At 44.0% G+C, this 54,188-nt stretch overlaps 7 protein-coding genes across 12 annotated transcripts; 2 read left to right on the top strand and 5 right to left on the bottom strand.

The window, feature by feature from the left end:
* Positions 1–243: 243 nt before the first annotated feature.
* LOC129582301 (metal transporter CNNM4-like) lies at positions 244–2,772 on the bottom strand. Of its 2 annotated transcripts, none has more exons than XM_055473797.1 (5): positions 2,234–2,772; positions 1,243–1,858; positions 1,018–1,184; positions 708–884; positions 244–636 (listed from the first exon to the last, which is right to left on the bottom strand). In XM_055473797.1, exons 1-5 carry the CDS (start codon positions 2,610–2,612, stop codon positions 290–292), a joined length of 1,686 nt encoding a protein of 561 aa, XP_055329772.1. In that variant the 5' UTR covers positions 2,613–2,772; the 3' UTR covers positions 244–289. The 2 variants fall into 2 exon arrangements, with proteins under 2 accessions (XP_055329772.1, XP_055329773.1); XM_055473798.1 differs by having other exon boundaries at positions 244–592.
* Positions 2,773–3,608: 836 nt separating this feature from the next.
* On the bottom strand, positions 3,609–4,643 carry LOC129582169 (uncharacterized). The gene has a single exon (XM_055473606.1). It carries the CDS (start codon positions 4,641–4,643, stop codon positions 3,609–3,611), a length of 1,035 nt encoding a protein of 344 aa, XP_055329581.1.
* Positions 4,644–11,453: 6,810 nt separating this feature from the next.
* LOC129582152 (uncharacterized) lies at positions 11,454–14,030 on the top strand. Of its 4 annotated transcripts, none has more exons than XM_055473583.1 (4): positions 11,454–11,714; positions 11,830–12,597; positions 12,682–13,503; positions 13,594–14,030. In XM_055473583.1, exons 2-4 carry the CDS (start codon positions 11,932–11,934, stop codon positions 13,753–13,755), a joined length of 1,650 nt encoding a protein of 549 aa, XP_055329558.1. In that variant the 5' UTR covers positions 11,454–11,714; positions 11,830–11,931; the 3' UTR covers positions 13,756–14,030. The 4 variants fall into 4 exon arrangements, with proteins under 4 accessions (XP_055329558.1, XP_055329561.1, XP_055329560.1 ...); XM_055473586.1 differs by having other exon boundaries at positions 11,454–11,754; XM_055473585.1 differs by having other exon boundaries at positions 11,454–11,770.
* A 13,554-nt stretch (positions 14,031–27,584) lies between these two features.
* On the bottom strand, positions 27,585–32,588 carry LOC129582151 (uncharacterized). 2 transcript variants are annotated; one of them, XM_055473581.1, is made up of 8 exons: positions 31,482–32,588; positions 30,522–30,789; positions 30,253–30,461; positions 29,773–29,909; positions 29,491–29,587; positions 29,039–29,440; positions 28,043–28,679; positions 27,585–27,961 (listed from the first exon to the last, which is right to left on the bottom strand). In XM_055473581.1, the coding sequence occupies exons 1-8, from the start codon at positions 31,857–31,859 to the stop codon at positions 27,714–27,716; spliced, it is 2,376 nt and encodes a 791-aa protein (XP_055329556.1). In that variant the 5' UTR covers positions 31,860–32,588; the 3' UTR covers positions 27,585–27,713. The 2 variants fall into 2 exon arrangements, with proteins under 2 accessions (XP_055329556.1, XP_055329557.1); XM_055473582.1 differs by having other exon boundaries at positions 31,497–32,588.
* Positions 32,589–33,146: 558 nt separating this feature from the next.
* On the top strand, positions 33,147–34,650 carry LOC129582155 (uncharacterized). Its single transcript, XM_055473588.1, has 2 exons — positions 33,147–33,350; positions 34,128–34,650. The coding sequence occupies exons 1-2, from the start codon at positions 33,279–33,281 to the stop codon at positions 34,317–34,319; spliced, it is 264 nt and encodes an 87-aa protein (XP_055329563.1). The 5' UTR covers positions 33,147–33,278; the 3' UTR covers positions 34,320–34,650.
* A 10,315-nt stretch (positions 34,651–44,965) lies between these two features.
* On the bottom strand, positions 44,966–47,101 carry LOC129582154 (uncharacterized). Its single transcript, XM_055473587.1, has 4 exons — positions 46,821–47,101; positions 46,685–46,721; positions 46,316–46,477; positions 44,966–46,152 (listed from the first exon to the last, which is right to left on the bottom strand). Exons 1-4 carry the CDS (start codon positions 46,878–46,880, stop codon positions 45,617–45,619), a joined length of 795 nt encoding a protein of 264 aa, XP_055329562.1. The 5' UTR covers positions 46,881–47,101; the 3' UTR covers positions 44,966–45,616.
* Positions 47,102–50,756: 3,655 nt separating this feature from the next.
* On the bottom strand, positions 50,757–53,808 carry LOC129582168 (uncharacterized). Its single transcript, XM_055473605.1, has 6 exons — positions 53,140–53,808; positions 52,187–53,041; positions 51,897–52,033; positions 51,074–51,242; positions 50,973–51,023; positions 50,757–50,918 (listed from the first exon to the last, which is right to left on the bottom strand). The coding sequence occupies exons 1-6, from the start codon at positions 53,776–53,778 to the stop codon at positions 50,757–50,759; spliced, it is 2,013 nt and encodes a 670-aa protein (XP_055329580.1). The 5' UTR covers positions 53,779–53,808.
* Positions 53,809–54,188: the final 380 nt, after the last annotated feature.

Raw genomic sequence — 54,188 nt, 5'->3', positions numbered from 1 at the left:
TCTGTACTTTTGCCACAAATTGAAGCCCTTATTATTCAATGCTATACATAACTGAGTAGAGGTATGTATTATCTAAAATCGAATGTTTTCGAAGTTACACAAACTACCGCACTACACTTCTGAATTTCCTCTCCGAATTTGCTGGTGTGGCTGCTGTATCATTCGATCATCGTGAGTGCGTAGGTTCGAATAATCCATTTCCAAGAAAAATTTTCAACCAATTTATTCAGAAACAATTCCGGTCTGATCGTATGCGCATTGTAGTACAACATCCGGTATGTTAATGACATCACGCAGTTATATCTGATTCGGATTTGTACACTTTGATATCGTTAGGACCGCGCGAAACAGTCGCGTACCGCGCTAAACTGCTAACCGAACGTGATTTACTGAGAATATTGTTTAATGACCGCATGACGGATGATTGCCGGAAGAGACCGGCTGCTTGGCGTTGACAGAAAGGATACCGCTGTTCCGCCGGAAGAACTTCGTCTTTGATCTGCGACTGTAGCAACTCTTCCAGTACATCTTCCAATGTCACAATGCCCACGATTTCCGCGGTGAAACCTTCGTAATTTTCGCCTGCAGTGATCTGCTCGACGAAAGCCATGTGAGAATGACCTTTCTTAAAAATTTCTGTGCAACAAAAGTGTTAACATAAACAATTGTCTGAAAGTACACCTGGTCACCACCACGCCGCTACTCACCTAATATTTTATCCAAACTGGTATTATCATTAACCGTTATTACGTGGCGCTGGAAGAATTTGCAGAGGATCTTTACTGGAGTCTTGTTGCGATAATCCAGCATTGTCAGGTCCTTGATATTTAATACAGCGACAATGTTACTGCGAGTATCGTCGTACACCGGTATTCTGGTGAAACCTTGAAAATGCCCTCTGTATCAATAACCACAATAAGGTACACGGTGTACCGTACACCCAATTTGTCCATATGTTTATTGGTAAATGTATGTTATGCATGCTATAGCCTTAATAATTACAGTTAATTAATTTACCTTGTTGTACAAAATTTGACACTGTGCCTGCATCCAAAACAGCGTCATAGTTAATCATAAATACGTCTTCCAACGGCGTCATAATCTCGCCCGCCGTAACCTGCTTCAACCTTAAAACTCCGGAGATGATGTTTATTTCATCTTTTTCCAAATCGCTCAATCCATGCCTAGACAAAAAGACAGCTAGCATAACGTTTCAAAGCCAAGTCAGCTTTCATCGCTTACGTTACACGAAGCAGCTCCACGAGATGTTCCCGGTTATACACACGTCCCGCTTCCGCTCCCAGTATCCAGTCCAACACTTTACTGATGGGATACGACAAAGGTCCGGTAATCAACATAAAGAACCTGGTCAACAACACCGTGTTGGCTCCGACCGCCATCCCATGGCGGGTGCAGATGGCTTGCGGCACAATCTCCCCGAAGATGACAATAACAAACGTCGACACCACTAGCGCAACCGGGCCGGACGTTAAATCGTCGATTAAGATCGTCAGGGTACTGTTTACCAGAACGTTGCCCAACAGTAAGGTACAAAGTAGAAAGTTGCCGTGTTTTCGTAGCGGAATGATAGCGCGTGCGTAGCGGCGAATACGCGGAGTGCCGCAATTTAAATCGATTTTTAATTCGGTGGGGTCGAGGGAGAGCAAACCCAAATTGAGACCGGAGAACAAACCAGCAAGAGTCAGAAGGGAGACGATAACGAATATCTGCAGCCACAGCGGCATTAAGTATTCTCGGGGCTTTGGATCGGGATGGACGTGCACTTGCAGCCAGGGTTCGCTGTTCTGGCTTGTCCAGTTACCATCGGCCGGAATTTTCGTACAAAGCCGATATTTATCTGTCAATGCGTAAAAAGATTTTCATCAAGCGAAAATTCGAAGTTCCATGATTTTATTTGCATTAAAAACGCTTTTACTGTATCACTTCCCCGAACTACTGTAAGTCTGTAACTTCCGAAAAACAAGTTTCGCCGCATCGTTAATGCAATTAAAGTATGATTTTCTGCAGTCACTTAGGCGATTTTTAGAATCGTCGGAAATTTTATTCCATAATGAAATACGAAGAAGTAAACAAACACTAATAAAGTAGTAAAAATATTTGAAATATAACTGTCGAGTCTGCCTAAAATACGCTTTTGTAAGAAAAAATCCAGCGTCGAGCTTTGTTAATATTACTTTGTTGTTTTACTTTATTTATTTCTGATGCGTTATACCGACTTGATCGTCCTCATTGTGGGGGAACTTGACGGCAAAAACCGCTGTGTTGCCGCTTACACTGCCCGTTTTCGGCCGAAACTGCAGATTTATGTTGCAGTCCTCTGAGGTTTGCGAGAAGGACAGGAGCATGCTCGGTTGGAAATTTATTCCAAACACGCGGAGATCGACGTCTTGTTCTGGCAGAACCGTCAAGGCGCCGGCGCTATCGGTCAGCGACTCCTCGTCATTTAGCCGAAATCCAAGAATTATGGGCTTGGAATCGGCAAACAGTATGGTGGAGTATGTGTTGGGAGAAGGTTGCCGGTCCGTCAGTGCGCAGTCATAAACGCTTAATTTCGCGCATAAATAACCAGCAAATATTATGACGGTCTTCATGGCGATGACTTGATGCCGGCGTCTTGCTCAGCAAGCAATAAAAATAAACTTTAACTAAATTGTGAAGGTCTATTTTTCGTGCGAAACTGAAAGAAAACTGCGGAACTATTTGTGCAGTTAATTAATTGTAGGTCTAGAAAAGGCTATGTACAAGATTAAAGTTTTAATTAGGAATATCGGCAACCGGCGTGCTGATTTCTCAGCAATCGTTGAATAACAACAACAGCACACTGGTTCTGAAGTGCTGGACAACAGTATGACCTATGAACGATAAGATAAGCCATAGTGTAAAAGCAAAATGTGCCAATTACTTGTACAGCTGTAAATTAGCGGCAAACCAACACATAAGAGTAATAGAGCACGCAATGCCATATAAGCGGTTGGAATGACTTGAGCTTTTAAAAGCACAATAATCAAAGAAATACAAAGAAGTATAAGTACTTAAGATACTTACTTGTACTTTAAAGTAATAAGTAACGTTATTACGGTAATAATGGTCATGTTTACATTATTCGCTGGACGGTATTGTGGTTATGCGACTACCCGGTCATAGCCATATCGGTGTTTTCCGTGAAGACCTTCGGGCAATCGAGGCAGCAACGACCTTCACCAAAATGTCACAGAGTACGTCAGGGTGCTTAGAAAATGTTTAAGGTCAAAACGCCGCAAGTATTTGCATCTTGAGATTTGTTTGTGCTTGCAAAGAATGGCAAAACCTATTATTATTAGGGTCACTTCTATGCGCCAGCAGATTTTTTCATGGCGCATAGCACTTTCGCATATTATTATTATTACTCATATGATCGTCTTCACTGGTGAAAATTTACAATTCGTAAACAATGTAATTATAAGAATCTAGTGAAATAATAATTATGTACGTAATACGGTAAATGCACTCTTGAAAGGAAAGCTGCTGCGTACTTTGAAGTGAAAGTAATCACAATAATGGTATCATGAACAATGCTGTGTTTCTTTCAACAAACAGAAAATGTAATCTCACTGCATCTCTATCGAGCATGCAAGCGTCCAGTGTCGCTTCCGTAAACGTAAGCTAATTATCCACATCAACGGATCAAAGAGGATCTGTAGCGTGTAAAGCGTATGAAAGGTCCGGGATACCGCCAGGGGAATCGGCATCCCGAGGAACCACTGGCAGAAATAAATAACATCCAACGGCAGCCAGCATACAATCACCCCGACAGTCGTTAACGTCAGCACGAGAAACGGTCGCACGACGTTCCGGTGCACGAGCGACGTCTCGACGACGGTCAGCCGGCGTGAGGGGTCAGCAGCGCCCCCACTGCGGGTGCCCCGTCGCAGCGGCCGTTGGCCACTATCCGGGACGCTAGCGATCTTCGTTTGACGCCAGTATCGCTTGATAATTAAATGAACGTAAATAAAAATGATTAAAAAGAGCGGAGCAAAGCGGTTGAGGAAGGTGTCGACGCGGGCCCACTGCACCACCTGCGGAATTAGCGAATCCCGGCAGCGGCCATTCGTGTAACGATAGGCTGCGTACGTAAAAAACGGCGGTAAACAGATAATGTGCACGTACGCTGCCATTCCAAGACAAATTGCCGTAGCCACTTTTTTATTATGCCGATCGCGGTAACATAAGGGATACTGCAGGGCCCAGAAGCGGTTGACGGCCACCAGAAAGTGGCACATTAGTGGAATGATACTGGCTACGCGCTGGATATAATTGAAAAATATACAAACTTTGAAACCCAGTTGACCAATATCATAACCAGAGATTTCGCTCCAGAACAGCAGCGGCTGTGCACCGACTAAATACACCACATTTGCCATGTACAGGAATAACAGATAAATAGTAAAATCTGTGATGAAGGCGGGTTTAATCATATGGAAGATGAGGAGCGCGGAGTTCAAGCAGAATGACGAAGCAGCGATGGAGATCTGTGCGCCGAAGAGAAATAGTGAGGGTTCGGCTGACACCGGTTCCGTTGAATTCGGTGCAGTGTGGTTATTAGTGGTGTTCCGGATGAGCGACATTTGTCCGATGAGCTCCATCACGACGGTCGGCAGCGGGTGCGATGAAATACTTTGTAGTTTCTTGATCGGTGAAAATATAGACCATGGCCAAATAATAATTTCCTAACGCCGATAAATTCTCATGATTTAAATATACTTATGTAAACAGCGGTTTAATAATCGCTGATGCTTCAGTTAAAAGAAACTGACCTTAACCATTTATTTGCTTAGAGGAACGTATCAATGAGAATGCTTGCACATTAACAATAAATTAGCAGATTTAAGACGCCCACTGTGTGTGACTACCGCGACAAGATTTGCTGGCTTACCGTAACACAATTCAGACACCCAGGTCGAAAATAATCTTATTGAATTTCTTGTGCGCACGCAACCCGCCTACACCAGTGACGAGGGAATTTCTAGCGGGCTGGAAAACATTGGAATAATAACGTCGCATGTATCGTGTTTCCGGTCAAAATAAGGACAGAAAAATAATCTCCGTTACCCGACGTCGGTCTCGCACAAAGGAAATGCCCGTGTTCAAACGTGCATTACGGTATGTCGACATGATCTAAGACATGTACTCCAAGTGATTGTATGCCTTCAGACAAAAATATCATCATCATTCTAAAGTGTTATAGTACAATAACTTACTTAACTTAATACAGTACGACTTCAACTGGCCAAAAGCGGGCGAAAGAGTTTTTTAAACAGCGAATATCTATGCAAATACAAGGGGGAAACGCGATTTGTGTAATGGGTACGATCCCCGATCAGGATAGCATAGAGGAAGTGTTTCTTTTGTAAATGCCGTTTTGTTCTGGTGCATAGTTTGTTTGTAGTTTGTACTCGTAAAGGTTAATTCCTCGTACTAGTGCGAGTATATACGGTGTGAGCATTAGGAATGGGGAAACTCCCGGCATAAATCTGCCTCGACACGACCAACACGAACCGGATGCACGCAAATTTTGAGTAACGCCAAAATAATTATTTGTTGATAACAATATGTTTGCTTTTCTAAAAGGGCCTTTAGGAAGCGACACTATCTACTTAAATGACAGTGCATATAGCGAAAAAAATACCTGTACTGGTTCTACATAACATTTAATTGTTGCACGTTTTACGGTAAAGGTCACGAAGCTCATCCACAAGAGCAGCGCTGGTAATCCGTTCCGAACAGTCGATCGTTAAGCAGCGGCGTATGGTCGACGCGAGAGATTTGCAAATTGATCGCTGCACTAATGGAACGTATCCCTGGGTTAATTTAAACAAAAAAGCATCGGAGGAGAAACTTTTCCGCTGAATTTTGTCGGTCTTAATTACACCATCTCGTAACTGCAGTTTGCGGAAGAACCATCTGCTCCGAATCCCGTAGCAGCAGTCAATCAGGTCATGAATTACACAGCCTAGGCTCCAAACGTCAGTAGGAAACCCAACCGGTGCGTGGTCCTGCTCGCATTTAGACATCACCATCTCCGGCGACATGTACGAAACCGTTCCCCCTATCTTCAATTCCATGGGATCTGGGTGATTACTTACGTGAACCGCTCCATCCAGATCTCCGATAAGCAACGTACCGTTGTGTTGCGAAGGGTTCAAGAAAATATTGCTGGGTTTTATGTCGCCGTGAATGAAGAAATTTCGATGAAGAAATGCTAGACCATTTGCTACCTGCATAGCGTTGCTTATCATGAGATGTACGGTTGGACGGTTTTTATTCTGCTTGCATCGGTCAATAAATGATGAAAGGTCACCACCTAAAAAAATCACAGTCTAATCAACAACTAAAATTACCAAAATTTCAATATAACGATTTCAGAAATCCGGTTTTTCAATGTAGTATTCTATTCGTAATACTGATTACAGGGCTTTATCGTCACGAAGTAAAGAGACGCTGTTTTTTAAGCATTCACGCAAACCCGGGCGGCGCCTTTTCGGCATTACATTTTAAATTTAATGTAGCCGTTTCGCGTTATTGCATTAAAAAATTCTTTCAGTTTCGCTATAATACAGTACCTTTGCAACAATCCATCATAAAGGCTACCTCCGCCCCTCTGATTAGCTTTCTAACCGTAATTCGGTGGTATGCCACTAAATTTTCGTTTTTCACACCGAGCAGCAGATTCCAATGGTCCTTAAGAGTTTCCCAGGCATTTTCTCGTTTAAGTCGCTTAACGCGAACACTGTCCAGAAAAATTTCTTTGACAGCAATGAGACTGTTGCCGACATAATTACCACTGTCGGCGATTCTGGCCTTGTATACCGTTCCAAACCCGCCTTGTCCAATAAAATCTTCAGGAAAATTATATTCGTACTGGCATGTGCAACCGATGACCTCCAGCATTGGTCGGTGCGGATTACTATCTGTGAGGTTGTCGTCTTCGGAATCAACAGTCTTAACATCGTACATCCACGTGCTTCCATACGTATACTCTTCAATCTCCACGATTTTGTTCAACAACTTCTCATCGGTAATTCTCTGTTCACGGTTATTCTGCAGACACTGATTGATAATATACGCAAAGTCTTTGGGAAAGCTGTCCGATGTATACAGCGCGTATCCGTTGGAAATCGCTCGCAACAGCTTTAACGGAAATCGCCGGTCGATTTTCATGCGGTGCTTCGTATCGTGGTTCTGTAGCTCCACGTGCTCATAAAACTGGTTGACGTCAAACGCGCAGCGTGCCAGAAAATACATGATACAACCCAAACTCCAGATATCGGTCGTGCGGTCAACTGGCAAGCGTGGATCGACCATCAGCTTCTTGATCATCTCTGGTGACATGTACAGGCTGGGAGTGCGCGTTGGGCTAATGTTGCTGGAACCGGAGAACGACAACAGTTCCATGTCCAGTTCTACGTCGAGATCGCAGATGCGGAGGTGGTTACGGTTGCCCATCGGCCGGCTGACCAGCACGTTGCTGGGGTTCAGTTTACCGTGGATGATCGTTTGCCGGTGGAGATATGCTACACCGGAAGTCAACTGCTGACAAATGTCAAGAAGCATTTTTACGTGCAGTCGCTTCTCGTTCCATTCGAATCCGTCAATCATACTGTGCAGATTGCTGCCTATCAAACAATAGCGCTTTATGAAATTTCAAACAAAATAATATAAATCTGGTCCAGGACGATTTTAATGTCGTCATGTTTATTCCTTTTACAACAGAACTTTAAAAGATTCGGATGACAGCCTGATTTTCGGGTTTTTGGATTTTCGGTACTCGCCAGTGCGCTTAAGCTTTTTATGCGTTTTAATTCTTACACCTAAATCTGATATGAAGTGATACTAACAAAAACATTTCGAAATGCGCGAAATCGAAAGTTTAGTGAATGTGTGCCGAGTGTTATGTTGCCTGGGCCGAGTCATACTTCTCATTTAATCTATCACAGGCTTTGTTAAGCAAATGCAGTGCTCACCATCGCAATAGTCCATAAGAAATTCCATGTATAATCCATGCTGATGCATCAAGCCGTGTTTTCCCTCCAACCGATGAATGGAGATCTTATGAAACGCCACGACATTTTCATGCCGCAAGCTGAGCAGTTTGTTCCCGCGCTGGATGACATCACGCCGCTGATCGCGGATGTAACTGCCGTTCAGTTGTTTTATGGTGTTCTTAACGACTGGAATGGTGACCTTCTTAACAGCCACAACATCATCGCCGGCGAAATTTCCCCGCTCGGTTATAATCGCTTTATATACCGTGCTGAAAGGTCCTCCGCCTATAATGTCGTCCTTATCATATCGGTAACTGCAATCGGCGCCCAAATCCAGCAGGATTTTGTCGTATGCAGGTTGGATCGTCTTCTCACAGTCATCACAAGTAAATGCATGCTCGGCTACCTTGTTCTCAGTATCCTGCATGGTATAGCACAGCCACGAAGGCAAGAAAGGGTTTACACCACAATATTAATTGCCTGTTCAGGGTTTCAAAGGAACATTTTGCGCTGCAGTAGCTGGGAAAGAATGTTGGGTATATTTTACGACGTTAACGGATTCGGAAGTACATACTTCCGGGTCGCACGCCCAGATTATTAAGTAGGTGTTAGGTCAGACCACGCGTAAAAGTGTAAATAATGCGCAATATTAAAGTTCCCTTTGACGGTGTAGATGGACGTGGTTCGCGCACGAAAAAAAACGTCGAAGACTTTCATGGAGTGCAAAGACGCAAAGCTGACAATCGCCACCGTAAATCAATTAACACTAGTGCCGGTGCAGGCGGTTCATTTGCGAGATGAACGCTTTTATGATGCGTTCTGTGTTTATGCAGCGAGTGTCTGGCTGCGTTGCGCACAATCCATCCTTTCATTTCTCTTTATTTACGCATTTTTCCAAGATCCAACAGCGATCAAAGGATTTTATTTATTTGCCCCAACTTCAGCACCGGCTAAAAGTGCGCAGTGTGGCCGTCTACTTATTACAGCTTCCTATAATTGCAGGAGGCATTGCAAGTTATCAGTGATCTTGTGGTGGGTTGTTCATAGTGCTGGTAAAACTGATGAATTCCAGTCGATCAAGGTAAATCGAAAGCCACGAACACGTTTTTTTTGTAATTAAATAAGTACGCAAATGACTTTTAATACGACAGTAACAAGTAAGTACGTAATACTTTGTAATGCATACTTACTTGTTACTAGGGCACCTTTTTAATTTTATGCAGTATTCTCAACCAAATTTAAGAGATGAAACAAAATTCGCTTTCTTTCCAACACAAAAGTAATCAGCATGGCGATTGGCACCTACATCCTGGTCGCGCACCTCTTATGTCTGTGCATTTTTGGTTGCCCTGTTGCGACATGGCTGAGCCGGGAAGAAAGTATGTAAGTAGCATAGAAATTTTTGGGAGCAACAGCAACAGAATAGGTAAATGTCTTAGCCAAAAATACGAGCCGGTCTCACAAAAAAGCCGCGATTATACCAAGGAGATCGACTCTATAAACAGTTCAACGGGTTTGCACTATCACGGCGAAACTGATGCTGTCCGTTGAAGATCGTCCGGGGCATACGAAAAACGGCAAAAGCATTCGGCTGACGGTTATCCCGCTCGGACAGTTTTACCGGTTACAGGTGCAGCACGCTTGGTGGCACCGCCTTGGTGCAGACATTCAAGAATTATATAACCCAGAAATACAACGGTATTTGTTTTTTTAAGTTTTGGAGCGACTAGACGCTGCGCTATCGGAAAATCCGAACAGGACGGTATATCTAGGCAACCCGTTCCATCCTTCCCCATCTCCGCGTAACCCACTGTGCAGAGCCGTATTAATTAAGGCAGCAGAGAGGGCGCCGGTGATGTTCGATTGCCATGATAACCGTACTACACATCCGCGCACTCTTAACGACAGCAGCTATCTGGCGGTGCGATGGAACGGAAGAGAGTACACCCGTTTTAAAAACCGGTCCGAAATTCTACACAGCGGCACCTCTTGCGGGTGCACCAACACCACTTCAGCTTCCATTGACTTCCATGTTGACGAGCCCAACTCCACATTCGGCAGTATCACGTTAAAGAATTTCAGTCACGCCAGTACCGGTGAATTCGAGTGCGTGTGGTACCGCGGCCCTGATGTCTTCATCAGTCAGCGTTATTTGATCAGTGTGATGTTCACCGCTGAACAGTTCTTTACTCCGCCCATGCAGAATGCCATCGCCAAGGTTGGCGAGCGCGCTGAACTGCGCTGCCACGTGAAATTTGATAGGATGATTCGCGGTCTGGAAACGCGGATAATGTGGACCAGTGAGCACGACCTCCTACTGGCCCACGGCGTCAGTCGCCTGCGTCACCTGGTGCGCCATCGGAAGGGCGTAACATGGTGGCTGAACACCATGGACGATGCGTGCTCGGTTGCGCTGATTATTCCATCGGTGAAGCGGGAGGACGGCGGACGATATCGCTGCTGGTTCAGGGTGGACGATGTGCTGGAAGAGTGGCTGGTGCAAAGTGCTTTCGTTACGGTGACGGATTAGACCAGCTCACATGGTTGCAGGACTCACGGACTAACTGTTGCTTTGAATTCGCTTTAATTACCGCGCATTGTTGATCACTCTGCTTGGTCATACATAGAAGTATTGTTTTCTTGTCTGAAGACTTCGGCAGTGTACTGAACCACAACGCGACATACGATCAAAATTCATCGTAACATTGTGTTTGTTCGCTGAGTTTTGTTTCAACCACGACTCACCATTATCTTGCAACTTCAGCTTGCGTGAGAACCATCGGTTTCTAATTCCATAGCAGCAGTCGAACAAGCCACACAGCCTAAACTCCATACACCCGTAGCGAACCTGACTGGTGCATGGTCCTGTCCGCATTTGGACATCACTGTCTCCCGTTACTGCTCGCTAAAGTATGATTTCAAGCATCAGGATTTTGGCTGAAAAGTGTTGAGTCAGTCAGATGGTCCAGACGTGAAAGGAGCTAAGGTAAGTACTGTAACTCATTCGGAAGATTAAAGGAATTTCAACCATAAATAAATTCCGATGATACGAAGAAAAAGCGGCCTTCAGAGGGTAGTACGTTTGGTCGTTTTTTTGTGATTGTTGACCTTAACTCTTTTTTATTCAGAACTGTAAAACGACAGAGCCAATTTGAAACTTTGCATCTATCTGTAAAGCTAGAAACATGAACAGAATGCTGTGTGAGCGGGGGTTCACTAGCGTTCACGTCCGCAACGCTGCGCCACCTGGATTACGTGTCTGTGTTGTGTCTCGCTTCTGATTGGCTTGAGTTATGTTAGTGGGCGCGGCATAGCACGTGCTGCACTGTGTAGAATTGGCTCTACGATTGACGATCGAGCTGCGCCGATCATTATCAGTTGATTTCTGTTGTGCAGATTTTCAATATTATTAAAAGTCAGCTATTAGCGGTGCGACGTTTCGCGATTCCGCGTAGTTCGCTATACTTATCGCATAGCTCACTCCACGGGATCTATTCCGTTTAGGTCGCCGTATCTGGATCACAGTTGGATCTAGCATTAGAGCTGCTTCGGATGGATTTAATCACTAATCCGGGTTTTTGTTCAGAGCTCGTTGCGCTGCTGAAATGACGAGAGAGCAAACGCACGGCTCACGCGATTTAATGACGTTTTGTATGCGACGATCACTGACTGGTTCGTGACGAAGGAAAAGATTTGATGATGCATTTACAGAGTCGGAGTCTTTTTGCGTAATGAATGCCCATTTCGGTTAATAGTAATTTCTATACTGCTGACTTCTGGTTTGTAGCTCCCCTTTGAACGGATTGTGTTTGCTGCATTGAAATTCGTTGGGGCAGTTCTGAGCTGCAAGTCTGCGTTTCTGGATAAAATTTCTAAAACTTTGCCAGCCATGCCTAGTGGAATGAAGCAGGATACCGCCGTATACATTGTGGGCACTGATCAGCGGATGCGTTTCGGACACGTCGTGGACGTGGCGGAAGGTGGCCTCTTCGTGGATCTGCTCTGCCCGAATCGCCGGCGTGAATTTGTGCCTTTCGGCAGAATCTTCTTTCCACGTCCAGTGCATTTAGCGCCTCTGGACAAACTGTATGATCCACAACGGTCCCCCGTCCAGGTGGAAGTACTGGTGCCGGAGACGCCAGTGGGTCCGTGGATCTGGCAGCCGGGTGAAATGCGCTGTGTAGGACGCAAGAAGACCCTGTGCGAAGCTGCCGTTGTTAACTGGCAGAGTCTGGACGGCGGAGTTCCGTGCTCCGACATCGTCCCCATGCAACGCATTCGCCTAGTGCGTAACAGCAATAATTATGACGTCCTACCGTGCGAAGAGGTTCCCCCCGGAGCTTTTATCCGGCTCACTGTGGACCTGGGTCAGGAATTTTGCTCCCTGCCAATGAAAGAAGCCACGGCTCTCATCGAGCGGTTGAACGGACTCCGCCTGTCAACCCTCTCCCCAGTTTATGTGGTGGGCATCGCGGACGGCAAGTTGCAGTACGAGTACATCTGCAACCACGGCCAGAAAGAAAAACGGGCGTTGGCAGTTGGCGGTAATTTGTTGGTAAGAAAAAAGAACTTGATTGTTCCATGGCAAGCGTTTATGGACTTTGTCACCGTAGTCTGTATTTAACGGTTTTCATTTTAGGGAAAACTTGAAAGGTCCCACAAGGGATTCCTGACGACGATCAAGTCTCTTCAAGATAACGAGGCTGTGACCACCGATAAGCGCAAAGCATGGATGGCGCTGCCGTGCGAATTGTGGCAGGAGGTCTTTTCCTGCTTGGACACTTTGGAACAGACGAAGCTGCGCACTGTTTGCGCCATCTGGAACCGAATCCTGGATACACCACCGCTGCGTTCTACTGTCGTCATCTGCAACAGGAACCCCAGTTGTCAACTTGCCGATTTTCTCTGCTTGGCGACGGTGTACAATTGCCTTAGTCCCGGCACGCAATGCGCTGTCATAAATGTTCGCAGAGGATCTTATTCGCGGAGCGACTCCGACGCGATGAAAGTATGCGACATGATCCAGTATGTGGCTGAACAGCATCCCGGCGTCCGGCTGCGGATAATCCATCTGTACGGCGTCCCGCTGAACTGGCTGATTGACATTAACCGTACTATCGTTACCGCGGACGTAGTTGGATGTGGTATGCATCCGGCTGATCGTAATCGACACAACTGGCTGCCGGATTTCATTGCCACGTGCCGCAGTCTGCCGTGCGATGCCATCCAGATGACGAACTGTCGAGTTACACTGGCCTGCAAGCTGCACTGTGTGGAGAAAGACACCTATCTCGTCACGGAGTGGCAGATCAACGTCGGCACCGCGCGATTGCAGCTGAGGGATGGCTTCGAGTGCGCGTTGTGGGAAGCGTTGGAGGCAGCGCTCGGGATGCCCAGTGACCCGCAGTGGTCAAAACTCGCTGCTGTTAAAGACGCTGAAATGGAAGTAGCCTTCCGCAAGGTACACCAACGGCCGCTATGCTGTTCTAGTAGTGTCTCATCTTTCATTCCATTCTACACTGGAAAACCACTGAGCCGTATGTTCTTGCAGATCCTGTGTCTGGTGCAGTCGGGCGATCCCCGTCCGTCCTCGCATTACCGCGGGAAGCGGTGGTGTGTGGATGGTCTGCAAGATTTGCAGTGGAAGAAACTGTCGCGTATTACTTTGCACTTGCTCGTGCAACTGAAAAAGCGTACTTTTAAGATGCGTTGACTTTAAAGCCCATAACGTGAGGTCCTGCACAAATACAACCCAACTCGACGTGCCAGTGGATCATTTGAGACATTGTCCTGTGTCGGTTAGGTTGTGATTAGCGTACCCCCTTATTAATAGTAATCATTAGAAGGTTTAAAAAGCTGCGTAAGCACTAAGGATGTGATTTTTCGTATGTTCTGATTTTTAATTCGTTTCCTGTAGCTCTTTCCTCTTTGGGTACGTACTTAGTTCACTTCATCCGCTCTCTCCTCTCTCTTACCAAATGCGCTGTATTACCGACTTTTTATTTGAAATAAAACATTCCTTGCTTGTCTGATTATCTGATGCTAGCATAATCTCCATAAACTTCAAGCCATACTCTAGTTTACGTTCGCTTACAGAGCATAGTTAGTTGCTTCGCTTTATTGCTCGTAAATTTCTAGACGCCTTATAAGTTATACTGTAGTACGCATGGGCTTCCTAAAACACAAAAATACATTTAGCTAAAACGATTTTCTCTGATCTTTGTTCATATTACTAAAATCAATGCTAATTATTAAATTCTTACCTTATACGCGTAGAATCGAACATTCGAAACAGGCGGTCTCCGTTTGAAACCCGTAATTCCCAGTAGTAAAACAGGAATTGCCACACAGGCACTCAAATACATTTTCATCCGTCAGCGTAGCCATACAGTAGCACTTTATTAAGTCGAGCCAAAGTAGGAAAAATAAAGTTATAAAAATTTCCGTATATATTTCTTTCACGTTTATGAGCCGAATTTTTATAAAGGACAATTAGCGTGGTAATTGATGTTAAATTCCAGGTGGCCGCTGTTTGGCCACCCAGCTCTCCCAGACGGAGCTGCCGTCTGCCTGACCTATTTCTGTTTTCCGCTCTGCCTGTTTGCACATGGGCGCTATCTACTTCCGTAACGTCTAACAGTTTTTAATTCTCAACTGCCTGATTCATTTCAGATTTGTCATTCGAGCTCTCTCGCGTTAATCGCTGATGTTTAATCGCAGATTTGGATAGTTAAATTTCTCAAGCTGTAAACATCCCCCTGACTGCCAGCCTTTCTTAATCCCCGAGACCATAGCGAGCAGCTCCATCCCTGCCCTGCACGATCTATCCGTACTGAAGGACTCTGCCTTTTTCCCTCTCTATTCGTATTTTCCCTGTTTCCGAAGTCCTCTAACATGACTAAGAGAAGAGAAAATGCGCAACAGGCGGCTGCAGCAGCAAGGATACCACAGACAAGAGCAAAGCGGACAGCTTCGACTAAAAACAACCCGCCACGGCTACCTCCGCACCCAGTGCTGCGGAGGTTCCCGAGCCGACGCTACAGACAGTGGTGCAACAGCAGCAGAAGCAGCAAGAACAAACAAAATCGACAAACTGATCACGATCATGGAGCGGCAGGTCTTACCAACACCTACAGACCCGGCACCAAGCATACCGGCGCCCCCGGCGCCAGGCTTATCGGCGCCCCCGCAGCCGGGACCACCCGTGCCACCGCCGCAGCTGCAAATCCAGATCGGCGATGATCTCGGCCGAATCGTACATCAATCCGGGGACCACGGCGTGGAGGTCACCCGTAAACGGAAGCGCGAACCCAAAAGAGGTAAGCGAAGCAGCTCCCAGTCTTCTCTTAGCAGCGAGTCATCGGTTGGGTCCCCGCTACGCCTCGCCGACAGCCGCTTCGGTGGCCGCGCCGACGTGTTCAGTCGCCTGGGACCCATGCCATCCGCTAGCCGCCCAGGCCCGTTTCGTCCTTATTTTCGATCTGTTTCCAAGAAACTGCAGAAGAAGCTCCTGGACCTCACCGAATACTTCGAACTTGATCTGCTGCTCCCTAAGAACTGCGTCGAGAAGCCAAAGAAACTGGACGCAAAGATGGTTTTCGTCAACGGAAAGGTTACGATCAAGCCTGAAGACGGAAAAAGTAAAGATTGATTCCTACTCATCGTGGATGCGCGCCTTCACGGTTTTTGCCAGTACCGCTCCCACGTAGCGCCAGAACTGGGTCCCCGGTACTTTAAGTGCATGGATCTGATTGCATCATACGTCGACCGTGAAGTTCCGACCGCCAACTGGCTCGGGTATGATCGTCAGTTTCGCGCGCACATGATGGGTCACCCTTATGATTTCGACCAATGGACACACCAGCACGAGGACACCTATATCGACTGCATTCAAAATGCAGCGGGTAACGGCGGCGAGTTCGCTGCGAAACCGGAGAAGGAGGAAAAACCGCGCCCTGAAAGACGGGAGACGAGCGATGCCGGAACTGCGGAGAAGTTGGCCACTACATTAACAACTGCTCCGCGCCCAGAAAGGGCCAGCCCCGGATACGGGCAGCCCTTTCGGCAGGCAACCGCCGCAGACGGGGAAATCTGCCGGAACTACAAGTATGGTAGCTGCCAAACACCGTGTCGCGCCTGTAGGATCCACGCATGCGCCAGCTGCGGGGACCGCCAGCACCGGACGGCTACCTGTCCAAAACTCGACAAGTAGGTGGGCGACAGTGCCGGCAAGAGCCACGACGCCGCTTCGAGCCGACGCCTTCACCAAACTGCTCGCCCGCCATCCGGACCCTTCGTTATGCCTATTCATTGCAACTTCACTTACGGACGGCTGCACCGTCTACTATCACGGACCCCAGAAATCACGGGCAACGCCGAATGCCGCCACTGCTCGCAAAAAGCACCACGCGGTTACCGCCAGCATCCGCAAAGAATTGGATGCCGGTCACACAATCGGGCCATTTCCCTCCCCACCGCTGCCGTACTTTGTCTGCAACGCCCTGGGCGCTCGAATAAAGAAAGACGGCAGTATCCGGAATATTCTGGATTTGTCGCAGCAGCACGGCGACAGCGTGAACGATTATATCGACATCACGCAGCTTCGCTCGAGTACTGTACCGTAGACCACGCTGTTTCCATCTTGACAGAACTCGGGAGAGGTGCGCTGATGGCGAAGATGGATGTAAAAGCCGCCTTCCGACTGACCCCTGTACGCCCGGCGGAGTGGAACCTCCTCGGATACCCGTGGAACGGCGAGTTTTTCTTCGATGTCGTGCTACCCTTTGGATGCAGGGCGTCTTCGTATGTGTTTGAGCTGTTTGCCAGCGCAATTCACTGGTTCGTGTCAGATGTGACCGGTCTCAACAGTATGCTACACTACGTCGACGACTATCTGTTCCTGGGCAAACCAGGAAGCAACCAGTGTAGCATATTAATGGACGCCATGACCCAGACGTGCAGTGAGCTTGGGGTCCCCTTGGCGCATGACAAGACCGAGGGGCCCGCGACTCAGCTGACGTTCCTGGGCATTCGGCTGTACTCGGTCCGTCAGACACTCAGCCTGCCCGACGACAAAAGACGAAGCACTGAAGATGCACTAACAGAATGGAGCAGCCGTGATCACTGCACGAAACAACAGCTCCAAAGATTGATCGGGAAACTCACTTTTGCAACCAAGTGCATCCCAGCAAGCCGGCTGTTCACTCGGCGGATGATCGCTCTCCTTGCGGACAACCGTAACAAAAGATTGATTGCCGTCAGCGCCGAATTCCGGAAAGACCTCGCATGGTGGAGGGAGTTTCTCCCAGCCTGGAACGGTACGGCCTCTTTCATTCACCCGGACTGGACGCGAGCAGACGTACTCAGCCTGTACACAGATGCCTCTGCCCTATGGTACTCAAGGACTCGGGGCGTTCTACCAAGGGTCATGGTTTCAGCTTCGTTGGCCACAGTGGATTCTTCTGCAAAAGCCATGCATCGAGTATTTAGAATTGATCCCCATACTTCTCAGTCTAATTGTTTGGGGCTCGAGGTTGCGCGGAAAGAGAGTCATCTTCCACTGTGATAATGAAGGCGCCACGCTGGTATGGGAAAACCTGCGTTCGGCCAACAGCGGCGTATTGGACATCATGCGTCGCATGCTGGCAGCGGCCGCTTCTGCTAACATGACTTTCACGCTCAAGCACATACGCGGCATTAACAACCCGATCGCTGACTCTCTCTCTCTCGTTTTCAGCACCACAGATTTCGGATGCTCGCACCAGCAGCGTTGGAGCAACCGGATCCATGCCCGGACATTTTCCCGCAGCTACTGCAAACTTACGCCGGTCAATTAACCTCGACCGGCTGCTAAGCGCCCGCGTCGCCGAGTCCACAAGGAAGACGTACGACGCGGCATTCAACCAGTTTGAAGCGCTTTGTGACCTCCGATCGGTCAGCTGCCTGCCAGCATTAGCGGACACCGTTGCCGAATACGTCGCTCACCAGTTCACCACAAAGAAATCGTTCCGCACCGTGACAGTGTACCTCGCCGGCATACATAACCGCCATCGCGAAGCGGATGTGAGATCGCCCACAGATCACGACCTAGTGGTGCGGGCACTGCAAGGCTACCGACACCTGGCTGCCCCGCGCCCGGACACACGCCAGCCAGTGACCCTGCAGACACTGCGGCGCCTGAAACACAACCTTCGCCGAATTGGAATTTACCCTTACGAACAGTCTCTACTGTGGGCCGTCTTCACCATGCTGTACTTCGGTTTCCTACGTATCGGCGAAGTGAGCAGCCCACGGGAAAATCGATGCGACCATCGGCACACTCTCATTCCTGAAGACTTGACGGACTGCGGAAACCAAGTCGTCGTGCGCCTTAAGATTACCAAGACCGACCAAGCCGGGCAAGGCTGCACCGTAGCGCTGGCGGCGACCGGCCGGTCGGTGTGTCCCGTGCAGGCTTACCGGAAGTACCTTGCTCATACGCAGTTCACGTTGCCGGCTGGAAGGTGGCCTCTCTTCGTTCACCAAGACGGCCGCTTCCTTACCAGGCGTTCAGTTAAAGCCTCACTTCACCGCCTCCTAGAGGGGCACCCGGATCAGCACCGGATTCACACACACAGCTTCCGGATCGGCGCCGCGACCACCGCCGCTAGCAATAACGTACCAGACCGCCTGATCCAGCGCGCTGCGAGATGGAAAAGCAGCTGCTACGCACGCTACATCCGCAATGATGGCCCAGTAGCGGTCAACCACTACCACGGAGGGTAGTTGGTTTTTTGGGGGCAGTCGGGCATAGAAGGGATGTCGGAAACTCGTGGTGGTGAGGTCCGCCTGCACCGACTCCGATTTCGCACTTGCCCCGATACGCCGACCTGCTCGCTCTCAGATACCGCAACATGGCGCTTGTTTCCATATTACCAGCAAAGATGTACTGTTAGCGGCATACCGAATTTAACTTTAGTTTTTCGTACTTTGGCTCGACTTAAAAAAGTGCTACTGTAGCCCTAATGTAGGCTACCGATCATTTCGGCCGTTTTCATTTCGGCCGCCTTCATTTCGGCCAAAGTTTTTCGGCCGCCATTCACTTCGGCCGCCATTCACTTCGGCCGCCATTCACTTCGGCCACATTACATTTCGGCCGACGCCTATTTTGGTTTGATTTACCCAAAAAGGTTACTTTCGATATAAATTTGTCGGAAACTTAAAACCGTTGAATCAAAAAATGATAGCAAATGGCCGCGTTCAGATCAATTTGCACGCACAATTTGTTTTAGCAGTTCTTGAAGTGTTACTGTCACCATCCTGTCTCCCATTCGATAACCCGAAGTCACGAAGCCTGCCAGGAGAGTACTGAAAACCTAACCGTAACTTCGTAAAACACCAAAAAAAATATAAAAATGAAAAGAAATCTTCTTATTATCATAAATCATCTAAGGATAACCTAAGAATATCTATGAAAACAAAAGAAAATCAAAGAAAACCTAAAAAACTTAAGAAACCATAACAAATCTATGAAAACCTAAGAAACCTCAGAAACCTAAGAAACCTAATAAACCTCAGAATTCTAAGAAACCTAAGAAACTTAGGAACCAAAAAAATGTAATAAAGCTAATAAACATAAAAATCTAAGAAATTAAAAAAACCAAAGAAACCCTAATAACTAAAATCCTCGAAAACCTAGAAAACGTAGGAAACCAAAGAAAACCTATGATGGCAGAAGTGTCCAGTTGCCGAAATGAGTGTTGGCCGAAATGAGCCACGGCCGAAATGAACGTTGGCCGAAGTGAACCTGTGCGGCCGAAATGTAAGTCGCGCCCGAAGTGATCGGACGCGAATACATACAGTAGCAATAAACCATAATTATATAAATCACAAATCTGTGTAGGAGCTGGTATTTACCGCCCGTGTTCGCTTTGACCGATTTTCTGGGATTTGATCAATTCACAGTGCCACTTGCTTTCCTCTCCATGTTTGGAAGATGAAGAGGAAAACAAGCCGCATCGCGAACGGATGATCTTCGGATCTTTCGCAGAAGGTCAGTATTCTTGATGCCACTGTAGCTAAAATTATCGGTTATTTTTCTAGCTAGAAATACCAGTAAGCAAGTGTGCATAACTTAAAATTCTTCTTTTGGAAAGCCACTTCAATGTATGTACTTAACCCAGGAAAACCGGGTACCAGAAGGGATGGCACTACAGTTTTGAAAATTGGCAGTCTGGGACAGAAAAATTCAATTAAGAAAAAAATGAATTTTTTGAAATTTTAGCGACCATAGGTCAAGCAGGAGATGACCATGTCGGCCTAACACGCATGGTAACCATGTTGCGCCGACATGTTATCCATTGCCGTTTATAACAACTGATAAAAAATCGCATAGAATATGTCAATAGCTCAAACGAAAGATCTCAATGAGTACTTTACGACAAGTGCATTGTGATGGTCATTGGGATGACCAGTGGTCAAGAAAAATTTAAAACAAAAATCATTAAAATGCACCATTACATAAGTGGTAGTTGGATATTTCGCAACAGTTGGTCACTTCTGCTTATGTTTGGGACAACTGGTCATCGACCCTAATGTGGATCATAGTTTGAGTAACATGTGCAGTGGAAGCAATGCTATATCCGGCTATACAACTGAACTGAACAGCAGAGATAAAGAGCTGGGCTGGTTCCGGAAAATGATCACGATCGTTAATATACCGGTGGTCAATTCTTCAAATTGTTCTACAAGTGACCAGTTGTTGAGAAATACGGGAATTTAGCACATCAAGGTCAGTAAAGTTCTGCCAAGCCTGTTATATACACTTGCGTCAGCACATGTACAAAACAACAAATTTCGGTATTGAGAAAAGAAGACAAGACTTCTAAGTCACTTCAAATCTGCGTTATATTCTCAGCGTCGCACACATTGATTTCTACAAGTTACAAGGCATGCCGTAATATGGGCGCTCACGGACCGGAAGGTCAAAATGTGTGCTTGATGCAAGGGCACAAGCGTCACTAGCCGAGTATTAACGCGAGATAAATAACTTTTACAGGACTTCTCACTCATTGTTACAGTTTAGTTAAGATAAAATTTGCAAAGAAAATACGAATTGTTCGATGAACAATGGAGTAGCCAGCTCGATGGACGAGGCATGTTGCCAATAATAGCACTCCGCACACAAGCAAACGCACAGTACAGCCAATAGCCGAAACAGCCGTTCACGCAACTATTCCAATCCGACGTTCAGTCGTTTATGCGGTTATATTGTAGATAGTACGGGTCATAGCCATTTCGAAGATAGCGAGGGCAGTCATTACAAAACTGTTTTGCATTTTTTTTACATTTATTTTAATGGCGTTTAGTCAAAAATTGCATTTTTCGGGTTTCCGGTCTGTGCTGACCAGTGGTCACTTCGCTGACCATTATGGTCCAGTCAGTTAATACAACAATTTATGGGCTTTCTTTTGATTGTTTATTGTACCGTGTACGATGCTTCTGTCAATTGATATGAATTTCTGAAGAATAATAATTATTTAGTACCGTGTCCAACCGTGTCAAAACCGACATGGTATTTTCAATTGACCAGCACAGACCACTGAACGTTTTTTCTCTGAACTATGCTTCAATTTTGTATAGAGCTTAGCAGTTACTTCTTTCATAATTTTTCTGGGAATTATCTGATGTGGAGTTGGCTGTAAAGGGAAGCAGGACCTCAGAGAACTCCGTTTGGTCAGTTTTGACCATGTTTGGCCACTCCCTGGAACTTACGGACATGAGGGAGTTAACGGTTATACATCGCAAACTGTAGTCTAACATCTGTTCTTTGAAACAAAACCATTAAAACCAACCTATGACCATAGTTACGAATAAGAGAGAAGAAGTCCTCCACCATGTCGGTCTAACACGCATAGTGTGGAACGGGTTAACGTAAGGAATAATGCTGTAGTAATCAATATCACGCATGCGCCTGCTAGTCAACAACATCGCATGCGAGAAATTCGCTCAGCACCGTGTACAGATAGGTGGGTTGCGTGCGCATTCACTTCAGTCAGATTATTTCGCTCCATGTGTCTGCAGATTTGATCGACCGAAGCGAAGCGAAGGTCCTCTAAGTTCAAGAAAACGGGAGTGCAGTCGGTCTCATTGGTCACGTCGGTCAATCCTTCATATTTCAAATAAAGATTATAAGAGTGAAATAATGTTGAAAGCTACATATATTTAATCATTTTAACGAACACAAAATAATAAACGAAAATAGGAAATTAAAAAAAAGATAAACCTCTTGAAGTGTTGTTTTATTTTACCTGCGGTACAACGTAATTTGAAAATACGAGTATATCAAAACATCAGCATTGAAGTGTTTGTTTAATTTTGTTTCCTGCTTCGCTTCGGTCTTTCAGTGCTAGCCAACAGCGTGTTATTTGATCAGTGCGATGTTTACCGCGCAGTAGCTCTTTACTCCGCTCATGCAGAACGTCTCCACCAAAATTGGTGAGCGCGTGGAGCTGCGTTGTCACGTGAGATTCGATAGGATGATGGGAGATCTGGAACACCGGATTATGTGGACCAACGAGCACGATGTCCTTGTGGCCCATGGCGCCCGTCACCTGGGTCACGTGCTGCTCTATCCAAAGGGCATGGCCTGGTGGCTCAGCACAATGGAAGGGTTTAACTCGGTTACGCTGATTATTCCGTCGGTGGGCCGGGAGGACGGCGGACGATATCGCTGTTGGTTTCATGTGGACGATGTGCTCGAAGAGTGGCTTATGTAAAGCGCTTTCATCGCAGTGACGGATTAAAGCAGCGATCATATTAAATCGCCGGACGGACGTCATAATTGACTTGTTGTTGCTTGGTAGTCGTTCTAATCACCGCTCCGTGTTGGTTACTCCGTTTCATTTAGCATAGCAGAGAAACGCCCGTTGAAAATTCTGCAGTGGTATGGATATCGTTATTATGAGCAGTAGACGCATCAGACATTTTGAGTTAACAGATTCGTGCAAAATGGGGTTGCATTAGTTTGTAGATGTGAAATTACCAGTTATCACCTTCCCGATTTTGCTCATATTCTGTAAGCAGATGATCTGTATCCATAAGCGTGAAAACCGTTTGTGTCCGCCACATCCGAAGCTGTAAGAAAATTCGAAAAAAGTTTAAATGCATTCAGGGGTACCAAGAATCTCATTATGGGCCCATCTCCTTTAAATTTTGCACGTAAACGAACATAAAAATGGACTCACGTCATGGAGATTATTTTTACAATGAATACCACCGTTCTAGCATTTTTCTAAAATTTTAAAATTACTTAATTTTAAAACTCCAAAAATTATTTGAAAAGAAAGGGGCAACTCTGGTTCGGTCGATTCGATGTAAAAACGCGCTTTTGTCATCCTGTTGTCATCCCCTCGTTACCTCGTATATACAGTACGTGCATTTATGTACGGAATTTAAAGTAGACCGGCCGATTATGAGACTTTTGGTACACCTGAGTGCGTTTTCACTTTTTCGTATTTTCTTACAGCCATAACTCCCGGATCGGATTTTGGGCGCACCAACGCTTTTCACGCTTGTGTAATAAAAAATCATCTTCCTACGGAATGTCTTATAAGAAAGCTGAAAAGTATTGGGGAGCGCGAGAAAGTAAAAGTTTGCGTCCATATACTCGATTTAGGTACCATGTACCGGGTCACTTTCCTTAAAATTTCACAATGCAGCACCTGAAGTTTCAGTGTTAACAGAATGCCACGAGAAACCTGGATGGATCGATTATAACGGCATCGAGCTTAGGACATGCTCGTACTTACTGTACAGCTTAGCTGAGAGAGTAGGCGTTCTGCACCAGCAAAAAGCAGTCGCGTTTTGCGGGCACTGCATGACGGACGCGTAGCAGGCTATACTATAGGAAAGAGTGATTGACACCACTTGTTTACCACATTTTACTGTAGCCGGTCCTCTTTGATCATTGATTTTAATGCTCGCACTGCGATTGGTAGAATTTTAGTGCAAGGACAAATGGAACCTCGGCGTCTGACCCCGGTTTGCACTTACGTAAAATTTTTGCATAAGTATTTGGATACCGTAAAAAGATTATAATTTATTTGGCTCCCGTCTGATTGCCAATACAGAAACCAGTAGGTGTCTTCCTGAACGGAGACGGTGAATGGCGAGGACTGCGCTCCAACTGCATCGCGGACGGGCGAAGAAAGTAAGGATTTGCCGGTACGCCCGTCCAAAAGTGTGAGTAAATTCGGCGTAGTAATACTGGACGGCCGGCACCAACCTATATACTGGTTCGGGGTTCCGTTATTTGTTTACTTTCCGCATTAACAAAATTTCCCCACGGAGAAAAGGATCTGTAAGAAATCTGAGAAATAGAGAATTTATTTAGAAACTCAAGAAGCCTTTAAATATAAGCACAGATTCTGAGAAAAACTAAGAAACCTAAGAAGTCAAAACGCCGGCCGATCCGCCGGTCAAAACATCGGCAGAATTTCTTGTGGTCAAAATGCCGGCCGAAGTTTTTGGGAATTTTTAAGTTAATGTTATAGTGCAAAATACTATCATTTGTACGTACATGTGCCGTACAAAAGTAATAATAATATCTTTATCGACGCGCGTGTAGAACTGCGTAGACAGCTTGTAAAGAGCGCTCCGAAGAGAATGCCAATTCCAGAGCCGAACAAAAAAGGACAAATAATGTGCTAAACCAAGGCACAACGGCAGTAACATCTGATCTGTGATCTGATCCCTTTAGAGTCTCAGAGATGTTAGAATTTTTTTCAGTCTTCAACGGGCACGGCCGACTCTGAGGAACGATTTTCTACGCGCAGACGTATACAAAAACGCGTTCGTTGATGTATTTTAACGGCAAGAAACGGCAAAACAGGATAACATATATTTATACGCTATTGAAGTATTTCGTAACGCATGTTTTCGTGATTTTTTACCACAACATAACAAAATTTTCAACTCCCCAGCTGGTTGCGCAACGGAAACCCTGACAACCCCTTAAAAAATGCGATTAAAACAAACTATTTTTTGTTTTTTATGGGGTGGCAGCCAGCATGTAACAAACATTTTTTTACCCCTTGCCCTATGTACGGATAACTCGGAGCAACGAAAAGTACTACCACTTCCCTACAACCAACATACATCACAAACATTTTGCCGGCGTTTTGATATATATAGGCCTGTCCTTTGTACTCTTGTAGTGAATATTAATTTGTTAAGTTTTTCAAATGTTTTGTATTTACTTGGCGTATACAGTAACAGGTTGCACTTTTCCCATGAGGTAACAAGGGTCGTATCGTAAATCCGTATACAACGGAGAAATCTGCGAACCATACTCCACAGTTAAAGAAAAAACCGGTTACTAAAACTCCGATAACGAGATTCGTTCCTATGCGCAATTTTCAGCTAGCGTCCCTCCATTATGTATAATGAAACGGAGTGCTTTGATTGGAGCGCTGTGATTGGAGTCAATACCAAGCAACAAATCTATAGAAATACTTCCGGCGATTATTGCGAATCTACTCCGTCACTGTGATGAAAGCGCTTTGCATGAGCCACTCTTCTAGCACATGGTCCACCAGACTCCACCTGGAACCAACACCGATACCGTCCGCCGTCCTCCCGCCTCACCGACGAAATAATCAGCGCAATATAGCAAATCGCCTCCGTTGAGTTTAGCCACCAGGTCATGCCCTTTGGATAGCGCACCACGTGATACAGGTGACGGGCGCCATTGGCCACAAGAATATCGTGCTCGTTGGTCCACATAATCCGCGTTTCCAGATCGCCCAGTATTCTATCAAATTTCACGTGGCAGCGCAGCTCCACGCGCTCACCAATCCTGGCGGAGACGTTGTGCATGGGCGGAGTAAAGAGCTCCTCCGTGGTGAACATCGCACTTATCAAATAACGCTGACTGCCGAAGACATCGGCGCCGCTGTTCCACCGGCACTCGTATTCCCCGGTACTGGCGTGGGTGAAGTTCTTCAACGTGATCTTGGCGAATGTGGAGTTGTGCCCCTTGACATTGAAGCCGACGGACGGTAAAGTGGTGTTGGTGCATCCGCAAGAGGTGCCGCCGTGAATGGTTTTAGACTGGTTGCCAAGGGTACCCGCTCGCGTGTACTTCCTTCCGTTCCATCGCACCGCCAAAAAGCTGTCGTCATCAGGTATGCGCGTATGTGTAGTACGGTTGTCGTGGCAATCAAACGTCACCGGCACCCTCTCGACTGCCTTAATTAGGATGGTTTTGGCAAGTGGAGGCGAAGGAGGATTGCGCAGGCTGTACAGGTGTATTGTCCCGTTCGGGTTTTTCAACAGCGCAGCCTCTAGTCGCTCCAGTTTTATTTAAAAAAACCAGGCAAAGTATTCTTTATTTCCTACTTGTGCAGACCATGCAATGGGCCAGTATGTTAATGGACTGGACTCACTGGAGTGCTGGACTAACTAACAGTGGGCCAGCCAGTTTCTGCATGATGTCAGTGGCTTTCTGGTTTTTAATGTTTGATGAGTTTTTTTGATTCAACGGACTATCAGCATTAGTTTCGGAGAGTTTCCCTAAAACATGGCTTCAAAAAGATTCATATACACTGGCGTGAAAAGCGTTTTCAGTGCAACATCCAGCTGCAGCGTTCTCTGCTTCGCATGCGGCTGTTTTTTAACAGATCATAGTGGTAAGCTGGAAATCATGATTACGGTGAACTAAAAAAGATGTGAGCAAGCTGTACTGGACACTGGGTGAATGCCAGGCACCAGGTACAGTTTGCCGCACAAACGGAAATAATAATTGTACGAAATAACGCGCAACGGGCTGTGCATTTGAAATTGCCCATCGACCATGAGTTTACTATGAACTGAAAATGAGGTTTACGGACGTTTACCCCTACAGACATTTTCGGACGTTAAAACGTTTTATGAATACGTACATGTGTCGTATGTATTATGGATTAATGCAAAATTTTAAGTTGATATTGCTGCGCCAATAATTTTAAATTCTGCTTTCCTTACTTTCTTCTCGGCTTAGCCGACTCGTCACCGGGCAACCAAAAATAGTTAGGCATAAATGGCAGGCAACAAATACATGAATAATATAACAGATGGCAGCAAAGTTGTCCAGAAGTTGGAAAATTGATTGGCAGCACCGTAAACAATATTAAAGTGCCGTAATAATATTTACAGTTCATTTACGTGTATAAAAATAGTTACTAACATGAGTGTGGGGGAAATGTATGCCAGTGACGCAAATGTTGCTAAGTCAAAAAGCGGCAGCTATCGCATTATTTTCTTAATGTAGGTAATCGGTAAATATGTAAGACGCGGGTGAAATTTTATCCTGTAGCGAACCACAGATTTTCCAAAGTTTTTCTAATGTGTGGATTAGGTGCGCATGTAATATTTTCCACAACACCTGCTACATAAACATAATCTATCTTCCTGCGAATTATGAGATTTTTCAGAGTTTACACGTGAGAAGTGAGCTGTGAGCAGGAGAACCTAATTTTTGTATTCAAGGCTGGTAGTACATCATGTCATATCTGTATACAGATTTTAAGCACGCGGGCATTCCCTCTTTCGATAACTAACGCCGGATAACAAAAAAATGGTTTTCCCATCAGTAATCCACTGCGAGACTTTGCTGTACTTGCTTATGATTCCTCGTATAAAATGCTCGGTACTTTATTTATTCACAGATTTTCGCAAAAAGTCACCACTTCCCGTTGTGCCCATGTAAGCGGACCACGACTGCTTCGCAGCTGGTAAAATTTGACCGTTAGGATAACACTGTAATCGTTTACGATACACAGTCATTGCACCCATTTTCAGTTCAAATAAATCCCGATAGCTCTCAGCTTCCTCCACTGGCACACCCAGTCTCGCGTTTACGCATTCCGCTTCCAGCCGCATTTGTGTCTTTGCGTCAATCTCTGCAAGAATGACCGTTTTACCGAATATTTTATACCTAAAAACAAATTTGGCTACTTTTTCTGATCAGGTATAAAATTTACCAGTTTTTAACACAGCAACCTTCTGTCGAACACATTCTTCATCCTGCGCCAGAACCACCCGAGTTTTCGTCGGATAGAACACGTACGTCGCAAACACCAAATCAATCTGACCAGGAACTCCTTCTGCCAAGCTTCCCGTGGAGATCAGCCGCTGGATCCCGGCTTCATCATGCGCACCCACATGTCGACGAGGTCGCGGCTTCTCCGGCACCCAATCGGGATGCGTTTGCAGGAACCGCTGCCCAATGGCCACCGTATCAATAATTCCTCTGCGTTCCAGGTCCTCCACGGTCCGTGAATCGTAGACCACGATTCCCGGTGCCCCGGTGTGACGGTTAATGGCGTACATCCGGGTGTAGCCATGGCTGTTGAAACGCAGTCGGCAAAAGTCCGCCCGGCTTTGCTGGTGGACCTTGGTTCCCGTGGCGAAATTAAAGGTCGACGGAGATTGGGAAGTGTTGGCGCAGTCCGACTGCCAGTACAGGAACCAGTCGGTATCGCCTTGGATGGAGACGGTAAGCGGCGAGGACTGCGAGCCAATTACATCGCGGATGGGCGAAGAGAGTAACGGTTTGCCAGTGCGTCCATCCAAAATTGTGGATTCGGCGTAATAATACACTGGATAACCGGCACCAACCTATAGATTTTGAATGTTCACTTAATTTTGCTCGGTTGTACTCGTACATTGAGAATATATGAGCAGAAACTGTTAAGAAATCCAGAAAATCTAAGAAATTAAGCAAAACTAGGGAAATTTTTAGATGGAAGCGCAAATTATGTATGTGAAAAATCTAAGTAATACTAAAAATTTCAGAATTTAAAAAGCTTCAAAATGTGCGAAAAAATCTTGTTTAATTTATTGTAGGAAGCCTAACAACTCCTTGAAGCCTCAAACATGATTACGAATTCTGTGCGAAATGCAAAAGGATCTTATTTATGAGAACCCAAGAAAATCAAAAATTTATAGAGCTGGAACAACAGACAGACTGTGTTTACCGAGTACTTAATAAAGAAATCCGGAACGTTATCCTCGTTGTAATACCCCGCCGCCGGCGTGCTATACGTCTCCCCATTCAGCGTAGTATACCGCCAAATAATCTTCAAACTGCCACCATCAATTGCCACCACCGTCGAATTAAACATGGCAATCACGATATCCACCACAAAATCGTTATTAATATCCACCAGTACCGCCGGAACCATGAAGCCTTTATGGGGATCGGAAAGAATGGACACGACCCGGTCCATGCGACCGGCTAAAAGGTACTTCATCTCGATCATGTACAGATGACCGCCGTGCGTTTCTCCACCGGTGCCGAAGAGAACACGGGTCTCGCCTTCTGTTGGCTGGTAGATTTGTGGAGAGCAGTACGTCTCGCCACCGTCCGGCATCGATACCTTGAAATTTAACCCTTAAAATTGAAAAAGTAAGACGATTATCGGGAAACCTGTTGAAGAATGTTCCCGGTTCTGCCCGATAGGATGTACAGCAGTCCCGGTTTGGTGACGGGTTGGTTAGGAGCTCGCAGCGGGTCGCCACCATGGCTGGAAATAATGCAAAAAATGAGCAGCAGCACGACAGACGATTCGGAAGCAGGGCGAGCAAAGCGAAATTTTATTAAGGTTCTGACTCGAAAATGACATGCTAAGCCTCTTTTTAGGGAGTCTCGCTCGCTTACTCCCACTTCCCAAGGGCGGTAGGTGAATTACTGAAAGCTAAGGTTAATTACCTTACTAATAAATCCGGGACGTTGTCCCGATCAGTGTCGGCGAGAACTTGAGCTGTGTAAAAATTAGCAAGATCCGTGCTTAAGACCGGGAAGGTCCAGAGGCGAGATCCGTTCCGGGAATCAATTGCCAGCAGCACCTGCAACATGCAGTACTGAAATTTGCTCGTTCCCTTTGCTTGAATCATAAAATAATACTGTAATTCATGTAATAACGCTCGTAATTAAATAGCCAGGATGGCCGACCAATAAACGCAATCACCGGTGCTATCACATTATTAGTACAATACTTACGTAAGAATGTTGACATACTGTATATTATTATTAGGTAGGATTTTATCAAGTACTTACTGAAATGTTTAAATGTTTATATACATAATCAGTATTTTATTTTTTATAGTTCTGTTTTCATGTGAATAATTTAATTATGCACTTTAATCAATAATAAGGTTATTTGCAAAATTTAATAAACAAATTTTGTACCCCAGCTCTTCCTCCTGCAACACAGTCCTTCGCGCCATCCCCGTTCAAATCCGCATTGCAATTTAACGCGAACACTTCATGTTCCGTGTTGGCCTGCCACAGCAGCGTCCCGTCCCGCCCATCCAGCGCCATGACACCGCCGAAACACGGATGCTGTCCGTCAAAGTAGATATCACAGATGACAGCCGGTACGTTGTACCCATCACCACCTGTCAATTGAAAACAGAATCAAAACACCCGCGAACAGAGTTAGCTGTATTGCGACCGGCCTGTTGCAAACCCGGAAATGACGTCATCGATCCCGTCACCGTTGACATCCAGCATCCGGATGGTTGATTCCGTGAGGAGTCTAGCAAAGGTGGCGTTCCAGATATCCGTGACCTTTAGATCGGTACATCCGAGGGGAAAGTTATCGGTTGTTGTGCGTTTTCTCCGATGGATAAATGTCTCCCAAGGAAAATGCTCCGGCACAACGCAGCCGGTTTCGTTGCAGTGCAGTCCGTATTCGGAATGATAATCGTGCGTTAAGTCCATGACCTTCAAGTAGCAACACATAATCGCGTGTAATCATATGATGGGAGTACAAATTTGCACCGTGTGTATACGTGTGTTTCCCTGAGGAAAATTTTAACTGCCGGGAAATTATTGTCAGAAAACACGATAATGAATACATGTTTTCCAAAATGCTTCTTGAAGTTTTTATTTCAATATAGCTGTCAAAAATTAATGAATATTCATGTACTAAATAATGTCTTGTGCAACACTAATTTTTACCAAAGCCGATTTATGAAAAGCAGCTGTAAATGCGATCGTGATACGGTCGAAGATATACGATATGTTAGATCATATGTACAGATACATTTTACATCTGCAGTTATACGATATGTGCTGTTACTGCTTACGGGAATTACTGATCTAAATAATTTCTTTCTATAATTCAGTGGTATCACAGATACGCCGGGCGTGAATTCACAACGGTTAATTTAACGCCCCATATTTAAATTACACCTTAGTATTTTTTTATTATTAATTTTTTTATGGCATGATATATAAAATGTAATCTAGTGATATGACTGTAAAGAAAAAAACAGCCATAAGAATGCTGCTACCGTTGTACGGCCCGCACCGCGTACCAAAAATATAAAGTTTATTAATTTATTAAGTTTTTTATTCAATCAATAATTTTAAAGACGAAAACAAAACAATACTACTGTGTACAAAGTACATACATTTATCTGATATACCTCGGCAGCCGATAGACCCAGCAGATCCCGGTGTTTCGCGATCAGTGGCGAAAAGAGGGACAAAACAAAAGCGGCGAATACCACCGCCAACAGCAGGCCCAGACACCAGCGGGTCACTGTGTGGCAGAAGTGTGCGCGCCGGCTCTCATCCGTATCGCGCTGCAGCATCAGCACGCGGGCTAGCTGCAGACGCTTCTGGTCAGCCGGCAGTGCTGGCGATAGGATGGCGGTTAGTCCGGTGGATGTGGACGTCAGGGAGGGCGGGTCAATTGTGCACAGCGGAATGGACTGGGTAAAACGGACTGTGCGTTTGGGAATTATCGGGATTTTCTCGTTGGATTTGTCATCACTGTTTACCGGCATTTTTTAAAGCTTTATACAGTATTCAATATAAAAAATTATGTAAAATTTATAACGAAATATACTAAACGAAATATGTAACAACGATATATAATAACGAAATATACTAAATGAATTAAGTTTTGCAAGAAATAAAGTCTCAAACGTCGCTTTCAGAGAAATAATCCCAGCCAGAATAAACTATTTTCAAGGTTCATGAATGAAGAAAATAAATTTCACCAAGCCATAATGACGGTTTCTACATCAGTAAGTTAAAAAAAAATTTCGAACACCATTGTTCAGATAAAATTGGAATGCGTTTAATTATGTAATTTCGATAAAACCAGAATGGTTTACTAGCCATCATAAATTACTTTAAAAATTCGTTAATAAAAAATAAAACGCATCAAGAAAATCTAAGTGAAATTTTGATGAATAAGTTAGAAAACAAAATAACCAGCACCGCAGTACCGCTTTCAGATAAAACTGGAATATGAGCAAACTCTGTATCTGTATACGCAGCGAATAAAACATTTCGCTGCCGGTACAATATATGAAATAAAATTGCAAACTGCAGTTATACGATATCGACACTAGCGTGATTTTATTAACAGGTACAGATACTTCCGGGTGTACGATTTCCCAGTGATACGTTAATTAGTGTCGGCTCAGTTTATTGCTGTATTACCCAGAAATCTACCTGCCAGCAAAACCGCAATTCACGTCGCATAATAACGCCGGTATTGATTTTACATTGTCATTCGTGTGCGTTATGTTCTGCATTTACGAGCTGTATTTACAAAATAAGCAAGCGCTCGTTTCGATACATCCAGATAAAACACTGACCACTGTCGTGCTTCACCCGTAAAACGTACAGCGGAATTACATCATTAGAAAATATGCAAGTTGTACTTAACATTTTTTGGGCCGCTTAAGTTTGCGCAGGATGTAACATTTACAACATACGGATTATTCCAGTTGGCATCTTGTGATGTTTTGACGCACCGTTACATAGCTTTTTTCGGCCAGCTCTCTTTCTGACCAAATCGATACGCCTAACACAAACACCACCACCGACCGAGTAAAACGGCATTCTTTCTCCGCGGTCCGGGCCTAATTATAGCCGCGGCAAAACACTTTTCCCTTGTTTTTCCCGATGGAAAGTATGAATACATGCATGGGTCATTCAACCGCCTCCCGGTGCACCGCACACGGTCATAAACATTTTCACCATACTCATCGCCGGCTAAAAATAGCAGCAGGCCAAAAAGTTTACCATATGTATCCATATTCGCTGCAGCGGAACGCGTTTGGATACATTCCGCTGAGCCGACAGTTTGTGAAACGCAGTGCTGCAGTAATTTTTATTGCTCGGGAGATTGTTGTTTGTACTGCTCGTTTAGAGCGTCAGTGTATACACACTTCGTGTTCTAATTGCCAAATATGGCGCAAAAGCCCACTCCGGTCATTAAGGAGCCCGAGAAGAGCGAATGGGTCCCCGGCAAAGGTCGTGCGGTAAGGAAAACTGTATTTTAGTACAGGAAAATTATTATAAGGCGTAATTTAAGGAGCTATGAGCCTATGACATCATAACCAAACTAATTAATCAACCTAACTAATCATAACCTTTGCTAATTAAATTATAAGAATCGTTACTTGCACGAATGTTTGCTTAATATTTAAAAAAGTGACCTTTTAAATACCTTAATACCTGAATAATTTTTAACTGCTTTACGTTGATACATTATTTCAAGGAAAAGACTGGTTTTAAAATGTATTATTTTTATAAATCATTTCGGGAAATAAATTTTTTAATTGAAATTTTTTATTTACTAAATCAGTTTATCATTAATTTGGAGCTGTCTTTTGTTGATTGCTTACTCTGTTCATTCCAGAGAATTTTTTTCGACGCTATTATTTTTTAAACAATGTACACCCGCTGGATGTATCTACACGCAGCAACACGCTCATTTTACAGCACAAAAATTTTATAGAAGAGTGTCTATGAAATATTGTGGAAGAGTGGATAGTCGGTGGATGCTACGGTGGTCACACCATTTAGCAAATTATCTATTAACAGATGTTTATAGCATAGAATTGTTTCATTAAAGTTACAAATTTTTATTTTTTACCTTGTTTAATACAGATTAAACATTCGAATAAAACCGAATTTTATACCCAATCGGTTAATGCTACCGTAGAATTATATAGACGAGGTCATGAATAAGATTTACGTTCACCAGCAATCTCGTGTTACCTATCGATCACACAAATATGCTTTGTATGTCTTAGGACGCCGAGCGTGCCGTGGACAATCTGAAAGAGCGACGCGTGGAGGAAGGTGATGAGTTGTCGGAGGAGGAGAAGTTTCTGCGGATGTCGGATACGGAGCGGCGTAAGAGTCTGCGCACCAACGACGATGATGCCGCCTACCAGAACTTTCTGAAATCCACCGGCTCCTTAGGACGTCAGAGCTTCTCATGAATAAAACGCTACTGGATACTTCTGGATGCCCCTGTGTGTTCTTTGCCTGGATTGCCTCAACCATCCCAAAATTGTGCCCTTCCTCTCCTTTTATCGTTGGACGATCATGTACCCTGGATTTCCTTCCTTGTGCCCACTGATCGAATACTATTATACAGTCGTTGTTGTTCTTCAGTTTAGTTTTTTCTGTTTTAAATTCGACGGTAATAATGTGCGGTAGAATGCTGGAAACAAGATCTGTTAAGCGCCGTAAAGCGTAACGTTGTATACAGTGTACGTGTCATCCTGAACGTTTTTGTAATTGCTGGTAACAAGAATATTATCATCATAATCCAACAGCCAGGTTCTTTGTGAAATTAAGTTATTAACGCTTACAGAATCTGAACGAGCACCTTCGAGAATTGGGTACGCTATACTTGCACAGATGGGGAAACTCGTCGGTTTCGAGCGAATTTTATTTCGCTCTGTAGAAAGACCCTGAGAAACTTGAATATGTATCGACAAATAAAGCACCGAAAACCTTCATGTAGCAGCTGTAAAACTATTGATACGCCGTGGCATGTGTGCAGTCAGAATCTGTGCGCAGTAAACTCTTAAATCGTTTATAAAAAAATTTCCGGAAATACCCGCCACGTCACTGCGCATGATATTGTTAGTGCACAACTGCGCATAATTCCAGGAAGTCACCGGAAACACTTGAGCGATCTGCATGTGATCCTGGATGAATAATTATGAACGTCCTTGCCGAATGATGATTGAGCAGGGTATCTGTTCAATTCTGTTCCTTTCATGCCAGCGCTTATGACGAAGCAGTGTACAACCAACAGACTTATGCGTACTGTTTATCCAAGAACCAACAGTTAAAAAACCTCTTCCCAGATTTCTGTACGAAATTGTGTCTGACATGAAATTCCCAAAATACCGCAACTGCTACACCGGCGTTGAGATGGTAATCTTGATTCGTGTTCTGACGGTGTAAAAGTCTTCTCTTCCGCGATAAGTTATTATTGTGCGCTGCATAAAAATTATGTACTCTGTACATGCGCATATAATTATTTGTACTTCTACTCGTACTATCGAGTATCGTTACACACCGTATTTCTGCGTATGTCACGGTTCAACATTCTACATTGATTTCAAAAGTACTGCAGATTTAGTTACTGAAACAGCGAATCTGCAGGCAAGAAAAGCGGACGTGTGGATAGGAAGAGTACTGTGTGTACCATCCTGTAACACAACACAAACGATAAAATTGATGATTGTATGCACTGGTGTATGTACATCGCACATTAACTGCCCAGTTAATAATTTGTACGTGTGGTTGCACAGTTTTTTATAAAGCTTGTCACATTTCTGCATATTTCTTGAAATGTAGCTTTTTGTTTGTTTATGGGAGACTATTAATAGAGTAATAATAATAAGTAATGTAACAAATAATGTACGAGTTCACAATGGTGATAAACGACATACACACAATATAAGCAAATCTGGAAGAGTTTCCTCGGTAAATAATCATATCGGTGTGCAGAATTGCAGATGTAAACCCCATGTATAACCTTTGTCTAGTGTTGGATTACGAAGCTGATTCACATAGCCTCTGAATTGTTTTGCTTACAACGAACGGGGGATACTCTAGCAAATAGCAATCTTGAAAATTTAATGTACTCGTGCAGTATTACTTGTAGTATACAGAGGTTTTGGTGCGAGTACAGTATAGACAATAAAAACTGTAACTGCCAAGTTTTGTTGAATGTATCAATCGATACACCGGCATGCGCGTCTATCAACAAAGGCACAATCGTAACACGTAAACCATACCGTACATGTACCGTACATGCAACTTTAGACCTGTAACCTGTTTACGTGCAGTTTAGAACATTATTCATTTTCCGTCAGACCGCAAGGTCAACTGATCTCGACTAACCATATCTCAAATGATGAACCCGACGTCTACGAACTGTGGTCAAAGGATAAAACCGGTTGTTACAGGAGTACTGTTCGATTTGCATGAACATTAAATCCCTTGATTGGTATTAATTTTGGTAATCTACTGTACATGTAACGAATAGGGAATGTTGTCCAGAATTGTACGCTATACTGCAGGTACATTACGCCACAGGCTAGCGAACATTTGTTACGGTGGTATACAAACTCGTAGAGGTACTAGCAGTGCACAATAAGCGCAATATTATGTAGTACTAGAACCGATGGCCACTACCTTACAGTTATCAGAATAATAATTAATTAATTTTGATGCAACACCTGCATTATTAATTCAACTGCAAGTAAGTACGTATTTTACAAGTAAAGCAACAAAGAAAACATGATAAATCTGAGTACTATAAGAACTATATAAATATCTGACATGCACCTGCCGGCCATGCCTAATTCGTGTAATGCGTATACAAAGCGGTGCGGCGCGCCGTGGTAAGGAGATTGACGTAATCCATAAACGTCCAATCTTCGCTGTCTTTAATGCGCCTATAATTTCACAACAAGCTTGTACACATGCCGTCTAGCTTGCAAAAAAAGGGGCGGAGACTTGCGGCTGTGGTATTTTTTGTCATGTCAGTCCACTTGTCTACCTGCAAGTGGCCTTACTATTGCGGCAAAACATTCTGTTTCCTGTAGATTCCAACGTGAATTGGTGTTTTACGAACCCAAAGAGTATGGGTCAGATTGGCTCTGACTTTTTCGAATTTGCTCGTTGACCACGAGATCACGTTGAAACAATTCCATTTTTGAGAAGAAGAGGGGTGTAAAATTGGTTCGTAATAGCTGGTCAGAGGAGAAACCACGGGGAGAGACTTAATTAATATGCCTCTGTATGTACGCGCATAGTACAATCCGCTGGCATTTCAACCACGGCATGGACGCTTGAACTTGTTTAATACACACAGCACATGTATTTTCGCTTTACGATCTTCCTGATTCTGCCGCTTATATAGAATCCCGGTGAATCTTGTCCGTTACTGTTGAAAAGATACAGCTACGTATTTTAATCAATTCTGTTTTTAAAACGATAGTCGTGTTAGTTAAAAACGTGTATTTTTGATCTCGTGTCGCGCTAAATAGTAAGGTAAGAATTATTACGAGTACTGTACTTTGGTTTCCCCGGTAGAAAAACTACGCAGCAACGCGCTGAAACAGTACCTTTACCGTATACGGTTGTACTGTTTCTGATGAAGAGAAAAAAACTAACGAGTTCCCGTTGAATTTCGGGATATAGCAAATTTCAGTTAATGCAGTACTTGGTTATAGCGTACAGATACATTCCTACACCTTGAAATCAATTGAGCCATTCTGCTACGACACCATATATTCGTTAGTAATTTTTGAAAGCTTACCTTGTAAGCATTATCAGAGTGAACCTAAATTACTGTATATAATATTAAACAAATATACAGTTAAAGCTTACACACATTTATTTTAGAAATTATTGTGGTTGATTTTGGCCGCGTTTACGTTGCCTGCAGACTGCAGTAAAATATTCGCACTGCCATTAGACATCCGCCAAATGTAAACGTTGTCTGGAAAGTACTGTACAACAATCTGACGATCGCATTAAATCTTTTGTGGGTTTTTTTTACTTATGCAAGCAGCACGTTCTCAACGCTAAAAGTTGTCAATGTAAGAAATACTTTGGAAATCAAAACGGGCAATCTATGCATATGTTTTCAAAAAAAGTCTTGTGGTTTTTGCTGTTTTCCAACCGGTTTTTATGTTCAAAACCTGGAAACTACAGTATTTTGACATAAACAAGTAATAGTGTAATAGAAATTAGTATAATAAAATATTTATTATGATTTATGATCATACATATTTTTTACTAAATGCATATACGAGTTACTAGTGTATGTAGTTTATGTGAAGTACAGTAATTATGAATGTCCCAGAATTTTATAAACCGGGCGTAAATTCGTCGCACACTTGGAAGCATTAGCCCAATATCAGCGAGATCCAGAGAAAATAATTCTCTAAGTTTTTGCAGTTTTGACACAGTACACAATTCCCTGCAAACTCAGGTTTCTTTCAACACAGTATTGACGAGCGCATGAATCTAGACATCGCATTTATTACTCGTGCGCTACAAAAATTATTTCAACATCCATCTGCTGTCTCGCCATCACAAGCCGTTACAGTAACATTTTCCCCTGACAGCATTACAACTGACATGATACACACAGAGGCGAAGAATTCGCGGTAATCATAAAAACCTTCCAATATCGCATTCCCCCGTCGATCAGCATGTCGACCTTAAAACCCGTTCCGTAATTGTCAATATGGGAAATTTACTGCGCCGCTCCGCCGTCGGTCTACGGCGGCTCATTGAACCCGCGCTTCCCCATAATTCACAGCGCATCGTGTCCTACATTCTTCCTTCATCAATTCTGACATTTTAGCTGTAAGCTTCGGTAATTATTGACAATACCCGGCATTCTCCGGCGCAAATTCCGGGCCATTAACCGGCATAGAAAATCAGCCCGCGGATTAAAGGATTTATTTTCATTTAAATTGATCCTCTAAAGGTCAACACAAATAGATCATAATTAGGGAATTGGGAAAGGTTTTCGGAACAATCATCTGCGTTTAATATTAATAGTGTTGGTCGCTGACTCGCTGTTGACCATATTGGGTAATATGGCGCCGGCGATAAGACGGATATAAGTTTTGTTGAAGTGCTTACGGATCGGGTTTTGTTTTTAATGAAAATTAACGAACAGCACATCTGTCGTGTGTGTGACAAATTAGCGGAACAACACGCACCGTTAACGCTTTATAATCACGAGTGTAGGCAAATTCACGAGGCTCACGTGTTGAATTCCAGTAGAGAGTATTTTTGGCTGCGCGGGCTGTTTTAATAAACATTACCGTTTCACCCCACTGGAAAATTGTACAGAGAATTGCGGTGTGTAAGCATAATTTCCCGATAAATCTTATGCATTTTGTTCTACATATAACACCGTCTTAGTGTCAGCCAATAAAAATAATTTTGTGATCAAAATATAAATGCGTACAACATTTGCAATACGTATCCAAATTATTAGAAAAACAAATAAATGTGTTCACATTCGTGAATATTATACAAATAAATACAAACAACAACATTATTATTAGTAATTAGACTGAATTTTAAACTGCAAACAATAAAACCTGTGCCAATTATATAAAAATAAGCAGTTACCCAATTTTTATACAAGTATAGTTGTACTACAGAGTAATTACATATTAAATAAAGGTATAATAAATTTTATACAAGTATATTTATTCCTGTATGTGTACCAAATCTTAATACAAGTAGAGAAGTTTTAATACAAGTATAAATAATTATTACGAATTTTATTTTTTATTTTCTTAAAATTTTTTACGTGTATTCGGCAAAAAATCTGGCAGAATCTTTCTAGTTAATGTAGTTGTATAACTGTTTGCTATTTTCAATACCAAATTTCAGTATTATGTTGCCAAGTTCACGAAGCGTTCGGCGATTGAAACATAAACTTTAATTACACCAATAAACTTTAATTCCTTTTGAAAAGTTGTGCAATTTCCGTTGCTCAACTCCGTCGTTAAAATACCGCAGTGCATATTTTTACATCTTATCCAATACCTTGTTGAAAAGCCACCAGAATATTGCATAAGTTAAAATAATGTTGGCGGTGTTAGTTCCTGGTACACGTCTGCGGAATGTCCGTTAGCGTGCGGTGATAATTATTATTTTTTCCGGATAACTTCAGCATGCCATCCACAAATACATGACAACCCGATCTCGCGCCCATCCGGCGTCAACATTTCCGTTGCATCATGTAAAAATACAACGCAGCTTGCTTCGGCGGGTGGCTATTTTTGTATCCGCGCTCCGGTGACGAGGGATTATCTTGCGCCGCGCTGAGGGAAAGTAGGACATGCGCGCCACCGGCTATATAAATGCGCCGCGAGCTGCTCGTTAGGCCATTCGCTTAATTAGTGTTATTACATTTCTTGAACGCTCACAAGGAGTACGCTGATTTTTGCCACTGCGTTTTCTTACGTTCGCTGTGTAAACAGCTCGGGTGACCTTTGGTTTTCGTAGTCTGCGCTACCTTTTATCTGCCGGTTTGAAAATGTCGAGCTCGCGGAAGAACTCCCAGGATCAGGAATGGGTTCCCGGCAAAGCCAAGGCCGTAAGTACCGATGACCTTCATTAAATTTTAGACTGCCTAATAATTTGATTTTTTTTATTTTTTAACTTCCTTGACCTTTGTATATTTCTTCTATCTATGCTATATGGTGCAATGGTTTCTTATTGCTTTGAAAGGAATTACTTACTGCAAATGCCGTTCTTTCAAATCCGCTTTCTTTTTCACTAAAAATTGTGCTTAAGAACTTAATTAGAAACTAGACATTTATAGACATTTAAAAAAATATTAGACATTTATAGACATTTAAAAAAATACATTTATACTTGAAAGCTGCATGCACAAGAATACTCTGCACAAGAAAAATTCCTCTCTATTCTGTTCCTAAATTTGGAAATTAAAATATAGGTGTGCCATATTTTGGCGACTTTCTTTTGTGTTTGTTCGGTATTCTAATCGGTGACCTTTTGCAGCAATGGGAACGTGAACAGGATAACCGCCGTGCCTTACGGAAGGAAGTCGGCCGCCAGTTGTCGGAGGAGGAGAAATTCGACCTGATGAGCGACAACCAGCGCCGAAGAAGCATCCGCACCGCCGAGGACGAGGAAGCCTACCAGCAGTTCCTTAAACAGTGCGGTAACAGCTATTACTGAACCGGCTCGCCTCCCTTTACTCCTCTTTGTATATAATACATACTGTAGAAGCAACATGCCTTTGTGATATTCCTCCCTTCATGTTACGATATTTACTTATCATATCCTTATATGCCGAATTGTTATGCTTTCACATCGATGATGTTGGTATTACTGGTGGGTTGCAATTCCAGACGCGTATACGCGGTTGAACGCTGGTTGTTTTGTCGTGGCTATTGTGTCGCGGTGATGCTTGGCTTGTTGTTACGATGATACTTGATACATCATGTGCCAATAAGAAAAGTTCAAGTTCTGTCGTTCAGCGTTCGGAATGCGTTCATATAGTACATAAAAAACAAGGTTGCTTATTATCCGTACACCAAGAACCTGCGATAGCGATAGTATACGAGGGGATGACAGTAGCGCACCTAGACGATTCCCTGTATTGCTGCCGTCACCCGCCTGGAGTGTGACGTTACGGCAATACATATGGCTAAATCTGGCGCGGTACATAAGCACCATGTATAGCCACAACGTCATGCTCCAGTCGGCTGACGGCAGCAAGTACAGGGATTATCTAGGTGAGCCACTGACATCCCCTCTTATACATGGTACGAGAATAGTCGTATGTACATTCACAAACACTTAAAACTTTATAGTTTATAGATATAACATCATTTTTTGAATACGCAAAAAAAACGTTTCACCTACCGGAAGCGCAGCAAAAGTCTTTTAATTCACGCAAACAGAATTACTTATACGAATGTACAGCACTAACATTTAACTCGGCATGTATTATGTACCATGTACCGTCAGTACCGATGTACACACTGTGCAAGCTCATCCGGAAAACAACCGACGCGTGTAAGGGCGATACTTCTGTGCAACCTGCAACGCAGTTGCGCCACACAAATCTGATTAAAATGCTTTCTGCGCATTAAGTTTAATGCATTCGACCAATTCTCGTAATCACTTTTATTCTAAAATTAATGTCAACGATCACCATGGATCGAGCTTCGAGGTGTATATACACCGAACCTCTGATTGCTGCCATGCGAAAAGCAAATAAACACAGACTAACGTTCTGTTGTGATACTCGAACATATTTTTACTTGCGTCGTGGTAAACTGTACATAATAACTTGATTATTCTTATGCCACATGTGAGGTTCGCTATGCGCCAATATGGTGGCACATGTACAGCAAGCTCATAATACTGCACACGGGAACTCAAAGACAATAATAATTACTGAATCCATGTTACCAGATCGCGGTGAATGTTTTCGTAATTTCTTAAGCTGACAGTTATTACAGTCGATCAGATTTTCGATGATTATCAATATTGTGTATCATGGAAGAAGCAAATGAGGAAACCGATTATCCACACGTTAGCAAATCGGGCCGTTGCGTCAGCGATACAATCCACGTAATGCTGGATTTGGGAGCGCACTGCCGCATAATTATGGACCAAGCTAGGTTCAACACGGCGACCTTTCAGTACAGTATTTATGCTACAGTTACGGATCGTAGTTGCTGTTAAGAAGATCACAACATTGTTTCCAAACGATGTCCTGATAAAGAACATGCTGAGTAATTTGAAGATGGGCGACATTACCAAGGATTATGAGAAGCTGCTGCAATTGCGCCATGAGGACGTGATTTTTGTGCATAAAGTTTGCTTTAACCGGCTCCATGAAAAGCAAGAGATATACACGGAGCTTCTTATGGATTACTGTGCAGGTCAGAAAGACTGATTATTGGAATAGATCCTCGAATTGGGGGAAGAGATTCTTGCATAATGGTACCAGCTTCGTATGCATCCTCTGAAATTCTCAAATTTGGGCATGTTATGAATTACTTTCTACATTTTCTACAGCCAAATGATTTGCATATATTGGCGTAAAAATTAAAACTGTATGAGCTTGTATTAAAGAGCAGGCTATTTTCCGATCTTCTTGAAACTTTTTGTAACAAGCGCTTAATTATACATAGCACTTACGTTAAAAACACAATTATACTTAGTTATACATACAGGCAATTCTTTAAGGGCACTTAGCATACAGAGTAGCTCTGTAGGTTAATTGTAATTTAATAAGTTTAGTGTTAAAGTTAAATTAAACTTTTTTAGGTAGAGATCTGCATAGTATCATTGATAGCATGGGGTGGAAACGGCCACTAAATGTTAATATGCCTGTGGCGAACAGTTGGGCAATGGGGCTTATTGGCATGAACAGGACATTATCCGCGGCAAACTGAATCCCAGCCACGTTTTGGTGAACCGGCCAATTGGTAACCAAAATTTTATTTTGCATTTCAATACCGGCACGCTAGAATCGATGGAATTTCGAACCGGTGTCACAGACATTCCTCCATCACGCACGGAAAGTCTTTTCATGTCACCGGAAAAACTCCAGAAGGTTTTGATAAATCCGCGCCAGTGTGTAGAGCGATCAACCGATATCTGGAGTTTGGGTTGCATGATTCAGTATCTGGCACGCTGCTGTTTCGTAGCCAGCCGGCAGCGAAAACCAGCGGAATTCCGCCGGGAATTCCGCCACAGGATAACTAAAAATCCGTTAATCATTACGCAGCGTTGACCGTTCGAGGTTTTGCAAGCTTTAGCGGATGATTACGTACTGCATACCTCGGAAAGCATCCCAAAAGATTTTGCTGGTATTATTAATCGGTGTTTATCCACGGATTGCGAGCAGCGCATAACTGCTGGAGACCAACTCAATAAATTGGTCGAAATTGAAGAACAGACGTATGGAAGCACTTGGGAATACAGCGATAAGCGAAGCCTTTATAGCGATAATGCAAGCACTAACCGGGAGAAAGGTCAGCCTTTGATGGAAGTCGTTGGCTGTATATGCAAGTATGATTATACCTTCCCACAGGATTTCATCGGACAAGGTAGATTTGGTACTGTTTATAGGACGAAGATCACGGAACGTGGTAGTTATACCGGGGGAAATGTAGTGGCCGTTAAAGAAATTCTGTTATCCAACGTCCAGGTTAAACGGCTGAAACGTTAAAACTCTTGGAGCCGGCTTCAAGAACAGTGGAAAAATTTGCTGAATGTGAGGCATGCGAATTTAGTAGCCTACCATCAACTCGCTTTCCGGAAACTGATCAGAGGCGTGGATTTGCTCTTTATGACAGAATATTGCGAAGGAACGATTCGGGAAAGCATTCCGCTTCAATCACAAACAAAGTACTGGCAATTCTTAATCAAGTGTATTCACGTTAAGTATTCGCATGTACGAGTCACAAAGTCAGGGTGACACGTGGGGCGCAAAAACTGGTTTACCCTACTAAGGAATGCTGAAAGATGCTGTTTAGAAAATTTCGATAAGCCGGTCCGATTGGTCCGGTTGAACGGGCACAAGATTTCCGAAATCGTACGACCGGACGAGGTAACATCTAACGGAGCTCACATTAAAAAGTGCTTGAGATATTTCACAGTCAATGCATCTTAAAAGTTTAGACGCCTAGTGTCTCTTTCCTAATAAACCGCAAACTATTAGGCGGGACCTCGCATCCTTTATTGATCACTGCAAGCCAAGCAAAAACCGTCTCAAAGTGGATGTCAATCATGTCATGATAAATTATGCTGCGCAAATAGCCAGCGGTCTTGAATTTCTTGATCGAAATCGTTTCATTCACGGCGACGTGAAGCCCAGCAACATTTTTCTGAAACCGGTAATCAACGGCAACAAAATTCTCATCGGAGATCTGGATGGAGCCGTGCACGTTGATGAACGTGCCAACCAGACCGATTTCAAGATGAAGGGCACCGCTTCTTATAATATTATGTCCCCGGAAATGGCAATGTCCCACTTCGGACTGGAGCACGAACCGGTGGGGTTCCTCACGGATATATGAAGTCTGGGCGGTGTATTACACGACCTGATTGACTGCTGTTACGAAATCCAGACCAGATGGTTTTACAGGATAGCGCAGCTGGAGGGAGAGGCGTTCAAGATGGATAAAATCCAGCAAACTCATTTTTCATCCGATGCGTCCCTGCTTAAACTCACTAAGGGATATGTCCCTCCGGTGTCAAGGCCGATCCCTAAATATCTGGCGAGCATGGTGCGACGTTGTTTGTCGACCAGAAGCTCTGAACGCATAACCAGCACGACACTTCTGGATAATCTTCGGGACCTTTGTGGAAATCAACTTAAGCAAGGAAAATTACCGGGTCACATCGCGAATTCATTTTTTCCGACGCGAATGACAGCAGCCACACAAGGCAAGCTGTTTCACATACGTAATATTGTTTCATGGGGTAATTCTTCGACTGAGAAAAGCACAATAAAATAACTGACGGTGACACAGCCAGCAGACACAATAAATTAAGTACACCTGCTGGGTGCTAATGATGTCAAGTTTTTATTGCCGGAAATCTCCTGCCTTAGCCAGATCCAGTTTATAAACAGCGTGAGTCAGGTTTCGACGATGAAATATACTTTTTAACCGAATAGCAGCCCTTGTTTTCAAAGAATTTCGAGATGCCATTGCACCCTCCTCTTGGACAAACTGGTCTCCTACACCGAAAACGGTGACCAGAGAAATGTCGGTATGCGTGTACCGGAAACCACCTGACGGATATTCAGCTTGGCTTGATCCTCGTTAATCCTCTCGGTACTTTCGCCAAACACCAAGAACACCACCTTGATGGGTACAGACCGTGCAGTATCAAATTCTTGTGCAGATTCGGGAATGATCTCCACTCTATGCAGTTCCAGGCGCGATACAACGTCGCCCAGCACCTTTTGCCATAACCTTTTCAGCTCTTCCAACAACTGGGTTTTGACATCGTCGTTCGAGTACATCCACACCGAATCAATCAAAGCGAAAGGGTCGCTATTCCCGGTATCGACAGCGTTGACGCCCCAGATGGCTTGTTTTATCAGCATCTGGTCGAATTCGTTCCGAATTGCATCGTTACTAACCTCTGGTTTAAATCTGGGACTGACAATGACAAAGTGGACAATTTCCTTTATAGAATAAGAGGTTTCTGATTTGGGTGGCACTGTCGTAACGTTCCACGAGAAGAACAGAACGGATGAACAGTCATCATCTGTAAATTGACTGTGGCTCTTATTTCTTTAGTGAAAAAACCCAACAAGAGAAAAATTCTTTTTACTGACAGAAATAATGATTTTAAAGCAATGCGTAAGTATATTTAGTTGCATAGTAGAATATAAGAAATTAAATAACACTGTTCTGAAGTTTGCACCTACTGGCCCTTAAAACGTGGCACCATATCCCATGAATCTGCTGAATTTGCATATTCCTCACGGTTTCCGTCTGGTAAATAAGAAGACGAGCATCTGTTGTCACGAAGTACTGCATTTGGCTAGATTCTGTTTTGACTGTATGGTCGAGTTCTGCCATTAGCGAATCTGAAAACAAGATAAAATTGAGCACAATAAAGCTGACAGCAATTCGACACCATCACTGACTTCTTTCTGTCACGTGTGTGCTGTACCATTGCAGTTCAAGTGGTCTGCGGTTTCAGATTTATATTGCAAAGTTGCTTGTGTATATTTTAGTAAGTATGTCCCTTTTTTCTACGGTTAACCATAACAAAGAATTTTATAATTACAAACCTGTCACGCCGGATGACTGTGCCGATATCCATTTACCCTATCGTAAAATAACGATGCAGTTGAATTTCAACGATTCAACGATGCAGTTGAAACTTAACATTTCAGCTCGAAACTTAGAAATCTACTTGATCCTCACCTGCCGGTGCAGTACAACAACCAGAAACAGACGGATGGGTAGCGAACATATATGTGCCATTAGATCAAGAAGACAGATTAGCAAGAAGTCAGGTTAAAACGAAGTTCCAAAGGCAACATAGTACGAGTACATACCGTACTAAATTTCACGCTTTACACGAAGCAAATGCGATACATAATGCAAGGCAATCTGTGCGGTGCCTTTTGCTGTTCTGTCTACGGTACAGTACATAGAACTGTAAACTGTCTACAAGTGCTCCTTATATAATTACTTGTTTAGCATTCGATTTCACTCAAGTGAATCATTACCTAAAATTGATTCCGTTCGAACAGCTTAAAGTTTTCTCATGGACGTCGCGGAAAGTTCTCGTAATGCGCACGCCGTAAAAAGCCGACATAATCACCGGTAAGCAGACATCCGGAATAATAATTCACGCTCACGCAGACCGTCGATTCTCACTGTGCAACAATAATAACAAGTTATCTGTATACCGGTTTCGCGGCTGAACTCCGGCTACATAATTGGGGTTGTGGACGACACGTCACATCATTCTTGTATGAGAAGATTGGTGAATACAAATGTGCACAACACGAGACATTGGCGAATGCGTTGCTATGTAGATTGTAAAACTGCTGCATTCATTCCTGTGAATACTGAGAGGCAAATCCACAGGGAAAAGCATCAGATACTTATGTGATTACTATAGCAGCTGCATTTTTTATCGTTTGCGATGGCACTGATGTGTGTTGCTCTCTTTTATTTTGTGGGACGTTATTAAAGTCTTATTTATAGTACCACTTCCCCAGTTAATGCACTTTCAGACTTCAGTCCTTCCCACTATGAGCCGCTACACAATACACGCTTTTAAAACCAATATTACCTGAACTGTTCTTAGCTTCGCTTCGATCTTATGGTTCTAGCCTGAAGCGGTGCACTTCGCTGCTTAGTAGGTAAGATACCTTTCTCTTAATTTACAAACTTTCAAATTTATAATGTTTTTAACTGTGATCTTTCTAATTCTGCCAGCTAACTAAACCAATAAAAGAGACACACATTTACAGAAGGTATTCGGGGAAAAGTAGCACTGACATCTCAGCACGGGGTTTGGTTTAGTTATCCAGAGGCTGTTGGTAAATTATGAAAAGTTTGAGTGACAATCGATTTCAGTTACATTCATCCGTCGGTAGTGGCAATATACCGTAGAAGGCAGCTCATCTCACACGTTGTTCGTCGGTCATATATAGACATATCTGAACGCGTTACCAATATTGATAGAATCTGTAGTGTGCTTAGCCTGCGGTAAACCTATTACTTCCCTCACGCGCAATTGATTGTTCAAAGCACCACAATGTAACAAATAATGTAGTGATACTTCTGATGTATCATTAACTTCGCCCATCCGGGTAACTTTACTGACAGCAAGATTTATTGCAAGAATGCTGCTTAAAGAACTTAATTGGTTTGAGGATTTTATCAATTAACTGCTTTATTATTCCGCACGATAACGTACTTCCGCCGCGGCCAATTGACCTTGTCGGCAGAAACGTGTGCGTATTTTCACAAATAGCTTCTGGAAGCTTCTGGAAGCTTCTGGAAGCTTCTGGAAGCTTCTGGAAGCGTCACACAGCTTCTGGAAGGAAATGCCCCGGCTTATTGTCCCAAATTCGTCCCATTTATTAAAACTTTCGCTTTTGCTCGCTCTGATACACTTTTTTGTATGAGAACGCGTCTTATGTCCATCGTTTTATGTCTTATAACAGCCAAATAATTCGTATACATTACACAGGAATCGTTCCCGAGCCCAGAATTCGCTTGTTTTTCTCGATTTTCTTTAAGTTTACCATATCTGTTTTTAATTCGATAAACAGTTGATGCAGTTCAGTTTTTTTGGCTTTGATCCTATTTTATGCCAGTCAACAGCGGTGCACTTGACTAGTTATTCGCAATATCTTGCAATTGCGAGGCTTTTATACCGGCTGCGATAACAACGGAGACCTCCGCTTCGGTGTTAACGGCGACACCGTTATAATTGTTTCCTAAGGGCATTTTCTCTGCATAAAATTTGCGCTGTACAGATACTACAACCGTAATTACTTAGTTCTACGAAAGCATGAAAAAAATTTAAGTACTCTAAGGGCCTCCTTAAAAGCCTAATACAGTAGATACCATATTATGAGTAGTAAAGCTCCTATTTTGATTATTTATGTATTATCTAACAATAAGAAGCAAGTGTCCAACCGAAAGCGGTTTAGAATCACTGCAAAGCTGTGTACGGAGATAACGAAGTACGAACCAAGAAATTGCGAGTTTAACTGTTAAATACGCGTTAAATCTCGGCACAGTAGTCAAAGCTGTACAGTAAGTAGAGTGCGCCAGTATAAAATGTTTGTCTATAATTATATCTATGCGAATACTCTTACAAGTGCTAGCTAGCTACATTTTCGTGGCATCAGTCAACCGAACCCCGCGAAGTAGGTATATAGTACCTTATAAACGAACAGCCCGCGAGTGCCACGCTGACAGGCAGTTAGAAATAATAATAATATTTTATGGGGTAATCTTCGATTCAGAGAAAAACAACAACACAACTAACAGAGACAAAGCCAACAGACACAATAAACTAATTGACTGTCAATCATACCAAATTGTTGATTGACGGAACTTTCCGATGCTTTCACCCGAGCCAGCATATAAACAGCTCGCCGAAGGTTTGGTACGTTGAACAATTTCATCGATACTTTGATTATTGTACAGCTTTCGTACAATCCGCGATACTCGCTTTCGTACGCAGCATATAACGTAATCAAAATCCCTATATTTTTGTGCCTCCGCAACGACAACAACGCCATTATGAACCGTGCTATCCTCCTTCTTCTTTTCCTTGTAGGCTTCTGCACAACCCAAAATCCTAATAACGTGGTTAATCCAAATAATCAGGGTCCACTGACAGGTTTTGTGCCGTCACTCATGCACGATATCGGCCTACCGTTCAGCAGTCCCAACGCGCCTAACAGCAACAATAACCCTAATAATAATCAGAATGGATTTCCGCAACCGGGTGGTGGTGCTGGACCTGGCAGTAATCCTAACGCGCCTAACAACAACCCTAACCCGAACAACAACCCTGGAAAATGATTCGTTCCGGCAAGTGACAAATGCCGGTCAAATGGATATCTGCCGAATCCCTGAACACTGTATACTGTACATGTCACGTTTCTCCAGCAGTTTGACAAGAAAATGCGGTAGTGTTTCATGTTTGGACGGCTACTGATGACGCGAAAGAAAACTATGGAAAAGATTGTGTGCGATAATATCCTTTGCGTGCGGTTGTTTTCCTATAGTAGTGAAGCTGCTGCGTGAATCACTGCTCACGTTTTTATACAGACTGGGACGAAAACTATGAATTCAGTGACGAGAGCTATTGGGTTTCTTACGCAGTAATATTATACAGTCTTTACTATAAGAACTAAAAATTAAAATGAATGGTTGTTGCTCGCAGCTGTTTTGACAGTTATCCGTACACGACTATTACAGTTATAACAGGATTAATATTATTAAACTAGGTATTCCAGTTAGCAGTACAGCTACACAACTGCCAATTGATCTGGCGTAAGCATGCTGTATAAAAACTTTTATTTTAGTTTTATATTTAATTCCACCGCGGCAACTGGACACCGAAACTTACCGGCGATAAAGTGCACGCAATTGTTTTGTTCCTTTTAATTCGCCACAGTACAGTCTTAGCAACCGAATGCTGCACGCGATAACTGACACTGCAAAGTTGCTACCCATTAGTTGCTAACACGATTCAAAAGCAAACGATATTCAAAAACTAGAACGCAAAATGTGCAGACTCTGCAGCAGTATGCAAAATACCACCAACTTCCTACTCAGTTATTATCAAGGTTAAGCAGGACTGACTTCTTTGTACCACGCTCAATAGGTCATCCTGCCGGCTTGTGACTGGACTTTCAGAAGAAAATGCAAGGCCAGGTGTGACAACTTGTCCAACTGCAGATGTTGCAAGCCGTCCACGCACCACTTTTTCTCGCAATAATGCGAAGATGGACGTGGATCACCTGACTGCGCACATAAAGTCTGCGAAAAACGTTATGTAGCCTCAGTCTCAACGCCAACTCCTTTTCAACGTACCTTGCACACGACGATTGCGTCCTTGCGCGAGTTATCCAGTTGCGCCAACCACTGCGACAGTTCATCGAGTTCCGTCTGACATACTGCACGACTGCCCTGACCTGCTCTATTTCCGAAGAGGCCAAGCGTGAGGAATTAGGTCCTACTTTACGGTTGGACATTCCGACGGCGCACATCAGACTGAGTAAGGATTTCGGCTGCACATTGTGGAATGCGTTGGAGGCGGCGCTGTCGGTATTTGTGCGGAGGACGGCATCACACGGCAGAGTGCTACATATATAACTTCACAAAACATTGCAGGCTAACATTTACTCAGTTACTGATCACTGCCATAGCAAAGGCGTACATCCCACTCAAGCACCCATCAATGGCGGGCGGTGCTACTGTTGCATATGACAATCAGAGGACCGGGCAGTATTCCAAACAACCAAGCGAATGTACAGTAGGCCCAGGCTAAACAACGGCGTCTCATCTACCGTCACGTGACTTTTTCTGATCTTTGAGTTTGGCCTGTATAGAGTTAGTCCTACTCGTAAATATGTAACCTGAAGAACTTGTTTGGTTTGATGATTGTATTAGTAGTTTGACCTGTTTCAGCACGATTAAGTAAGTGCCACAGCGACAAACTGACAATGAAGTGCGCATATTTCAGACATTCGGTTCATTTCAATTCCGTAATACAATCTCAGCAGCCGAATTCTTAGGCCGAATGCTCTAAACGTTACAATAGAACGCATCGTTCACAATGTTTTTGACAGCTGCGAAAGAACAATCAAATTTCGTCGCTGCAAAGAAAACATAAAAAGAACTGGACAATATACAATAGGATAAAGCGCCGTTAAAACTTTACTCTCAACTAGCATTGCGCTAGGTTAAAGAAACTTGGGCCCCACCCCTTAATCGCCCGTCTTATCAGTTTCTGACTGGACTTGCAGGAGAAAGTGAAGGGCTAATCGCGACAGCTTCTCCAACTGCAGATGTTGCAAGCCATCCACGCACCATTTCTTCCCCCGATAATGCGACGATGGACGCGGATCAGACGATTGCGCCGCACACAAAGTCTGCAAAGAATTGAGTGGCTTAAGTCACTGAATAACGAGCTTTGTCATTCTTTTCATTCGGCCAGCAGCTCAGTGTATATCGCAAACACCCATACTACCACAGCAAAGACTTCTCTTCAAACCTTACGAGTTCCCGCCACTTTGATTGCATACCTTGCACACGGCTATTTTGGCATCCGTGTGCGAGTCATCCAATTGTGCCAACCACTGCGATAGCTCAACGAGTTCCTCCGCACGCGGCATCGACAGCGCCGTCTCCAGCGCATTCCACAGCGTGCACTCAAAATCGTCACCCAATTTAACGTGCGCCGTCAAAATTTCTACTGACACGGTAGGTCTTAAGTCCTTGCGCCCTGACAATTCGAAAATAGAGCAGATCAAGGTAACCGTGCAGTTTGTCAGACGGATGGCATCACACGGCAGAGTGCTGTATAATTCCACGAAGCAGCGAAGGCAATTTGGATAAAGCTGAGCCTTGGTTAGGTCATGCTGATGCTGCCAGCATTCCTCCCAGCGCAGAAAGTTATTAGCACAGTGGATCCCCCAATGGAAATTCCGGCGGCTCAGATGCAAGGTTCGCAGTCGGATGGCAGACTCATGGTCAGCAACGTAGCGGATCATGTCCAGCACTCTCCACGCGTCGCGGATGCCCATCTCCGAATGTTTGTTAGCGACTACAACACGTTGCGTGCATGGGCGCAGGCGTTTATAGATAGCGGCCACGTAGAAGAAATGGTTGATTTTGGAATACTCCCAGCTGGTCTGGAAATCTCTTGAAGCTTTAATGGCAATAGTGGAAGCTAGCGTTGGTGACTCCATCATCCAATTCCAAGAAGCACAGACCGCGCCCAGTGCTGTCTGCGTGACAGTGTCCAGATGGGCGAAGACCTGCAGCAACACTTCTGCCGGAAGCAACAGCGGGTCCGGTGACACATTTCCAGAGTTTTCCACCAGGTTGCTCGTCAGCCAGCGCTGTGTTAAGTGGGTGCTCTCAAAGTGTACGCGCGCCTGCAAAGCGGACCAGATGAAACACGCGCCGCAAACATATAAAAGGAACACGGAAGTCAGGAGAAACAGGTTAGCAGTCTTCCGCTTATTACCCTTACCAGAATCTCCTTATCGGCATAAGAATTACAGAGATCAGGCCTATAAATGTAATCCAATCGGCCGTCCACGAGGTCCACGATAACAGCACCCGAATTTAACTTAGATCGAAAATATTCGTTCAACCGCTTCATCAGGTCTTCCAGTTTCTCCGGAGACATCGACCGAACTTCTTCATTCAGTGGCACGCTGCCTTTGGCGAATTCTCCTGGTTTGGTGCACTCGTATGTCAGACCCCTGCGGATGCGCTCAGCAAGAACAATGTCCGTGCAGAGAGCACCGCTGGCTTCGTTTCGCCAATGAACAATAACCGCCTCGAACCACTGGCAGAAAATAGTATCAAAATCCACAATAGTCATTTCAGCGGGCACCCAGATCCATGGACCACTTTTTGTCTCCGGTACCAGAAGCTCTATTGGCATCTTCCTGTATAGCTCGTCCGAATTTGTGGCCACATGACTTTCCTGTGTTGGCCATGATGTGAAGACCTTGTCGAACGGGAATAGAAAGCGTTCTCGCTGGAAGCCGTGAAACTCTAGCAGAAGTCCGTTGTTTGCAGCGCCCACCACACGGCCACAGTACATGAGGCCGTTAGCCCCCAGCACCCCTACACTGTTCATGCGGTGCTTTAGAAAAGCCATCTTCTTGCATCGACAAATAATTCTGGTTAATAAACTGAATTTTGGGCAAATGATTGGATAGCAATTTCAGCAACTGAATGCAAATTCATTCAGCAAAGTACAATACCATGGGCACGCGAGACTACGGTTATAATGCTTGAACACGAGAGAACTGATAATTTCCATTGGAAAGGCATGCATTATACGCACTAAGAGGGCGGCTATTGTGTACACCAATCAGACGGCCTGACCGTTTTTCGGACAGCTAACTGGGTATGCAATATGCCCAGCCCTTCGAGTCTCCAGGAAGTCACGGCTGTTCCATAGTAAAGGGTAGTGCTTGGCTGGCAGCACTTGACGTTTTGTATGTTTACATGACAAACGTGATCTAGAACGCCACCGCGACCGACTCGATTCCGGAGTCCCGACGT

This window comes from Paramacrobiotus metropolitanus, unplaced genomic scaffold, assembly GCF_019649055.1.
Source record: "Paramacrobiotus metropolitanus isolate TYO unplaced genomic scaffold, Prichtersi_v1.0 Parri_scaffold0000007, whole genome shotgun sequence".
Lineage (NCBI taxonomy): Eukaryota > Metazoa > Tardigrada > Eutardigrada > Parachela > Macrobiotidae > Paramacrobiotus > Paramacrobiotus metropolitanus.
Note: the sequence above shows the minus strand (reverse complement) of the source record. Positions and strands in the feature narration are given on the sequence as shown.

Bases quoted from the DNA above. Each gene is read 5' to 3' on its own strand.
- LOC129582151 (XM_055473581.1), bottom strand. From the start codon at position 31,859: ATGCCGGTAAACAGTGATGACAAATCCAACGAGAAAATCCCGATAATT. The intron at 30,462-30,521 runs GCCGGTCGCAAT...TTCAATTGACAG, and splicing joins CATTTCCGGGTTTGCAACAG to GTGGTGATGGGTACAACGTA. The intron at 29,441-29,490 runs GTTTCCCGATAA...TTAAATTTCAAG, and splicing joins CCGGGAACATTCTTCAACAG to GTATCGATGCCGGACGGTGG.
- LOC129582168 (XM_055473605.1), bottom strand. From the start codon at position 53,778: ATGGCTTTTCTAAAGCACCGCATGAACAGTGTAGGGGTGCTGGGGGCT. The intron at 53,042-53,139 runs GTAAGGGTAATA...TCCGCTTTGCAG, and splicing joins ATGCCGATAAGGAGATTCTG to GCGCGCGTACACTTTGAGAG. The intron at 51,024-51,073 runs GTCAGGGCAGTC...GAACTGTCGCAG, and splicing joins CCTCTTCGGAAATAGAGCAG to TGGTTGGCGCAACTGGATAA.
- LOC129582152 (XM_055473583.1), top strand. From the start codon at position 11,932: ATGCCTAGTGGAATGAAGCAGGATACCGCCGTATACATTGTGGGCACT. The intron at 12,598-12,681 runs GTAAGAAAAAAG...TTTTCATTTTAG, and splicing joins CAGTTGGCGGTAATTTGTTG to GGAAAACTTGAAAGGTCCCA. The intron at 13,504-13,593 runs GTACACCAACGG...ATGTTCTTGCAG, and splicing joins TGGAAGTAGCCTTCCGCAAG to ATCCTGTGTCTGGTGCAGTC.
- LOC129582169 (XM_055473606.1), bottom strand. From the start codon at position 4,643: ATGGAGCTCATCGGACAAATGTCGCTCATCCGGAACACCACTAATAAC.
- LOC129582155 (XM_055473588.1), top strand. From the start codon at position 33,279: ATGGCGCAAAAGCCCACTCCGGTCATTAAGGAGCCCGAGAAGAGCGAA. The intron at 33,351-34,127 runs GTAAGGAAAACT...TGTATGTCTTAG, and splicing joins TCCCCGGCAAAGGTCGTGCG to GACGCCGAGCGTGCCGTGGA.
- LOC129582301 (XM_055473797.1), bottom strand. From the start codon at position 2,612: ATGAAGACCGTCATAATATTTGCTGGTTATTTATGCGCGAAATTAAGC. The intron at 885-1,017 runs GTAAATTAATTA...GGCATTTTCAAG, and splicing joins GTCAAATTTTGTACAACAAG to GTTTCACCAGAATACCGGTG. The intron at 637-707 runs GTGAGTAGCGGC...TTTGTTGCACAG, and splicing joins CAGTTTGGATAAAATATTAG to AAATTTTTAAGAAAGGTCAT.
- LOC129582154 (XM_055473587.1), bottom strand. From the start codon at position 46,880: ATGGCACATATATGTTCGCTACCCATCCGTCTGTTTCTGGTTGTTGTA. The intron at 46,478-46,684 runs GTTTGTAATTAT...TCTTGTTTTCAG, and splicing joins ACAGTCATCCGGCGTGACAG to ATTCGCTAATGGCAGAACTC. The intron at 46,153-46,315 runs GTAGGTGCAAAC...GTCAATTTACAG, and splicing joins GTGCCACGTTTTAAGGGCCA to ATGATGACTGTTCATCCGTT.